Raw genomic sequence first — 60,948 nt, 5'->3', positions numbered from 1 at the left:
CAAATTGTTTTAATCCTATCTTCAGTTACCATTATCTGTGGTAGTAATTTATATATATATATATATGACAGTACGGTTGCCATAATCAGCGATATGCGGGTAACCTCATTTTTCAGTTATATACAACATGTATAAATTATGAGAATAATAATATTAAAGGCTGTGGCCACATACTGCCAATTTGTTGTTTGGTCTTAATTGGCATCTGGGATAACAGTCAGAGAAAAACGTGACCTTGTGCAATGCCAAAATATATGTATCGACAGACTGTAGAACTGTGAATGTGCATAAGTGTATAACACTAATATTTAGTGTGGTTTAAATTTACTGATAACCAAATCAATATGTATATCAATAAAAACAATATTCAAAGATCTCACTACAGTGCTGAATTAGTAACTTGTTTGAATAAGTTTATTTAAAGGATTAATATTTTAATCCAGATCGTATTCAAAGTTCTAATTGCAGAAAATAAATTTGCAATTTTATTTTTCAAACGACCATTTAATTAAATAGTTAAATTTTTGTTTGATGAGAAGTGTAGTATTAAGAGTGGGAAAAGTCTAAACTGTCCACCGAATCAAAAAGACCACCAAAATCATGTATTATGTTTAAAGAAATATACACTCCAAACATAATTTACTCCATTATTTTCATATATATGTTTTATTACAAAAGTTAATAATAAGTTCTTTGATACTTGTTAAGGAACAGGTTACCATGGTTACAAGTCGGTGTCTTTTATAGGCGACTATACGGTATGGTTTTTCTTCTCATAGTTAAATGCTATATGGTTGCCTATAATGGCTTACATCCACTTCATTTAAATTTGGTGGATAGTTGTCTCATTGGAAATACCATATCTTCATATCTATATATTGACAATGCAATGGTAAAAAATGGAAAACTGAAGACTGCGCAACACGAATAAGATGCCGTATGGTCTACTTACTCCAATTGTCTTTGAAATTATTTTATGGTTCAACGATCACTTTACAAAACTGTTTTTCTATAATGTATTGCTTTCAGTTATTATGAATTATCGGACAACTATGTATGGTTTATCGATTTATTGTTATTTGTATATGTCCGTCAGTAAGATCTGATCTTGCCAGGACTTTTTCCGTACATTGATCAGTGTTACATGTTCGTGGATAGGTTTGTTTCACATAAACAGTTAGATAAAGACCAATTGTTTTCAATTTAAAAAAGAATTTATGGGTAAGTTTGTTCGATAGGGTTCATTTGACCTCGACCTTTGACCTTGCTATTTTGTATAATTTTGTATAATTTTAATATTATGTTTTACTAGTAGCAAGACGTTGGTCTTGAAGATTTTCAACATTACATCAATCAATAAAGCTTGCAATAAATTCCAGCTTGTGCACTCTCTTGTTTGTAACAATGGCACGTATGAAGGTTTTTGGAATTCGTAGGTAATCCAAAAAAATGATTCGTGTAATATTTTCCCTGCCTTTCTGTGTCTGAGCATTAATAAAGTTGTCGTCCAGAGATGTAGCATCCACAACCATATTCTTTTTTAAGTGGACAGTAACTCGTGAGTTCATAGTATATCAAAACTTTTGTTAGTTCTGGAGTAATTCATTTTCCGTACTCCACACCAGCATTCACCAGTATTCTGATATAAAAAAGAAGATGTGGTATGATTGTCAATGAGACAACTCTCCACAAGAGACCAAATGACACAGAAATTAACAACTATAGGTCATCGTATGGCCTTCAACAATGAGCAAAGCCCATACCGCACAGTCAGCTATAAAAGGCCCCGAAATGACAATGTAAAACAATTCAAACGAGAAAACTAACGGTCTAATTTATGTACAAAAAATGAACGAAAAATAAATATATAACACATAAACAAACGACAACCACTGAATTGCAGGCTCCTGACTTGGGACAGGCACATACATACAGAATGTGGCGGGGCTGAACATGTTAGCGGGTCCCAACCCTCCCCTAATCTGGGACAGTGGTGTAACAGTACAACATAAGAACGAACTATACAAATCAGTTGAAAGAGGCTTAATCATCAGATAGATAAAAATACAAATACTACAAATACAAGCTTATTTTGCTTTTGATGTGATAGGACGTTCGATATTTTGAGTCTCTAGCCTGTTATCAACTCTCTAATCCCCGGTTAAAGGATCAGTACCGCAACAGGGTCTCTTTTAACAAAAAAATCCTTCAACAAAAATCCATCGTTAGTTATATTAAAATGTTCATGACGTCCGAGTATTTATTCTCTTAAGTTTTCTTATTAAATGAGTCGCTGATTCTGTTTCAATCTTAATACAAAAACAAACTAAATTACTAAAATGGTATACAATTAAACAATCATTCAAAGGACAAATATAAAAACAAAGACAGGTTACCTTAAAACTCTTCAAATATGAGCAAGATTCGTTATCTGTAAAAAAATTTTATTAGTCCATGATAACAAAATTGGAAACAATCTAAAAACTATACACAACAACTAAAAGAATTAACGCAAACAACACCGAATGAAAATCAATTATGGCAGACAGCCACTAAGGACAACACCGGTCTTGTTTTTGGACAGACAAATTAAGAATGTAGCGAGGTTGACAATGTTGGTTAATGGTAGATCTTCCCTTTTACTTAGTACAGTGGAAAGAATTATACAATTTAATACCGGTTATACAAGTTAACTAATATATAAATACATAAATATTTTGTGTATTAATGTCAATTAATTTTGCCCATTTTTATGTGAAAAAAAATATTTGAATTTTAAATATTAGTTATTCTTAACACAATGAGTAAAATTTCATTTTTCTTTGTATATTTTCCACCGAAACAATAACTGAAAGCTGTACATTGGACCTTACTACTGTATCATACACCTCGTAGCAAGTAACTTTGTTTAGATTGTTAATGATCTATGATTGACTGGGTTTTTTTTTCTTTTTGAACGTTAATTTTAGTATTTATTCTATGTTATCTTGTTTCCAACTTTCTGTTTTAGCTCTAGTACATAGTTAAAATTTCAAGCTAGGTTTCTTTTCCAGTTTATCAAATACGTTTACAGAAATACTTCCTGTTGAATTAATTATCTCATTGATCAAGAACATATTGTGCTTACTAATCTTAATTGTGATTAGAATATGTGGGCCTCGAGCATCACTAAAGAGAAATTTGTTGTCGAAATGCGGATATGGTGCAGACAAATTGAATCATTAATGTTTTTATCAAATTCCATTGCCTGTTATACTTATTTTTTTCAATTCCAAAAATACACAAGTTATAGCTCTTCACTTTTTTTGGTACTTATACATTATTACTTTTCTAATGTTTGGCTTTGAGCGTTCCTGATGAAAGTAAATCAAGAAAAGCGCTTCGTACACGTAAAATGTATATTTTTGAAAAGGTACAGTTTATTCTCCCATACTTCTTGAAATTACACGTGGGTTTACTTGGTGGTATAATTGTCCAGTTTTCTAAATTTCGTCAGTCAATAGTCAAACCCATTATTGTGTCGCACCGGTAAAATCAATTTATGCCATTTTGAAACCACCGTAAACGTACTTCTTATATAATATTAAGCTTTCAACCTTATCACATATATTCTCTCGCTTATAATTTTCTGTGATCTTCTCAATTTTAGGTATATTTTTTTTTTCAGATTGATCATTCACTCGACTTTTTGAGAATTTCACCAATTAATTGATATATGTCTTTTAACATAAGGATATAATATTTTTGCTGACTTTTTAAGTGCCCCGTTTAATCAAAATTTCGGTTAACATAAAATCAACTGCCTGTCCCAAGTTAGGAGCCTGTAGTTCAGTGGTTAATGTTGGTTTGTGTGTGTCATATTTGTTTTTCGTAAATTGCTTTGCTATAATTTAGTCCGTAAGTTTTCCAGTTTGAAATGTTTCACATTTTTCAAGTCGGGGCTTCTTATAGCCGACTATGCGGCATTGGTTTTTCTCATTGTGAAAGTATAATTGATAATATCCAATTCATTTGGAACTTTGGTAGATAATTGTCTCATCATACCACATCTCCTTATTTTTTTATATAATGATCATTTTTAAAAAAAATATCAATAAAACATAATGATCCCATAGATATAAAAGTATTTAGCATAATCTAAAACGTCAAGTACAAAATGTATTTCACGTATATCTAATTTTAAATACCGATTATTATATTACTATTATTATCGTCACTATGGATTTTAGATGGTACCAGTTTGTAAGTCTCTTTGCTAAAACAATGTATATTAGTTTTAGTTTAACATCTGTATTTAACAAACATCCAAAATTCACTATTGAAAAAGAGTCATTTTGTTGTTAAAAATCAGTCACAAAATCAAAAACTCTAAGGTGTTTTATTAAGTCTCATAGAGATTAGTATTACGACAGGCTCTTTTGGCTATCATTTTTGTTAACGCGTTACAGTCAAATTCACAAAAAAAAAGTTGGATTAATTTTACGTTATGATAAAAATATAACTAAGCTTTTGGAGTAAAGCTATCATCTATTTCCAAAATCCAGTAAAGCGTGGCATATCTCAGGACTAGAGCTTTAATAAAGTGTTTTGTAATATTCATTACCAATAACCATGATTTTTGTATTTCAATTACCTACTCATGTCTATTTTATCATTATATAACTGATTTCCTAACTTCCCTGTTTTTTTATGCGGTTAAGAAGAACACTGTATATTCTACATTCTTCGCCAAATCATTTACTGGTACCTTTAACTTGTTTTAATAGGCTATCAAGAACAATGATTTTGCAAATATACAGTCGTGTCAGAGGCCTTCTAGTAAGTATGTAAATTATCGCTAGTTATACATTTCGATACATAAAATGATATTTTCTTTTCTAAAGCTTTAAAGGAATTTGTTATAGATTTTAAGTATATCATCACACTCTACGGTTTCATTTGAAAGAATAATACATGTGTTCAGAGCTAATATAAAAAAAATAACACATTTTGTATGCAGTTAGTTCACAAGATATGAGTTTGACTGTCCCTCTGGTATCTTTCGTCCCTCTTTTATAGTACTAGTAAAAATTCTCCTACTTTATGAAAGAAGAGTTACATTGTAAGAGTAACATATCAATTAGTCAATGCATAAGTTTTGTTTGAGGAAAGAGCTGCTCCGGACAATGATAAATATAATCGGTCTGATTGTACATTTTTTCGCATGGAATATAATTTGAATCATGAAGTCATATAAAAGACTTCTGCGGTCAGTTTACCTTGGATATTCAAGTTTCAATACTAAATTGCCTGTTTGTATGTATATATCTAAAGTTACATGTAAAAACCTAAAAGATTTTTCAAATTGAATAATGCTTCATGTAAAGGAGAAACCCGTACACGTGTGTCTGATCTTGTTTGGTTCTTTGGCCACCGAAAATTAAAGTCATATACTAAACTACAGTGTTCTTCGATATATCTTACGAATCTGGGTCGCAGGAAAAGATTACCTTAGCTGTATTTGGCAAAACCTTTCGGAATTCTGGGTTTTCATTGTTCTACATCTTCGTATTTTTTTGGCCTTTTTATTTTTTGATTAGAGCGTCAATAATGAATATTTTGTAGACGAAACGCGCGTCTGGTGTACAGAATTTGTACGCGTGGTATCTCTGAAACTACTGGGTCTATGCCATTGATGGTGGAGGTTTCCTCCCTGACGGTTTCACTAGCCCAGTTGTCAACAATTCTGTGTTGACATAAATTATCATCGATTTGGTCATTGTTATAAATTAACAGTTAACAAAACTTAGAAATTGTCGAAATACTTAGGACTTTTTAACCCAGGGATAGATTACCTTAGCTGTATTTGACAAAACTTTCGGAATTTTGGGTACTCAATGCTTTTAAATGAGTTGCAGCAAATATATGTGCATTGAGATTTACCAAACGACCATTTAATAAAATAGGAAAAATTTGTTTGAATAGATTGTGTGGAAGTGTAGTGTAAAGAGTTGAAAAGTCAAAACTGTCAGGAGAATAAAAAGGATCATCAAAAGCACGTAATGTATCTAAAACATCCAAAGAATTATTTTACATTCCAAAAATAGTTAATTCCACTATTTTCATATATTTTATTACAAAAGTTAATAATAAGTTCTTTAATAGTAGTTAAGGAACTTGTTAAAAGCCTTGAACTATTAGTAGTAGAACACTTACTAGAGGCCGAGATGAAACGATATTTTACTGTTGTTTTTTTGTGTAGTTAAGGAAACCAATACATAGTAGGGACCTCCAAATGTTCAGAAGAGGCCTTAAGCTGTGGTTATGATATGTTTTTTCTATATGACTATCTGGAAGTGTAGTGTAAAGAGTTGAAAAGTCAAAACTGTCAGGAGAATAAAAAGGATCATCAAAAGCACGTAATGTATCTAAAACATGAATTATATGATAAAAAGAACATAACATGTCGTTTTTCATATCAGACCCATTATCAGCCCATGGTCAAAATCATCCCTCGAGCCTGTCGGCTCTCGGGCTGATATCATGACCTAGGGCTGATAAGGGGTCTGATATGAAAAATGTTATGATCTATATTTATCGGTCGTTTCACTGTCTATATCACTCTGCTCTGCTTTTAAAAAAAATTGCATATCACGGCTTTGTGACGTCAAATACGTTAACCCGGCTTTAAAACTTTGACCCGAACATATCAGCGACGTCATAATGTATGAACCGACGTTGATAAGTTTGATCCGAACTTATCAAGTCATCTTCCGGTTTGCTGGTGAAACAAAGAAAACACTTGTTTCTATAATGTAAAATACGCAAATACAACCAGATAAATCGATTATCTGGTTGTCTGCAAATTTATATTGTAAAATATCAGCTGCTCGACAAAATATGAAGCCTTTTTGAACTCATTCGCTTCGCTCACTCGTCTAAAAGCTTCATATTGTGACTCGAAGCTAATATTTTACAATGTCAATATGCAGACAACCTGATAATCGGTACATCCAACAAACCCTCGTAATGTGATAACATTGATAAATTAATATTTTTACAGTAATATATTATGGCACAAATCTTGGAATTTTGCTGTTGTCACTTCAGAGAAATTAGTAACTGTTGACGATGTTTGTTTGAAATAACTTTTAGAATATACATTAAACTTCTTCATGTTCTTAAGATTTCAGTAAATGATAATTTCTCATATAATGCTTCATATAACCATAAAAATTTGACATAATCAGCCAGTCAACTACATCAACCAACGGAACTAAGGGAAAACACTGTCATGTTCCTCTCTTGGAACAGACATTTTCTAAAGAAAATGGTGGTCTAAACCTTGGAAATTAAACAGACATAACTGGTTACGTGACAATAGTTGGGATCCATCAGCCAAAACTGTGTAAATATTTATCTCAGACATACAACAAAACTGACAATAAATCTGAAAAAGACGACAAAAAAGTTCTGGTAGTTGATAGTACATACAGTATTGTGTAACATATATACACTTTTCCGATAAAGTGCAGAGTAAGAATAACAAATAATTGACGACTATATGCTGCTAACTCGTCCGATTATGATAAATATATCATGTAAATGGTGTAAATTGAAAAAGTTGGTCCTGCTTTGTTTCATAAAAAAGAATGGCCAACGTAAATACAAGTATCTTGTCTTAGAGAGTGACAAATCCTACTTTGTAAAAAATCACTCTGATTCAAACAAAAAATTCTCTGAAACTGACATTTTCAAGATGCTTGATTTCTTGACTGACAACATATTTGTTACATTTGGAGGACATGTTTTTCAACAAACAATCGGTATTCCCATGTGAACAAACTGTGCCCCTCTTCTTGACGATAGACTTTTTGAGATGTAACGTTACTAAATCGAACCCAGTCAAAAAGAACATACTGGAAATAATACATATTTAACATAAAATACTTTGTACGCATTGGTGTTAATATCAAACTATGTAGTATATATAGAGTATATGAAGTACCTAGTTTATTGTATCCAATGTTCCAGTAACCAGTACGGTCTGATGTGTAAATAACGTAATATATTGGTCCTGCCCCTATAAATGTTTGAAAATGAAAAATTAACATGGAAAGGAATGAGGGCCAAGAATAGGTGGTGTGCGTCTTATTAAGATTTAAGTACACAGAACGGTCTTATATTGAGAGAATGATGTGGCACACTTCAGAGAAGTTATCTCAAGAATGAATACACCATAACTTTAAAAATAAAGAAGAGCATATTTCGCCCCTTTTATTCATACACAATTTACAGGGAAAACCGAATAAATCGTTGAAGTGCATGCGTCATTTATAAGAAACATAGAAAAATAAGATAATACGATTTCGATGCGTAATGCAGTCAAAACGGCACGCTATTTCTTTCCATTTTCGATGTTTATTTTTCCACTGCAGTTTTGAATATCAAGACTTTGTGCAAAGCTAAAGTATCAGTATCGACCTGCCGAAATTCGAAATTGAATCCAATGCCTCCCGCACTCGAAGCGGGCACGCTTCCGCAAGACACCGAGGCGGTCACTAATATTGGAGATACACATACATTTATATGTATTCAACCATTTAAAACAAGAATATGTGGCTATAAGACACCTTGCACCCTCACATTATCACAAATTTGTGTTCAGTGAAATACTGAACCCGATTCTACTACTTATTGAGTATATTATTTTAAAAATTAAAAATTTTGAAATGGACGGACGCACGGACTAGAAAATATTATATCCCTTTAGTAGTTGGTAAAAAATAAAACGATCGTACTCATCAAAACTGCAATAACAATTTTCCATACATGTCTTTTCAGACGTATTCGTATAAGTTAAACACCATCATTTCATAAACACTAATAGTGAAATCAAGCATGTTTATATAGATTTGTGCCCTCGAAGATAAAGTCCATATGCTATGTCAAAATTCTGATTTTTTTTTATAAATTTTAGTATTTTATTGTTCAAATATCAAACATTCAAACAAAGGGATTGGAAAAAGGCAAAGCCTATACAAATCCTTTCCCATGCAAAACGGATTGATTAGTTTACGAGTATATAATATAGTTAGTCCGGCAGATTAGTGACAAAATTATGGGTTTGATGATAGCACCAAATTTGGCATGGTTGTAGTTCTGGGTGTTTCAAAAAACATTAGCTATGGACCCACCTTGCAATTTTAATATGGCGGCTTTTTCAAGGATGGCCGCCATAAAATATCCAAATCAACATATATCACTTATATAAGGTCACGTTCAAGGTCAAATTTAGCATGACAGTAGTGCGAGGTGTTTCAAAAAATAAAAGCTATAGACCGACCTTGAAATTTCACTTGTACAAGTTCAAATTTGGAATGTTAGTAGTGCTGGATGCTTTTAATAATATAACCTATGAACCAAAGTTTAGATTTCAAAATGGCGGCTTTTTCCAAGATGGCTGCCATAAGATATCAAAATCACCCCATATACATTTTTTAAGATTATAAAGTGTTTTGTTTTTACGTACCATCAGTAAAACTAACTGCCCTATTATACCAAGTGTGTGCCACAATTTTATACTAAAGCCAAACATCAAAAGAGTTGTGAAGAAAGTATAGAAAATCGTAACTACGGTACCATTTTTGCAGAAATGTAGTCTGCAACGAGGGATCACGTAAAGATACTGGCGTTATTCCAATATTTAAGCTAGACTTAACTAGAATGAAAAGTTTTCTTTATGATCAGGTGGAATAGGACATAGTAATGATCTAAACAAAATTGCAGTAATCTGAGGCTTGCAATGCCATTAGCAAGGCAGTTGCATACTTCTTCTGTTTAATGATTATTTTGGTGTTGCAATTAAACAGGCAACCGCAACAATATGCTTGTATGACAACGATACGTGAATAAGCTGCACATACAGGTTGTTCAAAAGAGATGATATAGGCAAAAGTCTTTCTCACAGGCATCAAAAACATTAGTTGATTATCGTTTGGGCAGATATTCAGATGCAGTCGAATTATTCCATTGAGGCAAATACGACGCTATCTATTTCGAAGTTACTTCTGTTTTATTCTTCTTTAATACTACATTCAACTCAACTAGAACCATGTCTTAATGTATATGACCCTTCTACTGGATGCTTGGACCAGGAAAGGAGGTACTAAATGCCATTTATGAAACATTCAGTATTGAATATCTGTATCCTTTCCCGAAAGCCGGTGGTTTTACAACAGCAGCCATGGACAATATTGACAACAACAAGAGTTCAACTACGGCTAAAGGATAGTCACATAGTACGAAAATTTCCATATTTCAGCATTTTTTTAGTTTAACTTGGCTTATTTGTCAGCTTTGAAATATATGCATTTCTCTTATATTCTCTGATACCTTAAGCAATATATTAGACGCCAGCACAACTGTTCGTATTATTGCCAAACTTAGCTACTAATAACATTAGTATAGAATAAGATATATCCTAGTGGTAACCAAACATAACAATGCGTTTCATACTAACATCAAGTAATAACCGGTTTTTTTACATGCATTCTGTCAATTGTCTAACCAGAAATACATGTATGCCAACCTGGTATAATTGTCATTGTGCAACTCTATCATTACATGGTAGACATAAGTTAACAACATGATAACACAGATTGGTTAAAGCAGTTGATAATGAAAACATTAAGTATGCCTGGACATCATTCCACGCATGTGGAGCCAAACAAATGGCAATCCACCTTTATATATCAGTCCGTATTGAACAATGTTTCAGAAAGAGATCAAATCTGTCACAAGGATTCGACACTCCATGAATAGTTGGACGGCAAACGATTTAATGGTTTCTAAGGTCAAGACATTGGTCACGTGACAAAAGGTCAGAGTTTACAGTTATTGGTAAACATGCATGTCTCGTGGTTTTTTGATTTGTATCGTCTTATTTTTACTCGTACATTAATAAAAATCAAAGTGTTCAAATTTTGGATGAATAAGCTTCATTATTCGTTATATTTATTACTAAAAAGTGTTGTTAAAATATTCTAAACTGACGAGTGAAGTGAAACTATTTTTCAGGAAAATTTGCGTAGTTCCACGGAAAATCCCTAATTATTCCTAAAATAGGTATGGTAACGTGTTGAGGGGTATAAAATATGAAGTAAAATATTTTTTTTTATTAGATTTTAGTTATAATCGATTTTAAATTTACAGGATACATAATTGTGTCAGCTTATTTGTGTCGCAGTGGAGATCTAAGGGAGATAACTCCGTACACGCATTGTAGGAAATTGCAAGTTCACAACAGTAAATTTGGGTAAACTTAATGATTGCAGTTATATTTCGACACTTTCTTGAATAACTATTCCATATTTCATTTTGTAACATTAAAATAGTCGTGGAATGGTTGAAAATGGCATTTTACGGGGTTTTGAAAACTTCCAAAGAAGAAAATTATAGATATTAAGATACCCAGCAAACACACAACATTTTAAAAACATTTTTTAAATGTCATATGGACGTCTCTCACAAAATATTTCAATAAGATATCATTTAAACATAAAAAAAATGTTGATTTTATTGTTTTTGAAATGTTTTATTTCTAACATTTAAGTAAAATGTCTTTACAACATTAACAAAATATTAATTGCTAATAACCTTTATTCATGTTCTCAAACATTGTTCTAAAATATCCCGTAGATATTTTATAATATAAAAAAATAATATTTTCTTCAATTGGTATTTTATATTTTAACAACATTTAAAGTAAATATTTTCAAAATATCCAAAAAACATTCTGCAAAAAAATGTTTTACAGAAAATATAGTTTTGCTATTTGCATAAAATGTTTTATAACGTAAAATTAAAATGTTTTACGTAAAACATCTGAAAAATATCAGCTAAATGTTTTCTATAAAATATTTTGACATACACATTATTTAATAGTCTTACTGATATTTTATTCAACATTTTACGGATATAAAAATAACATATTATTAAAACTTTATTCAAAACCCCACAAACAACGTTTTGTGGAATTAGCTCGTTTTTTTCAGGATAAGATATAGTACTACATTTCATATGCAATATCATGACAAGCAAGATACTATGGTTGAAATTCTTACTTGATATCTTGAAGATCCTTGAAGTCAGATTTTATTCCTTCTTATATTAAAATTCAAAAGAGTCAACATTAAATTAAGCAATAATGTATTAATAAACAATCACCTTTCTTTAATGTTTATTCATTTCGTTCGTGTATATTTAAGAAATTAAGAAATGAAAACTGTAACTGTACTAAGTTCAATTTTCGTATCGTTTATATGCCTTACGGAAAACCGACCTTTTCCGGAATCGACTTTTGTTTTATCACCGGAAATGATTTTGAAATTTGAATTTCGAAACGAAGACAGGATATCAACAAAGAGAGCCAAGAAAATTGTTTGTTACGCGATATATACTCACTTGGTAAGAATGATTAATCTGTTAAGATGAAACTTGTGCATTCATTGTGTGTGTTCAATCATAATCGGAACCAAATTACATCTGTTTCTGGAGGTGCGGATCTGGTTTGAAAAAAGGGGGGCCCCTGCCCAAGGCAAGCAAACGTTTGGAGTGATACTTGTAAATAGTCTATACATTTATCTTATAAGTAGTCCAAAAGGGGGTCGGGGCCCCTAAATCCGCCACTGTTCAAGCAACTACGTACACCAATTATGAATTTGTTCATTGATATAAAAAAAATTATAAGGATATGTGGCTTATGTGTTTGATTGCCAATACACCTTATCGCTATTTGTCCGCCATTACTGGCCGTGGACATCACAAAAGTTCCCGTAAAATGTTGACGTCATATTAGAAAATATTTGAAACTTAAACCAACAACAACTATTGCAATAAGCATGACTCAATACCTGTTTATGAGGCACATAAACAAGTTACAATAACACTAATATAAGCACCATTTGAATATGGAGATTTTTTTTTCTAGTAAAATCAGTGTATGAATGTATTTGCAAAACAGTAAATTAAATTACCCTTAACAGCTTAATGAACATTACAAAGACTATGTAAGACTTCAGTACAAGCAAGATAATATAAACTGTTGCTTAAAATTATATTTATTGCTTCATACACACAATGTATCTTTTATTTTTTAACAGGAGCTAAAAGAAAAGCCACAATGGACAAGTTCAATATGCAGGTTAACAATTTGGAAGTGGCGCAGGTTCTTTAGAATGTACAACCTTTCAGGAGAATTTTTTTTTGAAGTAAGATTTTCATACAGAATTACTGTTATTCCATATTTAATTCAAATATTTAGCATAAACAATGCATTACATTCAAGATTAAGGGTATACAATACAGAAAAGATATCTGGATATTTGAATAAATTATTTTTTTTGTGACAAAATAGAAACAAGTTGTTTATTTAAATCAATCTTTTAGTCCAACAGTGTGCTTTCATAAACAACATATTTGCTTTCCTTTGAAGTATTTCAAATACATATAAACAACTAATTTAATGACATATGTGTGTTTCTCGGAAGTTAAGTTATATTATTATCATCATTGCGAAAACAATGCGTAACACCTCGATAAGTTATTATGTGCCTATAGTATACTTCTAGGACTGTATCATATGCCCTTAGATACAAATGACAAGTTATAAACTATGTCACTCTACAGAGTTTAACACTTTAAAAGGACAATAAGATGTTTAATGACGTTATGTAGCAGAGCTTTTAAAGGCCCCTACATGATACAATGCATTTAATGAAAACCAAAAAAAAAAAACAAGAAAAACAACAGCCTGATTTATACAAAACAATAAAAGAAAAAAAATATGATAGACAACAATCAACGAGTATAATGAAATAAGACTCTTGACTGGACACATATCTAGTCTAAAGTTTTTTATGTGGTTTTTTTTTAATAACTAAATGAAGTTCAGCGTGGCATATTGCTCTCTCTCTTAACACGGTCAGCCATTTATCGTCCCCTTCCGACAGACTATCATCGTTATTTGTTTCAAAACTTTAAAGGGGAGGGGATGTATATCCTTCAGGCAACGTGAAACGTTCTATAATAAAGGAATGTGCAAGAAGTTTATATATGAATGTAAGATTAATTTTTTTTCAGAAGCATGGCACAGCAAGAAAAAGATATGACACTACAAGACATTCCAAGTGATTTTGAATAAGACAATTGATTGACTTTTTCAGTGTATTCTTAAATAAATCAAATAGTTGATGTCAAATGGTGTTGATTATTGACTTAAGATGTAACCCTATTAGAAGTGTAGCGTTTTAGTTTAGAAAGAGAAGTTGTATTGAAAAATCTGAATTTGGGACACAAGTTTTAGTCAATGTAACTTGAACTTAAAAATGTGTATAATGTTTGCATAATGTCCAATGGCATATATGTCATGCATGTTCAGGTTGACATATGCATGATGTGTATAAGATAGGTAATAAAAGTTGAGAGTGAATAACTAAACATTATACCATTGTGGTTGGAATGTGGGCTTTCTTGCACTGTCTGTCGTCTGTCCACCTATATTTGTCAGATTTTGTCCAACAAAATATTTTTTCATCACTGTTTTTCCCAAAACTGCTGATAAAGATGAGTTCATATTTAATGAGCTGCTTGATAGTGATGAACTGTGATGTGTGAACATTTTTGTATCTGGCACCTGTTTCCTGTTTGCTTATACATTGTATTTCAAAATGTTGAATGTTCTCAAATTTTTCATTACTTTAATTAGTAATGCTGATGAACAGAATGACTTCATATTTGGTAAGTGGCTTGACCATGATGAGTTGTGTCTGACATTTTGGATGTGTCAAAATTTGTAGATACTTCTTGTTTTTAGAGACTTTAAATTGTGAATTTCATATGCTTAGCAAAACAACTGATTTATTCTTGTTTGTATATAGAATTAATCACTGTGTATAAATTAATTTAACTAATGATTTGTTATTTACAAAATCAGGAAACTCAATCAAAAGTACAGAAATTTTTATATTGATATGATCTAGATATCAACCAAAAACATCTTCTTAAAACATTTTGAAAACATTTTTTAGGCACAGTCTCACTTGCAAGAAAACATCCAAAAAACATTTTTATAACGTTATTTGATGTTCATGATGTTTTTCAAACGTTCAGAAAATATTTCTAGAAAATATTTTTTAAAAGATTATCAAAATGTTTTATACGCCATTTTTTTTCACATTATCATGATATTTCTTTACAACATTTTAATTATATTATGCAAATATTTTAGAAAATATATTAGAAAACGTTTTAGCGATATATATTCTACCATACATTTAATGTTTTTCTCACGTTTTTTTGTGATATTTTGATGACATTAGACACAACATTTTAAAAACATTTTAAAGATGTTTTTGTGTTTGCTGGGTAGGCCTAACTTTATACTTTCTTTTGAAACTTGGAACTTATAAATTGTTATTTATACTCAAACACGGCCCTTTTGATAGATGGAATGATACAAGTCTTTGTTTTACTTTCTTTGTATCAATATTCATAGAAAACATATGAAAATGAACTCAGTGTTTTTACATATACTGTAGGTTGTTAAAACAGTTTTTTTTAAATATTAAATTCACTGTAAAATCAGACTTCAATTTAATTAATTTATATATAAAAAAAAAAAGTATCTCAAATAGAAAGTTTTAACTCTGGTGCACTGAAAATGTTGCATCAGTAATGAGATTTAACAAAGTTTTTTAGACTGAAGAACTTATAGATTCTTTGTCACTTTGTATGCTGATCATATGGAGGGAAAAAGAGTGATATTATACATTCTAACATGTAGCATCAATTGTGAAACAATACTTCTCTCCTCTAGACATCTTAGTTTTAAAGATGCGAGGCTTAAATATACATATTTAAGATTTCACTGTTAAGAGTGGAAAAATAACTAATTATCAGAGATTCTGTATGGGGCTGTTTCTCTTGATATTTTTAAACAATACATATATGTTACCAAACTACCTTTGGTTTTTCTATGATCTGCAAAGAGATGGGTTCTTACTGTGTGACATCAATAATCATCAGGCATGGCTATTGGTAGCTTTTTTTTTCTGAAACTGAAAAAAGATAATTTGCAGTGGACAGAATTTATATTTGTTTTATCATACCTGCTTTAAGATGAGAAACTATATAAGATGTGCAAGTTATGCTGCTGGCTCTAAATTAAGAGAAAAAATCTGAACATCCAAAAAGCAAGAAAGGGATTAAAAACATTATAATCAACACAAAGCAAACTGAACAAAAAGCTGAAAAGCAATGTAATATCATGCAGTTCACATTATTTCTATCATTACAAGTTTTTTTTTTTTTTTTTTTTTTCTTAAATTTAAATTAAAAAGTCCTAAATATATCTGTTGAGTCCTCAAATTAAATTATTGATTGAATAATGAATGATTAGATAAGCTGATCAGTAAATAAAATCTGAATATGTTTTGTTTTTTTTTTTTCAAATAAAAGAGTGTATTTATGTCATAAAATTTACTGAATCAACATCAAATTTAATCAAAATTCATATTTACCTGCTCTCAAATGTACAGGCAATTGAAACACAAAAGAAAATAAAACTGACTTAAATACAGTAAATTCAGATTTTTTTTGAAGAATGGAAAAAAATGAGAGATTAATTAATTAATTTCAGTAAAAATCTTCTTAGTATCAAATATGAATGCGAGCTCTTATTATTTTGATAATCAATTAAATCGCATTATTTACATTAATAAAACCTCATGATAATTCCTGATTTTACAGAATTTAGCTTGTCAAACTAAAAAAAAAAGTATAGCTTATTTTTGATAGCCCAAATTATTAATCTAAAATCAGTACATACATCTATATACTTTACATTAGAGAACTTATTAAAATGAATTGTTTGCACAAGACAGTGATATGGCAGTTGACAATTACAAATATAGTGACACCATTGAGACAACCAAAATGTATTGTTGATATATATAAACTGAAATCTTAAAATGACAACATTGTTGATTTTATTTTGCAAATGATTTAATGTTTGTTCGTCATTTAATACTTCAAATGATTAACCTGTACTTGAATAAGGCGATGTGGTATGATTGCCAATGAAATAACAGTCTGACAACTATCCATCAGAATCCAATTAATGTGGCTGTAAGCAGTTATAAGTCACTTTACAAACATCAATGAAAAAAAAAACAGTTCTTTGTTTTTATGCAGCATAGGAAAAAGAGGTGTTGTGGCTTGAGGGCTTACAAGAAAATATAAGAAATATAATAAGAAAATATATAAGACAGACAAAAAAGACAGGACTCTTACTAGTCCTTACTAGTCCTTAGAGGAACTGCTGTATACATTAATAAGAAAGATTTTGGGGACAAGCCACAGCGAGCAGCATTTTGATACTTAGGAAGAACAGAGTAGATTCTGGGACACTACATATTGGCCAATCTGCCCTATTTGCTCCCACCTATTAAAATGAATGCCTAGGGTGGGAATTAAACCCATGTTCATTTACTCTTGTGTTCCCTTTGTACATATATGAAATATATTAAATGCAAAAAAGCAGCTGTAATGTAAATATGGTAATTTACATAATCACAGCCTCAATTTTTTATAAGGACATGTAAAAGAAAGTCCCTAGACCTAACTAGACCGATTTCTTGGGCAAGGTGTGCTTTATAACTTGAAAACAATAAAATGCATTTGTAAAAACTAGTTATATTTGCTGTTAAACAATAATAAAAAAAATAGTGGTTATTTTCTAAGTATGCAGTAACAACAACGTGCATTCAAAGTAAACAAACATCAATGAACGACCATGTGTTTGTCTGCTGTGCTTGACTTTAAAACGACCCATCAGCTTTATTCACACGAATTTTTGCTAAGGCAGACGGTTAAACATGTCTTTTCACATTATAAGTTTTATAAAAAATGAATTTGTTGTTATGATTTGTGTACATGTATGCATGGAAATATAATGAAGATAACATTGATTTTTACCGTAAAAAATTGAATACACAACATTCCAGAGGTGTACACACAAATCACATCCCACTTTTGTAACGATGTATGGTAACGTATAGGCACTTATATAACAGTAAATGTCATTGGATAAGCTCCCCGAGACAATTAATAATGTGCATATTCATGAGCGGACACGTGATTGTGTCTGCTTTTATTTTGATGGAAAAATGTAAACATTGGAATCCGCCATTTTGACGTAGGAAACAAACTAAATTTCAATCTTGGATTAAATGACATTGCGCACATTGCCAGCGTATAATGCATAACCAGTCATGTGAAAATATATCTTTTAATTTTTTTCTACACTTACTATTCTATGTTTTAGTTAATTTAATGTTTTAATTTCCTACAGAACGGAACATCGTTTTCAAAGACGACATATAAAAAAATATAGGTGGCGCTGTTTGTGGGCGTAAACGTTTTTCATACGGGTACTTATTGTGTCGACAGATTGACCTTTATCTGTCAGATTCAAGCGTTTGCCGTTCAACTGTGAATACAATCCAGCAATGTATTACATGTTTTCCGAGACATGTATCAATTATCACTTGTAATCAATCTTTTTTTTTTGTTGTTTCAATGAGGGTACAGTAGGTGTACTTTTCATTCCTAAATATCCTAATATATTTTTTACTGAGGAACGAGACCCTAGTGAAAACTATGTAACATTCTAAGAATGGAGTAATAAGGGGAAATTGATTCCACTTAACAACAACTTATCTGTAACATTATATATTGAACTGGACATTTTTATGTGTGATCATTAAGAGAATATAAATTCCTTCTGGTGTATATAGGTGTAAATATACTGCTTATTAAGTGGTTCTTTGCATTTTCCCATCCTAATTGCGGTTTCTATTTCCCGTGTTCGATATCATGCGATTTAACAATACAGTTAAATTGCTGGAAACGTGATTTGAAAGTGGTAAATGTAGATCAAGCCATGAGTAGAAAGACACACTTGTAAAAAGAGAACGTTTGGTATTTGGATTGACCGTTAATATCGCACAAATACAGCATTTAAGTATGGTGTCTTGTTCAGAAATAGTTAAAGTAATTAATAAGTTTCAATCCATCGTATAAGCATGTGAAAGCTTTAGGTTAGGGAATGTTTCGGCCTTTTATCCGTAGTGCTACTTCGGGTGAATGCGGATGGCGTATATACCCTATTGGATATTTATCACAAAGGTTACAGCATTTTGGAATGAGCTTATAAAATGTGGTTGAAAGATTATGAAACGGTAGATTGAAATGTGCGAGGACATTGATGTTATGTACAGTGCTGTTTAAAATGTGGTGAAAAGTAGTGCAAGGACTAAATGGGCTGTCCCTAATAAACATTTTGGAAACTGCTTTGAAAATATGTTGTTTAGATGATCAGAAAGATGAAGAGAACACCAAGACACTCAAAAATCATTAGAAAAACTAAATCAGACAACAGCAAAAAAACGCAAAAAGACTATCATCAGTCAAGACATCTCTACACAAAAATCTAAAAAAGCAACACCATTCTCACATAAAACACTGGATGATCTCAGGTGCTCAAGAAGTGTCAGCTGCCTAGGTGCTATTGTTTAAATAGCTTGATGAATCATACACTAGTAGCAAGATTTCAGTCTGAAACGAATGTCTCAGATGCTCAGCGCTACTACAAAAGGATCGAAATGCTATATGCACATGTATATCGTTGGCCAAATTAACGGGGTCGACCCGCTATTTCCTAAATTTAGGGTTTTTAAAACTTCTGGAAAATATTGACGGAAATGAGGGATGCTTAGTGAAAAATAAATGGAAACAGAGCGACTCTGATTCTAAAAACGGATGTAAAATATACTATATATTTGGGTTGATATAAATATATACGATGTTATATTTTTGTCCAGTTTCCCCATGTTAAATAATAAAAATTAGAAGGTATTTACCTTACAGCTTCATTTTTTCGGCGATGCTGAAATGTATAAATGATATAAAACAAGATAAGCGTCTTTGACCTACTTTATCTCTTTATTCGGATACTTGCGGATATCTTCTCAAAGTTAAACGGGAATATTATAAAAGAACCCGGATATAACCAAGAAGTTGGGTTCCTATAACTAAAGAACCCTGATAGAACCAAGGTTCAGAACCAAAAGACCCGGATGGAACCAAGGTATTGAACCAGAGTGCCCGGATAGAACCTGTTTGCATTCGGAAATCTCATGACTTTTTATACCTTCAAAGTATTTTCCAAATCATTTCTTTATTTCTTTATTTCTTTCTTTCTTTCTTTCTTTCTTTCTTTCTTTTATTTATTTATTTATTTATTTATTTATTTATTTATTTATTCTTAACCCCACAATGTTAATGCAAGTGTATTTTGAATATCCACAGGCATAACACCTTGTCGCAGCAGGGTACCAATTTGATACATATGTCGATTAATTGTATTTCAGTTGTATAGGTGAACAGCTGGACGTTTGAATATAACCCAGAGAAGTCAACAGTGTCAACTACAAAATATTTGATACTTATTTGCGCTATTGTCATAAATCAAAAATTTAAAAAAAAAATCGAACATTACCACAAATAATCTTTCTGCGATTCCCCCATTTCACCATAATAATGTGATGTCACATGCTATATGTATTCAGAAAACAAATTTCGGAAATACATGACCACACAATTCTATCTGTACCTATCGTTATTAACAAACTATAACGTAAATAATTACAATAACGAAAAAGAGTAACAGCGGGTGTCCGTACCATGCAAATCGATAATTGTTCTTTAAGGACCGTTCTCAATTTTATGTACTAGAAGTAGGTGAAATAATGACAAAAGGTCACTTTTACAGCAGATATATTGGTTTTCTTGGTTTAGAAAAGAAGAATTTTCTACCCTCGATAAAGACCCTCATAAAACTATACGGATGTGCATACGTATTATTCTAAAATATAACCTTAAATCTTATCACATTAGAATCTCTTGATTATTATAAAAAAAGGCAAAATTAAATTACCAAATTGATATTCAATCTTTTAATTCAAAGACAAATTGACAACGCCACGGCAAAAAAAAAAAAAAAAAAAAACACAAAAAGACAAACTGTACATAGGTGCTGACTTACAAATTTGAATATAGAATTAACACACTTCATGACTACATAACCATAGAATACAACAAAAGACCATAGTATAAACAAAATTGTCTTGAAAGGTGAATATTGTTTTTTTTTTTTTTTTTTTTTTTTTTTTTATTATACTATTTCAGTATTTATTGTATTTGTATAAATTGACATATTAAAGTCTAGAGCTGTATCTAATCATCGCGACCATGACAAGTGAATCTGGGACCTAATAATGATTATCATACAACTGTGTGACACTACATTTTGAATCTAGGATCTAAAATAGATCGTTGCCCTTGGTGGTGTGTAATTGCTTAATCGTCAAATATGATTGCATGTCTAAATAATATCAATTTCATTTTCCCAGCTGAAAAGATGACACTGGTTTATTTTATCGTCAAATATTTTATTATGTCTGCATGTGTAATACTAGTATAGCATGTCGGTAAACCGAGACTGCGTATTGGTTTTTGTTCAAATACTAATTTTTACCAAACAAAGACAAGTTACTGGAAATTATTCTTTTGAAAGAGAATATTTCTACGTGTATTAACTAAATTTCTATTATGCACTGCTGCAGTAATTCGTTAAAACTACTCAAACGGGGACATTAAACGCACGAATTTGTAAATAATGTATATATTTGTTTTTACTATACTGGTCGGAAATTTGAAGAACGAATGACAAGGCAAAACTGTAGTGTTTTTTTTTTTTAAATGTTACAACCAACAAATAAACGGTCCAAGAAGCCGGGGCAAAGGATACGATTTTTAAATGCAAAAACCATAAAGTTTATCTGGAACATATTATTTTATACCATTCCCAGAATTTATACACTTTTAATGTGAAAAGTACAAAGTTAATGTACATGCGTAATGTTTTTATCTATTCATGATATATATATAACAAATATCACGGCTTGCATTTTTTTGCGCATTTTATCAATTATTAGCCGAGAGCTTCATTGTGCGGTATGGGTTTTTGCCCATTGTTGAAGGTCGGTCCGTACGTTGACCTATGGTTGATAACTTCTGCCATGTCTACGTAAATTGGCCTCTGGTGTAAAGTTGTCTCATTGGCAATCATTTGTGAACACCACGTCTACTTATATTGTATGGCATTAAAAAATATAGTTATAATTTCTAAGACTGTCTTCTTGTATACATGTTATAAAGACATATTATTTTTGTTGATGAAAACTACATGTATATGAGGTCTTAATGCGGGGTTCTTCATTTCTGTATTCTTTAAATTTTCTGGTCATTTATAATTATCTCTATCTTCTATATTTTTGACCCATTTTTCACTATAGTTTATTTGGGTTTTTTTTCCCTATTTTTCTGAAGTATTAAAACATTATTCTCTATTCTGTAAGCCCCATCCAGATCCTCGTAGATGACGTTTATTTTTTTAGTCGTTGGGTTGATGTCTCATCATAGTAGTATTCTCTATAAATCTTTATATTATCATGTTAATTGTCATGTTTATAGCCTTTGTGTTGTGTTTATCATCAGCGTTTCACTTCAATCTTTGAAGAAGTTTTTATAGTAACAGTTGTATTCGCCAAGGATATCAAGAAGTTTACTTTTTTGTACGGACATTAGAAAAAAATTCACACGTTCTCATCATTCCTCCCGAGGCGACTTTTGTAAGATCATTTTGTTTTAATTTTCTGGCTATTTTCTTTCTTTTGCTATAGAGACTTTCAAAAATATTGGCACGACATGAAAAATTTCATGGTTCATTGGTAAATGTTACGTTTTGTGGTTTTGTCTATTAATCGGATACTATAAGTAAATAGGTGTTCTATATTTGGTGAATGGAATTTTCTTATGAAAACGGCGGTTTTATGCAATAATGTAACTCATCCAGATTATACTATATGTCACTTGATATTTTTGATTGAGGCATACCCGCCATTTCATTGTTTTTATTTTTTGCTAAGGGGTTATTTTAAGTCAAAATTATGTGTCCGGGTAAGGTTGCATGTTCTCCTTCAGACTATTACATTGTGAACTCGCACGTTAAACTTCGGCTAAGCGCGTCGGTCTAGTACACGTCAGGGTTTATTTATATTATTTTAATGTGTTCTCGTCCGGAATATGCATTTAATTTGCCGCTGGACGTTAAGCAGCTATCCATCATCGTGACGTGGTCTTAAAATTGTTGTTACTTCAAATATACATGTACTCCAAAAATTTCATGAAAGACGAAACCGCTTCTTGTAATTCGCGCTTGTAGCAATTGTGTGTTTAAAGGAACATATTTTTTTTTGGCAAAATATGGCCTTAAATTTCAACTTTATAGAATATAAGAAAGGCCACAATTTGATTCCTAATATGGTCTTTTTCAAAAGCCTTAATACTAAGGTAAAAACAATCTCTTCATATAAGCTCCAACGTCATTATATTTTTTATGTTTTGTGAAGATACCATGATTTTGTGAACTAGAAGCTTTAGGAAAAACTTGGCCGCAACCTACGATCCAAATATTCTATTTAAATATATAGTATACATGTCTTTGTCGCTACGATATAAAATAAAGAGCGAAATACTATTTCAGAAGACACATGTATGTTCTTAGATTAAAACATTATTTCATTAAAAAGTTTAACATTAGGAAAAACGTTTTCACTTTTGTATATGCTTTGGCGTAAAAGAGACGTGGTCCTTCTTTTAATTTGATTTCCTCGCAAGGTAAGTTTTTAAGAATAAGAAAATCCAATAATTATAATGGATTTATTGTGCAACTAATTTGTTTGTTTTTTATTCGAATGTAGGACAGAAAGTCACAGGAAAAAAGTTACAATTCAGTTTTAAGATTATTTTCAACTATATCAAAAAAAAATAATGACTTTATCGGTACAGTTTGTTGAAAAATTAAAATAAAATTATGTACGGGAATAAAGAGAAACTATCAACATCACGAATAAATCTTATACAAACAAATGTGTTCATACTTTCAGATTACAATATCTTTTTAAAACACGCCAGTGTAGAGATACAGTATATATTCTTTTGAAGTTACCTAATCGATAATTGTACATTCGTAATTATTACGTAATACGACTACTTTTTAAATTTGTGCGCTATTAAGAAGAAACAGCAGATGGTATATACATAACAAATTGTTTATTGTCTTCCAGTATACATATGACAATGACATTTAGGTTGAGGAACAGAGAAGAACGATTTTTAAAATGTAAAACATTCTGTAAAAAAAAAATCATTTTACAGGTAAAAATTGTTCGCTTGCATCCTAAAAAAATATGAAAATAATGATATACTTGGAAAATTTCATGCATTTTAATATCAATAATAAAAGTTTTAATGTCTGACAATTTAAACTCTTTCAGTAAATGTAAATTGTTTTTGTCTGCAAATAAAAACATGACACCTTTTAGGCATCGAGACTTATAATCGTAGAATCTGCATGACCGTTTTGGAAATATGCTGACGATATTCAATCCATGGCTCCTGGTAATGTTCTCTTGAAGGGTAAAGAAAGGGGAAAGTATGCATTTAAGTAGTAAAAGATTGGTACCTTTTAAATTATTATTTTATTTTTTATATTCAGGCTTTTTCCTAAATTGTAACATTATCTAGAGAATTGCGTTTTAATGGCAGATCTTTAATTGTTTTTGTTTAATGTATTTACAATTCTTATATAAACTCGTGACGATTTAGAACTTGATATATTGTGTAGACACTTGTTCCTTGTTGAAGACTATATGTTGCCCTCTTGATGTTCTTATGTTGTTTTTGTCGTTTGAATGCTGTCATATTGACGTATAACCCAAATCTCCTACAGTTTGAGTTCCGTTTGATTACTTTCAAATCGGTTAATGACAAATCATAACTGAAAGGGTTTATGAGTATAGATTGATTGCTTTTCTTTCCCTGAAGCCATGAATACACTCAGAGGAAGATAATTTGTTGAGAGATGTACCTAAATGTATAGTACATAGTTATCAGAAAAAAAAAGTTTCACTTTACAGTCTTTAAGATTTGCAACTTGTATGTTTTTTTCTGTTTTGGCACATACTTAAATATGAACCTCATCAAATTCGATCTCAAAATAGTCACTATAAAGGAACAAATATTAAAAAAAAATCTAAAGAAATTCCATTGAGCACAAAACTAGTCCAAATCCGATTTCAATTATTAGGTGATTCTAAAATACGTGGTTTTTTTTGGTTTTTTTTGGCAGAAATTAATATCATTTGTGTATCATGTTTGACGTTGAAACACTGATTTAAACTTTACATTGTCCACAAAATATCATAAAATGTTTCCAATTTAAGGAATACAAAACACGCTTTCTATTTCATTTTTTTTACAAAATTGTTAATTGATAAACTATGTCGTAATTGCTTGGTCAGTGACGGATTCAGGGGGCGAACAGAGCACTAATTTTGCAAATTGGAAAAGATTAAGAATAGTTTTATATCCGTGTTAAAAATCTTCTGCAATTATTTGAAATAAAACAAAATATATGTTTCTCTCTGCCTGAATGCAATCAAAAACAAATTTTCCTTTTATTCTATTTGCAAAATAAAACAATGCTCCTTAAAACTGTAAATTATAAAAAGACAGACTGATAAAATATAAAATACAAGTTTGTACTACGACCCAGGGAAATAAGTTTTCCATTAAGTAACTAATCCTGAATTCACATCCGTCCATGTACATACAAAACTCTTGATTCATTTTTTATATTTACCTAATAGATCATAAAAGATATATCTAACAAAAACTTCGATGGCAAAAATGGAACAATGAATGTTTTTTTTTTTTTTTTTTGGCAGACGAGTAGCAAATTGAATAAGGAAATTTGATGGAAATAAAATAAAAATATATGCGCAACTTTCTTAGTAAAGTGGCAAAAACACGCATATAGAGTTACGTAGATGCAAAAGTATAATTATATTAATAGTAATTTACGACAATGTTATAGATTAAATGATTATAGGTCAAACAAGACACACGATTCATGATTTCCAATGTACATTCTTTAAGACAGGTTTATCTATTTTTATCTATAGATTGCATTCCGAAGTGCACATGCTTAGCTATGATCGTTGAGCGTTCAGCGAACAATATTACATGATATGCAGGATGATATCAATCGAAAGCAAAAAAGAAAGATTTATTTTTTGAAATCAGAGCATTTCTTAAATTAAACATTTAAAATAGTTTTTTTTTTAAACACCAGCATGCATATTTTGATTATATAAACACGACTGATGTACTTATTATTCTATCTAATAATTAGCATTGGTAGTCTCGGCAGCTTTCTCTCTGCGGGAGGTCTTTTGTTCCACCACTCAACTTACTCATTAAAAATTGATATTTACTTCTTTTACACAAGCACGCATTATTCATGAGTAAAGTTGGAACATAAGTCAATTTGGCTCGGATTCACAACAATGTCTTCTGGTTAACATGATATTTTGCCGACACATGCTCGCCGTATCAGGCTATAACAAATCAATGCATATCCATGTCGCTTGTGTCTTTTCCTCGACATAAATGTTAAAAAATATAAATAATGGTTACAATTATAGCGTAATAAACTGCATTTGAACTTAATCTAACTTTAACTTTCTGTTGAATCAGTTGAACATCTAAGTAGTCATCGATGTGTAGTACTTGACACTGGACATTAATTTTACGATCGTTACAATACAATCAATGTATTTGATCAATCATTTAGTTTAGTTATGTAACAGTATGGTACAAATACATTTAATTTACTTAATTTGCATATTTTTTTTTTATCGAAATGAAAATGTTATAAACTGCTCCTGGTTATTAGTACACGTCAGTTCGTTACGTTACTTCATACATGTAGCTTTTTGATCAATTCCGAAAAATCAAGTAAGCATCTCACTGTTTTTAAAATGAAAAGTAACACTGGTACTATAAAAACAAATCTGCTACGAAGGATATACTACACTAGATTTGTAATTATGTGCATTTTCTTTTTATTAATCGTTTCTTAACATATGCTATTTTATATTTTTCTATACAATAATTTAGTCTTTTATTAGTTCTTGTAAAAAGAAACTTGATGGTAAAAAATGTCAGAGAAGTATCAAAATCGGGCTTTATATGTACCTAATGGTAAATATAAACTGTTAACTAAATTCTTTTAAAAATATACTTGTATTTTTGTTGCATTTATTTTGTTTTATAATAACAATAAGTTTACTGAAATGTGAATAACTTTCATCAGTCATCTGTCAAAAGTAAAAAAGAAAAAAAGAAAAAAGAAAGTAAATCAGATACTCAGAATATATTTTCCTTGACAAATTTTATATGGCTTAGAACAATTATTTTACATTATTTATAGATAGGGCGTAGTGGTTTGATAATACTTTTTGGAATTCGTCCACATGCAAACAAATACTAAAACAGCGATTTTCCATAATGAAAAATATTAAAGATTAATATGTATCGTTGGTTAGATAGAAATCACACCCGATTTGAAACAGATTTTTTAAGTTCACATCGAATCATAAAGACGAAATTTTGTGTAAGAACATTTTTGAGACATATTACTAATCATTATACCTTTACAGTCGGAATGAATAAATTCAGGATTACTTAATGCCAGAAAGCACGATTGAAAGTTTTTATGGCTTACACACTTTTCCTGTTATAACAATTATTCTTTCCTTATATATAACCAATTAAATGTTAAAAATTGTATCGGAAAAAAATGAATTGTAAATTTGCATACGTTATTTAATGAAATAGACATACACTACTATTACATTAAATGACCACAAAAGAATATCCTCGAAGCTTTGCCAATTTTATTCATAAAGAGGGGGCAACCCCTGATAAACCAAATAGAAAGTGTCGCCCGTTTTGCATCAAAATATTTAAAATCTTAACACGACTGAACAGGATCTTACAAAATCTAAACAGCTTTTTTACCTTTGGTCTGATTTGATCGGAACGTGGTCTGATCAAGTCTAAATTGAACGCTAGAACAATATATCTTGTTTATCTTGACATGACTGAACGGACTGAACTCTATAGATCGGAACAGCGTCTGAAAGTCTGCAAAAGTCTTTACGTTTTCCCTTGTGGTAAATTCAGTCGATTAAGACTTGATCAGACCAAATGGAAGTTTCAGACTGAAATCTTGCTACTAGTGATATCCAGTTTCACCAAATTTAAATCATTTTGGTATATGTAAAATATCTAAAATATGATCAAATGTGAAAGTTTGAAATGAAATAAGGTTTTCATGTCTGTACGATGGATAAAGAAGAATTTTATTGGTTGACAACACAGATATGAAAAATAAAGAACAAATAACATAACATTGACAGCATAAACAACACGAGTCCCTTTTCATCAAAACTAGGGGTCAACGCAGGTGTTCCAGAAGGGGATGTAGTTTCTGTCCATATGTTAGCACTAGTGGTGTTACTCATTGCAAGTAGAAAATCGGTAATAGGTCGTATTTTTTGATAATATTGATCCACATCGATGAAAAAGATAGGAATGTGGCAAAAAAAATTTTTAATGTCAAATGCCATGACTTACTAGAAACGTTGGACTATACTTTATATGCTTTTAAAAGATTTGATTGGAATATTATTTGCTATAATTCATACATGGTGGTAACATTTTGACTGATTGACAGTCATCTTGAAAGTGGCCGCCATATTGGATTTTTCAGAGTGGGTCTATAGCTTAATTTGACTACCATATATAGAACTACAATTGTGCAAAGTGTCATGCTTTATCATCAAACCCATAATTCTTCGAATCAGCTGGACTAATTTCTGATAATTCATAGATTCAGTTGATTATTGCAGTGAGTTAGGAGAGACAACCATCATTGTCTTCCTTTTTATAGTAGTATATGCATATACAATAATCATTATTAGTGAACAATTGCCAGTTCACCGCCTTTAAAAACAATGTCAAATTTCCCATCACCTAAAAGGACGAAGTTCACTTTTCCAAAAAATTGGGACTTGAATTTCAACTTTATCATTAATTATCAGAAAGTTCACAATTTTGTTTTTGAATGGATCTATTCTAAAATCCTTAATGTTAAGTAAAACAAATATCTTCATAAAAGTGTATTATAGTCTCCAAAGTCAACACATTTGGGTGATTTTGTCAAAGAACAATGATTTTTTTAATATTTTGCACCTAAAAGCTTCAGGAAAACTTTGGCAGCAACCTAGGATCCAAAATGTTCTGGGACAACAATGTACCAATGTTAATATTGAATCCCAGAACATAGTGGAGATGGCGGCCAAAGTTAGTTTTTTCCAAAAACTATAATAAATCAATGAAGAATTGGTCAAAATCAACGTTTCTACACAAATTATGCATAAACTTTCGAATTTATAACTTGATGTTCCAAAAAGATGTTGGTTTGTATAAATAGTTTTCTAGAAACTATTTCTATGTATAATTTGTGGTATTCAGGACAGATTAAAAAAATATTAAAATCTTAGGGCCAATTTTGACCTTTTGTGAAATTTAATACACACATTTAAGTGATATTTACTCAAATTCACAAACTCAGTGCAACAAAGTTGTGTATACCGCAAACAAAAGGTGAAAAAATTAGTACACCATATCCGGATATCGGCAATTAATGTCTCTTTGGTGATGTTAGGAATCGAAACGGTATTTGGAAGGCCATATAATTTATCTCAATTTAGGATAGACTGTTGAATTTTGAAGAGTCGAAATAGGATGAACGGATTATATGAACCCGAAGGCAAATATAATACAAGCCCAAACGAAAAATTATAAACAAGTCTAAATTGAAAACAACGTTCAAACCTATGATTGCGTTGAATAAAATATATATATAAGAATTACTGTCCCTTATTTTGCAATACAATACTTTGTAGCATACAAAGTCGGTTAATTTCATTATTATTTATTAATAAGCATTCATAGAAAAGGGTAAATATTAAAAAAATATGTAGGACTCTAAAGTGCGATAGGGGCACTAAAACGCGATGGTCACGCTAAAGTGCGATGGTTTGATACGCTAAAGTACGATGGTCTGTGCTATTAAATGGAACACGCTAACGTCCGATGCCTCAATACGCTAAAGTGCGTTTTTCCACGAAAGTTCGTTTGTTCGCTAAAGTATGGACGTTTGCAACGTTAGATACCATTATGACGCTACAAGTCGTTTATACAATAGAAATGAACATGCCGGTAAACGAGAATGTTTGTGCAGATGAAGATTTTTTTACTAGACAAGAAAAGAAAAACAAATGATCCCAATCCGGAACATTTGTGGTCGGTGCTAGAAGAGTTTGAATGCGGAGGAGTAAAATCCCAAAAAATCATCCACAGTAACAGAAATGCAAACCTTTGATCCTGCTGTGTCTGCAGGGATAAACGTGTTTCTCTCAGGATACTGGAAAAAAATACTTCTCATAAACATAGAAACTGACGATAAAGTAAGGGGAAGGTGTTGACAGTAAAAGAGAGCGTAAACGGCAAAATACACCAAATGTCAAAGTATTTAATTCGTCCAAATCTAATTTACAAACACCTTCTGTGTTTTTAATCCCATGTCATTTACTTGCGTGAAATAAAAGCTACTTTTTAACTTTCTAATTGAATTATTTAATAAAACAATTTTTACAATATATATGGTTCGTCATGTCTGTGAAAGAGAGGGATACTCGACAACAAGACAGTAACATAACGTATCATAATATGAATGCCAATGAGTCAAGTCTCTATCCAAGGCCAAATGTCAGTAATGTAATTAACTAAAGGTTACCGTATAGCTAACCCCGCAAATAGTATTTTATAACGACCAAAGGGTATCAAAACTATCAGTGTAAAACAATGCAAACGATAAAAATAACGGACTGATTTATATACAAAACAATAAACAAAAAACAAATAAGAAGATGTGGTGTCAACGAAATAACTATCCACCAAAGACCAAATGTCGTTGATGTATGCACCTAATAACATTATGATCTTTAACTCGGAGCTTTGGCTTACGTCGCATAGCAAGTTATATAGGACCACGAAATGACTAGTGTAAAATAATGCAGAAGAGAAAGAAAACGGCATGAGAAATTTATCCTGTTGAACTTACTTTAAATAAAGCTAATACTAACAATGACCACTCTCCTTTCCTCGATCTTGATATCTATATCATTAACGGAAAGCTTAATACAAAAATTTATGATAAAAGAGATGATTTTTCATTTCCTATCGTTAATTATCCATTTTTAGATGGTGACGTTCCCTTGTCACCATCTTATGGTGTTTATATATCTCAACTTGTACGATTCGCTCGTGTATGTAACAACGTATTAGATTGTAGCGAGAGAAATTTATATATTACTGAAAAATTAGTACACCAGGGTTTTCGATATCATAAACTAGTCAAAACATTTACTAAATTTTATCATCGGTATAAGGACATCATTCGTAAATATAACTCAACATGCAGACATCTTATACGTTCGGGTATTTCACATCCAATCTTTTATGGTAATATTCTTTACAAAGCCCAAAAATGTCAGTATTCACCTCAAAAGCTAACAAAACCTTTAAACAGACTTATTAAGAAGGGATATAGTTACGATACTGTTGTCAGGTCATTAAAGATTGCATATTTTGGCTTTAATATTGATTCACTTATAGGGTCCTTGCATCGGAATTAAACATATTTATTCTAAAACCAGTTGTTGGCATGACACGGGTTATGTTCTTCTCATATATTTTATGACGGTATAATACTAAACCCCTAACAGGAGGGATTGTGCCTGATATTCATATGATGAAGACATAATCTTTCAATCAGTTTAATTGAGGTCTGGAGCTGGCATGTCAGTAACTGCTAGTAGTCTGTTGTTATTTATGTATTATTGTCATTTTGTTTATTTTCTTTTGTTTCCTATTCTGACATCGGACTCGGGCTTCTCTTAAACTGAGTTTTACTGTGCGTACTGTTGTGCGTTTGTTTTTTTCTACATTGGCTAGAGGTATAGGGGGAGGGTTGAGATCTCAAAAAACATGTTTAACCCCGCCGCATATTTGCGCCTGTCCCAAGTCAGGAGCCTCTGGCCTTTGTTAGTCTTGTATCATTTTTAATTTTAGTTTCTTGTGTATAATTTGGATTTTAGTATGACGTCCATTATCACTGAACTAGTATACATATTTGTTTAGGGGCCAGCTGATGGACGCCTTCGGGTGCGGGAGTTTCTCGCTGCATTGAAGACCCATTGGTGGCCTTCGGCTGTTGTCTGCTCTATGGTCGGGTTGTTGTCTCTTTGACACATTCCCCATTTCCATTCTCAATTTTAATTTTATGATTTATAAACAATACAATAGACGAAAAACTAATATGACCACAACAAAAAACAAAAACCATTGCCTAAACCCCATTGTCGTTACACCATCGCCTTTTAGCGTGTTCAACCATCGCACTTTAACGTGTCATACAATCGCACTTTAGCGTGTCATCTGATCGCACTTAAAAACAAACAACCATCGCACTTTAGCGTCTGACACCATCGCATTTTAGCGTGACCATCGCACTTTAGAGTACCATTGCACTTTAGAGTCCTACAAATATATATTGAAAAAGATGCTAACACAATTTGATTAGTACATTTATCTTGTGTATTAAATTTTCTTTTTTTTTTTAGTTAGACTACAAAACTACACTGTGAATATATGCCTATTGAATTTCAAACAATCATCTTATTACATAAGATATTGTAAAAATCTTCCAATTAATTGAATTTGTTGTTGGACATACGTAAATATCTCTGTTATTTCACCAATATTTAAATCTGAGCAACCCTATAGTAGGACATCAAAATTGATAATGTTACATTTCTTCAGTTTTCTAAGGAGATCATATATCTGCTCAATGTAAAATTGAGATGCATATAAATAAGTGTAAATTATTTTCTAGCTTGTCTCCACGGGCACACATAAACCTCTTAATATAGTGTCGCAACTGGTAGTGAATTATATTAGTTTGCCGTGAACCAGTGGAGGACAACTGGACAACGAATAATGTCCTCATTCAGATTTCTTTTAACCTTGTGAAGATTACAATATTCTACGTCTCCATCGAGTGAATTACATTTTTCAAGAGTATGTGAGATGAAATTGTTTTTATAAGCTTTGGTTCAATATTGCAGAGTAGTAAATCCTCTATTATTCCACAGACCATACATATAAAGTCCGTATGCCTTTTTACAGATAAGTGAAGTCCTAACCTGTACAAAACATTACAGATTTTAGCAGACATGCATAGTTAACTTTTTCATTATCAGACCAGATCTATATCTGCCTTTTACGGACTGCTGCAGATCTGTGGACATGTTTGATGAAGTAGACCTGTCCTCATGACATGTCAGCTTAACTAGACTTGTAGACAAGTCTGCTATTTTACAGATCAGTCATGGGGACAGGTCTGCCTTTTTAATCGTTCCAATGGATTTTTTTTTTTCACCTAACTTGTTGATACATGTATGTGATGATACTCAAATGATCATCAGTAAAAGCAGTCATGTTTACAATTTCACTTTGGATCATCTAACGGGATACTTGTTTTTTTCATTATCAGGTCTTTCCATTTTTCTGTGGAAAGACCTTTTGCTTTTGTTCTGATTATTATTAGGTCTTTCCTCTTATCTTTGGAAAGACCTATTGATTTTGTTATGGTTATTATTTGTTTTTCTTCTTCCAACACTTTTATTTCATGCGTGTAATTTTTGTTTCGTAAGATGTCGCTTAGATGTTTGGTATATGATATCGCACAGTTCATGCCCACTTGAAATTGACCCTGCTTAACCGAATACCTTTCTTTGTAGGAGTTTGCCTTGGGATTACATATCCTCCGTAACCATAAAAGAAATCGACAATTGCTCAGATGTTTTGTTCAGTTTTGACCGACGCGACACGAAGACTCTAAATGAGAGTTATTTCCCCTTCTGTATTTGACATAAGTGATATATTAAGTGTGGAGTCCATATAAAGTTTCCCCGTGCTTGATATGTATGTTCTTCTTGGTGCATTTATTCTTGAGATAACTTCTCTTGTGTGTCACATCATTCTCTCAATTTTAGGCCAGTTTGTATACTAAAATTTTAATAAGATGCACACCACTTGTTCTTGGTCCTCATTCCTATCCACGTTAAATTTTTCACTTCAAAACATTTTATGGAAGCGGGATCAATATACCTGTATTTATACATCAGACCGTACTGCACTGGTTACCGGAATTTTGGCACTTCAAATCTTAGAAACAGGCGATATATGCCCTCAATTTGAGATTTCATTCATACATTTTTGTATTATTCAAAATTATCAGTAAACTTTGTGTTCTACAAGGATCACCAGTCCTTCACCTGACATCTGATACCTTAATTGCTAAAATATATGCTGCATAGTTTAAGATTTACCCTTATGCGTAGGAACTATTTTGTTTAGAATATATACTACTTTGCAGGATGTTCTTTTTTGTCCGGGCCCGATAAGTTGGTGTTATATCTTACAAAGACTATCCAAATTATTTTTGCAAAGAATTCCGCTCAAGCCGACGCTAGGGGTCGTCTTAAACTTGAAGCGAGGTGATAGTTTTTGCTCCGTGTTGAAGACCTCACGGTGACTTTGAGATGAAGAACAGCAATAAAAGCGCCGTTCCTTTGCTTTTGTGTGCTTTTTTGCTGTGCATGAACTGATTTTGTGTAATGGCGGGATACCCCATATCTTTTTTTTTTTCTAGTAATGTTTAGCATGAATGGTAAGTGATATAAAACTAAGGTATTTTGAATTAAGGTACTTGGTTCAGTAAAATGAAAATGAATTCAAGGTCAAAGGTCAATGTCATATTCTAAATTTTGACTTTTCCTTCTTTTATGATCTCCTCTTACACTTTTAAAGATATATTTAAAAGAACTAGTGCAAAATGTTTGCTTTATTGTGATGAAGATATGATATATTTAGTCTGAAACAATTCAATTACATCTTTTAGGAGTTATTGTCTCTGAAATGGTTAAATTTAAGGTTAATTGATTGTAACTCCAACTTGATACATGATAATACCATAGGGTCAAAATGTTGGACGACATATGACCTTGAAAAATATCAACCGGAAGTGATCTTGGGTAAACCAGAAGTAGCAATTTTTGCACTTATTTCATGAAAAAGTACATAAAACCATATATTTTCGAAATAAGCATTCATAAACCTATCTTTTGAGACCAACAGTGACCTTCAATCAACCGAAAACAGCTAAATATCTTCCTTATTACAGGCAAAAGTATATAGAAACCATATATTTTTGGAATCAGGATAAATGCAGCTTTCATATGAGACTGGAAGTGACATTTTCTTAACTGGAAGTTGGCAATTACCGCCCTTATTTAAGGCAATAATATGTAGAAACCATATATTTTTGGAATCAGTGTGAATAAAAATATAATATGAGACCGATATTGTCATTCTCTAAACCGGATGTAGCAAATTATCTCCCTTATTTCAGACAAAATTATATAGAAACCATATATTTATTGAATTAGTATGAAGAAACCTAAGATTGGACGCCAATATTAAGTGAGTAAACCAGATATAGCTTCTTATCAATCATATAGAAGATTGGTGTGGAAAGAAATTCAAATGTTTTCTGAACAATTGGTTTCTATTTTTTGTTCCGCCTATTTTTGTGTTCTTTCGCTGTATTGATGTTTCAAAAGATGTCGCTTGATTTTTGGTATATGATATCGAACAGTTTATACACTTTTGAAACAGACCCTGCTTAACCGAACACTTTACTTTGTAAGAGTTATATCCCCAAACACTATTTTGCTTGTGCGCTCTACTTTTTAGCAACCGTAAAAGATTACGACAAAATTATTTTAACAAATTGCTCGTTATTTCCTCAGGTTGTCGAGAATAATTTTGATCGAAGGGATCTAAAGAATCCATATGAAAGTTATTTCCCTTTGTGTATTCGACATAAGTGAAATGTAATAGTTACTCATAAACCATAAGTGATAGTGACCTAGGGTCTTTTGATTTGAGGTCATTGGTCCACCAAAAATAAAGTGAGGTCAAGGTCAAAGGTGAAGGTTATGTTTCATCTTTTTTGCGTTTGCTTGTGCATTCTAGTCCTAAAAACTGTGATGTTTATCGACACAAATTTTTCAATAAAATGTAAGTTTTAATCTGTCATAACAGGAGATTTTCTTCGAAGCGGTACGGTAATATTATCTAGGAGTTTTCTCCCCTCGAATGTTAAAATTACGAAGTATGGTAATGTAACTTATTACCAATACATAGTAGAGACCTAAGGTCTTTTGATATGAGGTCCTTTCTTAAAGACTTTGAAATTGAGGTCAAGGTCATATGTAAATTTGACGTTTTAGATTTTGACCTTTGCTTTACCTTCATATTAATACGTGATAAAACAATGGGACTTTTTACATTAGGTTGCAAGCCATATGACCTTCAAAATCCAAACTGAATGCCCTAGTGTAAACCGGAAAGATCTATTTATTGTACTTATTAAAAGTGTAAAAGTATATAGAACCACATATTTTTGGAATATAACCTATATTAAAGTAACCTATCATATTATACCAGAAGTGACATTTTTTAAACCTGAAGTAACAGATTATCTCCCTTAATTCAAACAAAAGTGTATAGAAACCATATATGTTTGGAATCAGCGTACAGTAAGCTATCATCTGACATTAAAAATTACATTTATAACCAGATTTTAGTGTTTTCATCGTTTCGGGTGGAAAGATCTTCAATTTTCCTCTGAACAATTGGTTTTTAATTATAAGGTCTTTCCACTTTTCCGTTGAAAGACCTATTGTATTTGTTCTGATTTTAAGGTCTTTCCACTTTTCTGTGGAAAGACCTATTGTATTTGTTCTGATTATTATTAGGTCTTTCCACTTTTCTGTAGAAAGATCTATTGTATTTTTTCTGATTATTGTTTTTATTTTTTTTTTTTTTCCGCCAAACCCTTTTCTTGCGATATAAAGTTGTATCGCAAGATGTTGCTTAGATATTTTGGATATCATATCGAACAGTAATTGCGCTTTAAAAACTTATCTTTTTAGGCAAAGACCTTTTTATTGTAAGAGTAATCTCCTCAAACAGTGTTTTTCTTGTGAGTGTATCTCTTCCGTAACCAAAAAAAGATAACAACAAAATTATTTTTCCTATTTGTTCGTTACATCTTCAGAAATTTTTGGTGGCTTTGGTTGCTTTGGATCGAAGCGATCGGATGAAATCTTATAGGGGTTATATACCTTTACCAAATAAATTAGTCGTTATGTTTTTGTAACTCATAAACCGTTAGTCCTATAAACCTAGAATCTTTTTCTTTTAGGTCCTTGGACCCTAACTAAGAAAATGAAGTCAAGGTCACAGGTCAAGGTCATGTTCAATTTTGACATTTGCTTGTTTTTGCATTTTCTCTGACACTTTTTAAGATATATATGAAAAAAAATAGTGCTAAATGTTTGCTTTATTGTGATGAAGATATGATACATTAGTTCTGAAACAATCTAATTACATCTTAGGTGCTATTGCCCCCTGAAATGTTTTATTTTAGGGTAAATTGATTATTACTTCATATTGGTACATGATAAAGCCATAAGATCTTTTGCAAAATGTTGGGTGACATATGACCTTGAGAAATATCAACCGGAAGTGACCTTGAGTGAACCGGAAGTATTTATTTTTGCACTTATTTTATGGAAAAATACATAGAAACCATTTATTTCTTTAATGGGCATTCATTAACCTATCATTTTAGATCGGAAAGGACAATTTATAAATCGGAAGTAGCATATCATCTCCCTTATTTCAGGCAAAAGTATATACAAACTATATAATTTTGGAATCAGTATAAATAAAGCTATCATATGACACCGGAAGTGACATTTTCTAAACTGGAAGTTGGCAATTATCTCCCTTTTTACCGGCAAATGTATATAGAAGCCATATATTTATTGAATCAGTATGAAGAAACCTTTGATTGGACGCCAATAGTAACTTTGAGTAAACCAGAAGTAGCAATTAGTTAGAAAATTGATGTGGAAAGACCTTCAATTATTGTTATTATTATTATTTTTTCTTCTTCTTCCGCCAAGTCCTTTTCATGCGGTATAAAGTTTTTTTGCAAGATGTCGCTTAGATATTTTGGATACTATATCGAACAGTTATTGCGCTTTTGAAACTCATCTTGTTAAACCGAAGACTTTTTCATTTGCAAGAGTTATCTCCCCAAACACTGTTTTTCTTGTTAGTGTATCTCCTCCGTAACTAAAAAAGATAACGACGAAATTCCCCTTTATATTTGTTCGTTACATCCTCACGGATTTGTCTGATATTTTATAGGAATTATCTACCTTAACCAGATATTTGTCGTGATATTTTTGTAACTCTTAAACCGTTAACCCTATAAAGCTAGAGTCTTTTTATTCGAGGTCTCTGGGTCCTAACTTAGAAAATGAGGTCAAGGTCAAAGGTCAAGGTCATGTTCTCAATTTTGACATTCACTTCCTATCGCTTCTTCTCAGAAAGACTTATAGATATCGAAAAAAAAAAATTATCCAAAATGTTAGTCGCGACATGATATAACTGGAAAGTTTTTGTCGAATTAGAACGCATCATTTTCTTAGGGGTTCAATGCCACTGAAATGGTAAAATGAACAAATTAACTAATTATAGCTTCAAATTTTGCAGCTATCATGATGTATACATGTATCTTATCTTATTTAATCAACCAAGGAAAACCAACCCCCCCCCCCCCCCCCCGCCATTTTTCCAGCTGATTTTTTTTTTTTTGGAGGAATCCCATTTCGATGAAATGAAAATCGCCTTCAGTCTCATACATTTTACTGTAAAAATGTAATCGTTCTTATGTACAAACTTCTGAAATAGAAATCCATCCCTGCAAAAATCTGCTCCAATTCATGTATTTTCTGAAACTAATCGATAAACATTAGATTACCTTAGCTGTATTTGGCAAAACTTTTAGGAATTTTTGGTCCTCAATGCTCTTCAACTTCGTACTTTATTTGGCCTTTTAACATTTTTTTATTCGAGCGTCACTGATGAGTCTTTTGTAGACGAAACGCGCGTCTGGCGTTAATATAAAATTTCAATCCTGGTATCTATGATGAGTTTATTTACAACCACTGGGTCGATGCCACTGCTGGTGGAGATTTATTTCCCCGAGGGTATCACCAGCCCAGTAGTCAGCACTTCGGTGTTGACTTGAGTTATCATTGATATGTTCATAATTATAAATTAACTGTTAACAAAATTTTGAATTTTTGAAATACTAAGGCATTTCTACCTCAGGAATAGATTACCTTAGCTGTACTTGGCAAAACTTTTAGGAATTTTTGGTTATCAATGCTCTTCAACTTCGTACTTTATTTGGCCTTTTAACATTTTTTGATTCGAGCGTCACTGATGAGTCTTTTGTAGACGAAACGCGCGTCTATATCAATATAAAATTTCAATCCTGGTATCTATGATGAGTTTATTGTTAAAGTACTATTACAACAGCTTTATTTATGTGTGCATGCAATGAATGAAGACTCGTGATCAGTGATTAGAAATCAGTTTACCTGTAAAATAAATCAAGAAAATATATTCCCGTTAGTTTAAATAAAAAAATAGAAGATGTGGTATAAGTGCCAGTGAGACAACTATCCATCCAAGTCACAATGTGTAAAAACTAAACAATTATAGGTCAAAGTACGGCCTTCAACACGGAGCCTTGGCTCAAACCGAACAGCAAGCTATACAGGGTCCCAAAAAGAATAGTGTAAAACAATTCCAACTGTCTAATCTATTAAAAAACGAGAAACACTTATGAACCACACGAAAAAACGACAACCACTGAACAACAGGTTCCTGACTTAGGACAGGTGCATAAAAATGCAGCGAGTTTAAACGTTTTAACAGGTGTAAACCTTCACCCTTACCTGAAACAGTGGTATAACATTACAATATAAAAAGACACACTAAAATATCAATTGATATGGCTCAACTCGATCAAAAGGACAATACAGAAAAACAAGTATATATACACTGGACGAATAAGTTTGATCTATGACACAATATAAATAAAAAAGATGTTTCAATGTCAAAAATGACAACTTTAACCTAGGACAAAATGGAGTTAAATAAAGTAACGTACACAGGTACATTTAAATATAATAATTTTGTTGTTAGGAGTACAGAAACTTTTTTTTTACCAAATAAACGTTTTGTTCATAGTGCGAGTACAGAAGTCAAAATATTTTTTCCGTCATCCTAAATACTTATCAAAGGTGGTACATATTAAAAACAGTAAGACGAGATATAACACAAAATAAGTAAACATTGAATAACAGAAATGCATTACAAATTGTTTCAACAGGTCAAATTAACACGAAAGTAAGATTTGAGAGTACTCGCAGTTACTGAAAGCTAGTAAAAAGCCAGAAATTAATCAATAATAAAAAATCATGAGCACTATAAATACACCTGCGGTCCGCTTGACGACCTCAACTGGATTGAGAAATAAAAATCAATGACGTAGAAATTGCTCTCAAGGTCGTAAATATTAGTGAAATCCTGCAATCAAATTTCGAAACATGCATTAAAATACAAATCTGTGCTCCCGTAAATATGTGTACGAAAAAAGCATGCATGATCAGACATCAATAACCTGTAAAAAAAAAATCAATAGTTATCGTGTTACTCTTAAAAATACACATGTGGTATGTGCAATGGTCTCTCCTAAATATTCAGACAGTTATATTCCAGCAGCACGTGACTTCACAAACACCCCCCCCCCCCCCCCCGCCATTTTTCCAGCTGATTTTTTTTTTTTTGGAGGAATCCCATTTCGATGAAATGAAAATCGCCTTCAGTCTCATACATTTTACTGTAAAAATGTAATCGTTCTTATGTACAAACTTCTGAAATAGAAATCCATCCCTGCAAAAATCTGCTCCAATTCATGTATTTTCTGAAACTAATCGATAAACATTAGATTACCTTAGCTGTATTTGGCAAAACTTTTAGGAATTTTTGGTCCTCAATGCTCTTCAACTTCGTACTTTATTTGGCCTTTTAACATTTTTTTATTCGAGCGTCACTGATGAGTCTTTTGTAGACGAAACGCGCGTCTGGCGTTAATATAAAATTTCAATCCTGGTATCTATGATGAGTTTATTTACAACCACTGGGTCGATGCCACTGCTGGTGGAGATTTATTTCCCCGAGGGTATCACCAGCCCAGTAGTCAGCACTTCGGTGTTGACTTGAGTTATCATTGATATGTTCATAATTATAAATTAACTGTTAACAAAATTTTGAATTTTTGAAATACTAAGGCATTTCTACCTCAGGAATAGATTACCTTAGCTGTACTTGGCAAAACTTTTAGGAATTTTTGGTTATCAATGCTCTTCAACTTCGTACTTTATTTGGCCTTTTAACATTTTTTGATTCGAGCGTCACTGATGAGTCTTTTGTAGACGAAACGCGCGTCTATATCAATATAAAATTTCAATCCTGGTATCTATGATGAGTTTATTGTTAAAGTACTATTACAACAGCTTTATTTATGTGTGCATGCAATGAATGAAGACTCGTGATCAGTGATTAGAAATCAGTTTACCTGTAAAATAAATCAAGAAAATATATTCCCGTTAGTTTAAATAAAAAAATAGAAGATGTGGTATAAGTGCCAGTGAGACAACTATCCATCCAAGTCACAATGTGTAAAAACTAAACAATTATAGGTCAAAGTACGGCCTTCAACACGGAGCCTTGGCTCAAACCGAACAGCAAGCTATACAGGGTCCCAAAAAGAATAGTGTAAAACAATTCCAACTGTCTAATCTATTAAAAAACGAGAAACACTTATGAACCACACGAAAAAACGACAACCACTGAACAACAGGTTCCTGACTTAGGACAGGTGCATAAAAATGCAGCGAGTTTAAACGTTTTAACAGGTGTAAACCTTCACCCTTACCTGAAACAGTGGTATAACATTATAATATAAAAAGACACACTAAAATATCAATTGATATGGCTCAACTCGATCAAAAGGACAATACAGAAAAACAAGTATATATACACTGGACGAATAAGTTTGATCTATGACACAATATAAATAAAAAAGATGTTTCAATGTCAAAAATGACAACTTTAACCTAGGACAAAATGGAGTTAAATAAAGTAACGTACACAGGTACATTTAAATATAATAATTTTGTTGTTAGGAGTACAGAAACTTTTTTTTTACCAAATAAACGTTTTGTTCATAGTGCGAGTACAGAAGTCAAAATATTTTTTCCGTCATCCTAAATACTTATCAAAGGTGGTACATATTAAAAACAGTAAGACGAGATATAACACAAAATAAGTAAACATTGAATAACAGAAATGCATTACAAATTGTTTCAACAGGTCAAATTAACACGAAAGTAAGATTTGAGAGTACTCGCAGTTACTGAAAGCTAGTAAAAAGCCAGAAATTAATCAATAATAAAAAATCATGAGCACTATAAATACACCTGCGGTCCGCTTGACGACCTCAACTGGATTGAGAAATAAAAATCAATGACGTAGAAATTGCTCTCAAGGTCGTAAATATTAGTGAAATCCTGCAATCAAATTTCGAAACATGCATTAAAATACAAATCTGTGCTCCCGTAAATATGTGTACGAAAAAAGCATGCATGATCAGACATCAATAACCTGTAAAAAAAAAATCAATAGTTATCGTGTTACTCTTAAAAATACACATGTGGTATGTGCAATGGTCTCTCCTAAATATTCAGACAGTTATATTCCAGCAGCACGTGACTTCACAAACACCACCGCGCGCGCGGACCTAAATTTAAAATAAAAAATTCCTCATCCAAATATAGAAAGTGAAACTTCCTAGACAAAATGTTACTCTGTTTTCATACAATTTAAACAAAATGCATACACAACGAAAAAATAAAACATGGAGCCCGAGGTAACATAGAAAATAGAGAAAATTTATAAACAGAGGATGCTAGGATAGAGGATGCTAGGATAAATTTTTATGAGGACATACAAATCGTCCGTTTGGCTGTGCAGGATGTATAAATACGCAGCTACATGTGTTGTACGTTCGATTAGGATATGGACGTTAAGTTCGATGCTCGCAAAGAGAAAGTGCCATGCAATCAATCAATCAATAAACCAACCAATCTAACCAATGAATCAATCAATCAATAATGCAAGTGTCCGGTCCATATGTTTAATAGGTGATGAGGGATCTCCCTTTGTTTTTCGCTTGTTCCTAGAGGCTCGTTACAATGTGTTTATTCGGTCAACCTACCAGCCAACCAACAACCGACCAATCAATCAATCAATCAATCATGTTTTGGAGGGGAAAGACCGTTTACATTTTTTTTTGGCAAACAATTGATTTATATTTGTCCATGAAATGTTTTGATTTAAGGTTAACGGGTTATTTCTTCAACTTGGTACATGATAAAGCCAAATGTTCTTTTGCAAAATGTTGGGTCTTATATGATCTTGAAAAATCTCAACCAGATGTGACCCGGAGTAAACCGGAAGTAGCCAATTTTTGCACTTATTTCATTGAAATGTACATATAAACTGTATATTTGTTTAAAGAGGCATATATAAACCTATCATTTGAGACCGAATTGACCGTTAATAAAACGGAAGTGAATAATTATATCACTTATTAAAGACAAAAGTAAAAAAGAACTATATTTTTTTGAAATCAGTGTAAATAACGTTATCATATGAGACCGGAAGTGACATTTTCTGAACCGGATGTAGCAAATTATATCCTTTTTCAGAGAAAAGTATATAGAAACCATATATTGATTGAATCAGTATAAAGAAATCTATGATTGGATGCCAATAGTATGTAACTTCGAGTACATCAGAAGTAGCTTCTCATCAATTATTTATAAAAATGATGTGGAAGGACTTCAATTGTTCTCTGAAAAATTGGTTTTTAATTATTATTATTTTTTTCTTCTTTGGCCAAACGCTTTCTTTAGATATTAAGTGGTTCCGCAAGATGCCGCTTAGATGTTTTGAATATCATATCGAACAGTTACTACGCTTGACACTCACCCTTTTTAGCAGAAGACGTTGTATTGTAAGAGTTATCTCCCTTATCACTAATTTTCTTGTGAGTGCATATTCTATGTAACCAAAAGAGATAACGACAAAATTATTTTTCTTATTTGTTCGTTACACTCTCAGGAATTTTTTGCTGATTTGGATTGAAGCGATCCGATGGCATCTTATAAGAGTAATCTACCTTTACCAAATAAATTTGTCGTTATGCTTTTGTAACTCATATACCGTGAGCCGTATAAACCTAGAGTCATTTAATTTGAGGTCCTTGTTTCCTAACTTAGAAAATAAGGTTTAGGTTAAAGGTCAAGATCATCTTCTCAATTTTGACTAATGCTTGTTTTTTGCATTTCCTTTTAAGGATGTATTCTTCTGACGTTTCAGTCTCGTTGAAATCTTGTTCTGGAATTATTTCCAAAACATGTGATACAAGTGGAAAATAGCAATGAATTTAATAAATATCATGATCAAACTGAACTCTGTGAAAACATTGTGTATTAACATCGGTAGGTTTTTAGTAATTAATTTTTCAAATTTTATTACCAATCAAGCCCGTCTTTTTAGCCATATTTTTGAGAAAATGGGTGAGGGGTACAATAAATGATTTTACCAGAAACATTTACATCCCATATTACTTTTTTCTATTCAAATTTCTGAGATATGTATTTTTTCAATCATTTATAACAAAGAATTTGAAATAATATGCATTTTGTTCTTAAAACAGAGAAAAATCATAAATTTACAAAATTGACAGCATGGTAAATTTGACACGATAAAACATTAAAATATGATAAAACTTTCTTATATTAACACCTACCTATAGTTTATACTTAAAGTTATTCAGATTAGTCCACTTCATCTTTATTAAAAGTATGAACAAACGTTTAATTGTAGAACTGTGATTTTTTTCACGATAATAGCCCAACAACTGATGAAAAATGGGGAAATCATCAAAATTGGGTACTTTCAAAGGGCCGTAGCAAAAAAAGAAGTGCACCACCATATGATTTTTTCTTCGCCAATTATTTGTTCACAGTCATATAAACCCAAAAATCAGGTTAAGAAAAAAAGTTTAATTCTAGAAATGTTTGGCTCCTCAGAGGTGTACATCCTTAAAGATATATATAAAAGAACTAGTGCAAAATGTTTGCTTGTGATGAAGATATGATACATTTGATATGAAACAATCCAATGACATCTTATGGGAGTTTTTGACCCTGAAATGTTTAAATATAAGTTTAATTCTTTATCACTTCAACTTGGTTTTTAATAAAGCCATAGGGTCTTTTGTAAAATATTTGGTTACATATGACCTTGAAAAATGTCAACCGGAAGTGACCTTGAGTAAACCGGGAGTAGCCATTTTTGAACTTTTTATTCATGAAAAAGTTCCTAGAAACCATGGGCATACATAACCTTTCATTTGAGACCAGAAGGGACCTTAAAAAAATCCGAAGAAGCTTAATATCTCTCTTGATATATAGAAACCGTATGTATTAGGAATCAGTGTAAATACAGCTATCATATGAGACCAGAAGTGACATATTTTTAAACCGGAAATTGCAAATTATCTCCTTTTTCAGGTAAAGCTATATAAACGACATATATTTTTTGAACCTGTGTGAATAAAGCTATCATATGAGACCAGAAGTGAATTTTCTAAACCGGATTTAGCTTATTATCTTCCTTATTTCAGACAAAAGTATATAGAAACCATATATTTTTTAATCAGTATGAAGAAACCTATCATTGGACTCCTATAATCATGATAGTTACTTTGAGTAAAACGGAAGTAGCTTCTTATCAATTACTTAGAAAATTGATGTGAAAAGACCCTCAATTGTTTTCAGAACAATTGGGTTTTATTCTATTCTATTCTTTTCTTCCACCAAAGTTTGATCTTGCGTCAAATAATTGTTTCGCAACATGTCGCTTAGATATTTTTAATATTGTATCGCACAGTGTATGCGCTTTTAAATTTAACCCTGCACAACTAAACAATTTTCTGTGTAAGAGTTACATCCCCGTACACAGTTTATCTTGTGTGTGCATCTCCTCTGTAACCAAAAAAGACATCGACAAAATTCTTTTTCTTAATTGTTCATTATCTCTTCATTGAGCTTTAGTCAATTGGAGCGAAGCAATCCGGTGACATTTTACAGGAGTTATATACCCGTCACCATCTAATTTATCGGTGTCTCAGTGAAACGCATAATCCGTAAGCCGTAAAGACCTAAGATATTTTGATTTGAGATCCATGAGTCATAACTTGGAAAATCAGGTCAAGGTCAAATGTCAAGGTCATATTCTAAATTTTGCCCTTTGTCAGTGTGTGCACCTCATCTCCAACTATGAAAGCTACATACAAAAGAACTGATGCAACATTTTGGGGCTTTTGTTATATGAGTTATTGACGCTGAAAATTTACAGAAAGGTCCATAGCAACGTTGTATTTTTTAGATCAGTATCAAATGTCCTTTCATATTACACCGGAAAAGTAATTTTCTAAACCGGAAGTAGCTAATGATGTCCCATATTTCAAGTTAAAGTACATGAAACCATTTTTTTTTGGGAATCAGTATTAAGTTACCTGTTTTATCATACTTTTAGAGTTTACTTTTAACACTTTTTTGTCAACTTTCTTATCAAAACACTAATATCATCATGATGTGGAAAGACCTTCAATTGTTCTATGAACAAGTGTTGTTTAATTGTTATTTACATCATTTTCATAATTAATTTTCAAGTTTTTTGTAATTGTTTTAAATTCAAACATTAAATCTGAGCAAGAAAAACGATTGTATCTGTAAGCATCAATGTAAGGCTTAACATGATAAAGTATTTTATGAAATTTAGAATATATAAATTTAGTGCTAACAAGTCAGTTGTCACGAAATTGGCATAGAAAATAACATTGTTCTACCTAAAATTATGTTGTACGTACTTTTAAATTTCAAAATGTTTTGTATAACAATAGTTCATGCATGATATATTTGACCAATCATGTAAATATGAATTTAGAGAAAAGGTTATAATAAGGATGTTAACTTTTAATATGTTATGATCAGGATGTTAACATTGAAAACGTAATAATCAGCGTGAATCGGAATTCAAATACACATGTAATAGGCAATAAACAGATGTAGACAAAACAGCTTTTTGCCTGGAAGGAAGAATTTCATACTGTCGTGGGCAATTCAGAAGATTTTATAATGATTTTCACAAACGTTAACTTTCTCTTTATCATAAACATAAGTTAGAAAAGAAGAAATTTGAACCCACATGATGTTATTTCATTGTTAAATTTATTAAAAGAAATGCAGCTTTTACGAGTTATTTGAGCATGTTGAGTATTTATTTATCAACTTAAACATGTGTAAAAACTGTAAATAATTCTTATATTCAAAATGTAATCAGTAAAAAGTTTTAACACTACTTCCAAACAAAAAAATGTTCATAGCTATTTTAGCTTGAACATGCAAAAGGCAAAGTTTCGTAAGGACGCTGATTCTAATTGTGCTTCAGATAAGTTTATCTATTCATAACACAAAATCCCTACACGCACTGCATACGCATGTATTGCTGGTTTGTGTTTCTTTAATCTTATTTTCTTCAAACAATTTCTTTATATCTATCATTTGACAAAAAACAATTTTCTTATGTTAATTGACAAAGATTCATCACATTTTGAGTTTTAGGAGTACATTGGCATTGATTTAAGAAATGAATTAGAAAAAGATATGATGTAATGCTCAATTTGACGATAACAGTACACACCTCAGAAAAGACTACTGTAATGAAAAGACACACCATCTTTAATCCTAAAGAATTTACACAACCTACAAAGATCAATATTAAAAGATACATGTACTAAAAATTAGATAGTTAATAACTACTATGTCATTTGGTCTCTGGTGGAGAGTTGTCTCATTGGCAATTATACCACATCTTCTTATTGTTATACCAAAAACTATGTGTCATGTCATTTTCATTAACCTTAAAATGTTTATACAGCGTTTAATTATTTCCTTTCAGAATGGAATTGAGACTGAAAACGAGGAATGTGTCAAAGAACAACCGGAACAAAGACAGATGCAAACATACGGAGGGATTAAGCATGTTTTGTGAGATCTCAACCCTCCACCTATACCTCTAGCCAATGTTGAATAAATAAACACACAGCAATATGCACAGTAAAACTCTGTTTGAAAGAAGTTCGAGTCCGATGTTAGAATAGGTAACGGAGGAAACTAAGCATAATGAAAATGATCAACATCAATTAAAAAAGGTTTACTAGCATTTACTGACATGCTAGCTTCAGACCTATATTAAACTAATCGAAAGATTATGTCTTGTTGCTGTTATTGGTTTTGGTAGACGGCTTACTTATAATTGCGCCTTAAATTCATATAACATAAATTTTGTGTATATACACTCATTCCTGAATGTATTTTTAGTATCACATTTTGGCGAGTAATTATACGAAACTTTGACGAACAGGGTTGACAATAAAGTATACATATTTTATAAAAACAAATTGATATTAAAAAAGACACAAAAAAAAAAAAAAAAAACACAAAAAAAACAAAATTGAAAGGAAAAATGAAAAAAGCAAAAAAATGAAAAAAATGATAGTTTTTAATGAAATGTAAATTAATAATTGAAAGGTATCATACTATTATTATAGAAAAATCAGGTTGTGCACCTTTGTGTCATCTGTGATATACTTATAAAGCTAAAGTAAATATTGATAAAAAGTAAGAATAAAGGTTCCCTTTTTGAATGATAACTCGCCGAAATCCTACTGTTTATTTTGAATGTTTATACTATACCTTGGTAAATGTTTTGCACTTGTTTTCAAGTAGTCCAGCCGGCCGGGAGGAACAATAAAAATTCCCATTTTTTCTTTCGATGTCTTCATCATACATGTATGGAAATCATGCAGAATACCTCTCTTCACGTGTTCATTATAATGCCATCATAAATTATACGAGAAGAACATAACCCGTATCATTCTAACAACTGGTTTAAGAATACATGTGTTTATTTCAGATGCACAGACCCTACGAGTGAATCAACATTAATGTCAAAAAATGCCATATTTAATGCCTTTACAACAGTATCGTAACTATATCCTTTGTGAATAAGTCTGTTTAAATGTTTTTAGCTTTTGCGGTATATGACAACATGTTTGTGCTTTGTATATAGAATCATGTGCAAAACAGTGTAGCCGAGACCATTGATTGGCGCGCTAAAATATCCCATTGACTGGGTCAGATTAGGTGAACGTTCGTCTGTAACGCCCACAACTCACGACGTATTTATTATAGACATTTAAACTGTGGGGTAACCAAAGGGTCTCAACGCCTAAATAAAATAATTCGAAAAACTAATCAGGAATAACCTTTGTGTTTTGATTTAAATTGAATACTTAAACGTTCTTTACTTGTGTTTTTGTTATGTTTTGATAATCAATTTTTATGATATCGGACGTTCTTTCAGCAAAAAAGGATTTAACTGGCTTTAAAAGTTACAATGGATGTGTTGATTATTATCTTTTTTTCGGACGTTAAAGCGATTTAACAATTGCGGTTGTCCAATTATGTCATCTTTTAACTTTTATCTGGTCAAAATTTTATTTTAGAACGAATGCATGATCAACTTTAAAAAGTGTGCAAACACAAAACATATAGACAAAATATACTTCTTTCCTGTCTTTTTCGTACTTGCAAGTTATTAGACAGTAAAAAGGCTATTTGGATCAAGCCTTGTGAAATTTGCATTTACGTTTTTGAATAGGTACACTGAAATGCAGTCAAGTTTAGCGATTGATAATTCATTGATAACATTCTGGCGTATCACAAACAAACAACTTGTAACGTCTCATTTCATTGGCCGAAAGATTTAAATACAACAACAATTGTAGTGTGCACGTCAATTGACACAGGTGACCGACAATGGAATGTACTACGTTACTACGAACGTAAAAAACAATGATTTTTGGTCGAAATAATTAAATAAGTATTTTGTGAATTTCAAAAAGTGGGGTCGAAATATTATACTAATAATTTGTGTTAAGTAATATTCTTTATGCATGCAGCACTTGTACCGCGCTATGAAAAATATAAGGATAAAATAAAATACATGTGCCGCTTTTATACGGATGAATGTATGAACCACTTTAATTTCTTTCATATTGACGCTAGGTTATTATCCTGACAATGTCGTAGTTACTTATAATAAGGATCTCATAATACTGATCCATTTCAAATTTATGATGGGTTGCGCATTCCTCTTTTATTGTTTTCATGCTATAAAACGAAAATAAAGTAGCTAAGCGTTTGGTCATTCAGAAATGACGTGTCATAAACGAGCAACCTGTCCCCGAACGATCGTATCATGTGTGTACGTGAATATAGATGTACTATGCAATGTACTATCATGGTCACCACGAAATTCAAATGAATTCAGTGAAGGCATGTTGGTGTAAAAAGGTTTGAAATGTTTCATCGGCGAAGATTTTATTTTTGCATGTGTGGAACTAAAAAATAAATAAATACTTGTGAGAAATGTCGTAGTTTATATGGAACTATATAAATGTACTGTTGTCGATTTTAATTGGTTGAAAATTTATCCTTTAGTTTCATACCGTAAGAATAGAGCTTTGCATAACATTGTTGAACTATCCGCCAAAGTAACGTGTGACATGCGTGCGTATTAAAATGAAATACAAAATCATACATGTACGATAAACTTATAAACGAAATATTAAAAAATTAAGGATGACTACTGTAAAAGTATGTACAAAAATGGAGTCACCTTTTATCAATACATTTAGTGAATAACCACACTGTTTAAAACTGATTGTTTTCTATGCAACTGTTTAAATATTTACAATATATAATTTTCAACCGAGGATAGCAAAACAGTTAATTATAAATTAAGAAAGTATATCGCTGGAGTTTATAAAGTACATTTCCTTCCACCGTGCCATGGTTTGCCATCTTCATTTTTTCTCTATAAAACAAAGCATGGCTGAATGTTCTGAATTTACTTAGAATTTCGGGATTTCTTTTTCAAAATCAAGTAAACTAAATCAGAAAAAAAAATCACACTATCCTAAAATTATGAAAGAATATGAATAATGAACAGTTTATAACACAAACCCATTTACTATAAAAATCGAGCAATATCTTTAGTGTATAATTTGGTTATTTTTGTAGTTAAGTACGGTTTCATTTCAAGTACAACGTTAATTCATCAAGTAGATTGAATAAAAGATAAGGCAGGGTGAGCAACTTGACAAAAAAAGGCAGGATGACGATTTATGTAAAAAAATCAGGATAAACTAATAAATATAGTCAGGACCTAACAGACTGAAAAATAGAAAGACAGGACAGAGATAACAACTAAAAAAAATGCAGGACAAAATGTTTCATCCAAGTCCCCCACCCCCAATCAAAATAAAATAGTAGCTCCCTTAATCCAGAACCAATTGAGAGGAGACAGTTGAATTAAATATTTCGACGTGACTGTTCAGATTATAGTTTAAAATTTTACATGCACATGTATAAAAGCTAGAATTGCCATGGGATAATCAAGAACACAATCATGTACGTGAATACGACGATGGAAGTTTTTAACGACCTTGACCGGCTACGTGAATACTGATCAGTCCATTCAGCTTTATAGTACGCGTGTTCTATTTTCGCAGGTGTGAGGTCGAAGGTTTGAAATTGAATTGACCAATGAAAACGATCGTTCCTTAACGAGTTAATCTAATAAAGTTTGTTTGACTGATTATGTTGCACGACCTTTCGCTAAGCTTGGCCGCAGTTCAGTATAACATGTATAGTTTGATGATCTTTTCTGCTAACTACTATACTTGTGAAAAACCCTTGGCAACAGAAACATATTCAGCTTTTTTTTTAATCGACCCAATTTACATAGTAATGGACGACTTCGTACATTTTATGATCGCAAATAAAATATGTATATAATATACTGTGCACTGTAGTTCGTATATATACTGAGACCCTTTGGCAACCCCACAGTTTAAATGTTTATAATAAATACGTCGTGAGTTGTGGGCGTTACATACGAACGTTCACCTAATCTGACCCAGTCAATGGGATATTTTAGCGCGCCAATCAAAGGTCTCGGCTACACTGTTTTGCACATGATTCTAATATTACCATATAAGATGGGTTGTGAAATACCGGAATGTATGAGATGTGACTTGTCTGTACTTTGTTTTATATGTACGAATGATATCCTTGTACCGATGATCAAACTAAGTAAAAGTTTTAAAAGTATGTGATATCAAAAACTCTTATGCAATAATTTTTCAGTAATACAGATTTTTTCCGTTATAATCAAATACGTTGTTACATATACATGCGAATCGAACAAGTTGAGATATATAAATACCATACGATGATGGTAAGGAAACGTCACCATCTACAAATGGATAATGAACAATAGGAAATGAAAAATCCTCTATTGTATTGTAAATTTTAGTATTAAGCTCCCGTTTAAGATATAGATATCAAGATCCAGGAACGGACAGTGTTCATTGTTAGTATTAACTTTATTTAAAGTAAGTTCAGCAGGATAAATCTTTTTCGTGTACATACTGAAGTCGTCATTATTGAGAGCCAAAATATCATCCAAATATCTAAAAGTATTATTACATGTTTGTATCAGATGTTGTTTCGATCGGTCTTTGCTGATTTTAGACATAAGATGTGATTCGTAACAACACAGAAACAGGTCCGCAATAAGTGGTGCAAAGTTAGTCCCCATTGGACTTCGGATAACTTGACGATATACTGAATCTCTAAATCGATCAAAAACGTTATCTTTTAATATTCCAAGAACAGTTTTCATATTTAAGCAGGCCCAAATGACATAGTTCGTTGATACTAAAACAAAATACCTGAAAGAGTGTGGAATTATATATTCACATTGTGACGTTTTGAATGCCTATTTGATTAGGTACGTGAACTTATTTTAATAGATATTATGAGGATGAGGCAAAGTGGTATATAGGGTAGAACATCAAAACTTTGAACAGATCCGAAAGCATCAAAATGAGCATGCAACTTATGAAGCACTTCAAAAGTAATTAATTCCACTATTATCGTAGCCCTTATTTAAAAAAAAATATTACCAAATTTTTTGTACTAAGTGTACTAGTCAGCAGAACAGATAGTTTGGTAGCGGAACAATGGCTTGAAGACGAAATCAATCTATATTTGTAACGTGTGTTGTGCTGCTCCTGAAGCCAGTACAGTCATGATATTCGATTCTGCTTGGAGTATGGAGTGAGTCGTGGATGATGTTGCCATATAAGCGAGAGGTTTGGCTAGTCATAAAACCAGGTTCAACCCACATTTTTTTTCTTAAAATGTCCTGTACCAAGTCTGGAATATGGCAGTTGTTATCTACAGTTGTTTCTTTGTATGTTGGCGCTTGTTGTAGTTCAGTGTTTCTGTTGTTTCGTTGTTTTCCTCTTATATTTGATATGTTTCCTCCGGTTTCAGTGTGTTACCCGGATTTATTTTTGCTTAATCGAAATATGAATATTGAACAGCGGTTTACTACTGTTGCCTTTATTTACGTCACACACTCCAATCAATAATTGACTGGGGAGGATATTTATGTCCTTTTCTAAGTATTTATTGTATTTGTATATACTTGACATATTAAAAATCTAGAGCTGTATATAACCATCTAATGATTTCAACTCTCAGTCCCGGGAGATGTTAAGTTTTCCTGTTATAACATGGGAACTGGGGCCATACATGAATTTGGAATTACTTCAATTTCTTTCGTAGGTATATTGTCCCTGATATTAACATCTTTCCACATCTCGCAAGGATTAAAAACATATTTCCGGGTAGATCTTTTACTAACACAACAACGTATAACCAAAATAACAAGAAAACTATTTGTTGGAAAACAAAGAGTCAATCTTCCTATCCTTCATCCGTGTTTGGTATAAGTTTATGATTTTATACTTTTTCATTATATTTTTCACCTATTCTACACGTAATCAATTATTGATAATTTACACTATTTGCATTACAACATTATCTTTTCATCAGTGGTACGATAACCGAATGCAGCTTAACAATCAATTTCTAATCTGCTTGGTACCAAGCAAGTCATGATTGCAAGTTTTCGCCTTGAACGAAAATCAAGATAATTCAATTGTGACTTTCTTTTAGGTATATAATTTTTGATTAGTTACAATATTACACAATAATTGAATATACCAAGTTCTTTCTCAATACATATTTTGTTTTGTAGAATTCTGATTGGGGTGAGCATGAATCCAAGCCAGAAAATGAAGCCAGTTACATGTACAAACATAGTTGTAAAGGCAAAGTTGGCCTTAGATGGATTTGGCTATTTTTTTAAATCCTTTTTGGTTTATGCTCTGCAATGTTTTCGGTCCTAATACATCCTTGATTTTCAAATATTCGACTTTGAGCGTTCCTGATGAAGATAAATCCAGAAATGCGCTTCGGGCGCATCAAATTTATAACGAGTTGTTTTCATTTTTTGTAAAAGAATGGATGAATTTATAACTTTGTGTTAGTTTTTCATTGTTTTTGGAAAAAAACTTATAGCTACGCTAGCAGCATTGTGCCATGGTGTGAAGGTATCAAACTGAACATGAAGCAAATTAATCAATGCACACATCGCAAAGTTATTACTAAAAGAAAGGTCTCAATACTGGATGGCAGTGAATACCTTGGAAATTTATTCTTTCTAAAATAGCAATTTGGAATAATGATAACCATAATTTAGTCAATATTTATAGTACATAACACCTTAATTTAATGGATATGTTGTAACTGTTTACCGTCAAATGAAAGCTAACCATACTTAAAGTCAAAATGTATACTTAAGATAGTCATAATTATTGTTTTATTCCAAACAGGTATTTTCAGCTGGTCAAGCATATTAAACAATACTTCAAAGTATCAATTTATTTATATCACCATTGATCACTATCAACATGATAAACCGCCGGACCCAGATAATAATCTCTATGTTTCGCATTCAGTGGCTTTCGTTGCAGGCGAGACAACAAATGAATGAAATGAATGTAAAATTGAATAACTATAAGTCACAAGTTTTATTAGAATTACGTTAATTAAGGCTTTCATTCAATAATTGTTCTTTTGATTATGCCATTTGATAAGGGACTTTCCGTTTTGAATTTTGCCTGGAGTTCGGTATTTTTGTTATTTTCGTTTTACTTGTTGATTGTAAAATTTGAAAAAAAAGAAATTTTGCCATTCATTCGTCAAATTGCTAATCAATATAGCCAAACTATACGTTATTTCCACATTCTTGTTTACCTACTTGACTAAAAAAATCATATTTTTTATAAAATACTAAAACAGTGTATACATTGTGCGACTCCTAAAATACCATGTTAGCAATATTTGTCATGCATTTCTAGTGTAGAATGATAAATAAACAGAGGAAAAGTTTATGCATTTTTTTTTCATGATTTATCAAAGTATTAGTTATATGAATTCATGAAATAGGTAAGAGATGCGAACGGGGTTTTGATCGCGCCTACAGCCATCGATGCGTCAACTCGATACATTTAAGAATATTTCGCGATCAAATATTGTATAAATTTGAACATGTATTGTTATTCAGTTTTTGATATTGAATTAAATTCCACTATACTGCTTTTGTTATGTGGTTCATGTTTACTGTTAAATAATAATACTATACTTTCATTTTCCCCGTAGAGGCGAAACATTTGCATAGCATATGCGATGCATTTTCATACAAGGAAAACCTAATAGCGTTTTCGGTTTCGGTCTATTTGTAGGGTCCTATACATCACAAACAAATGAACCTTTATTTATGGAACTATCTTGGATATTAAAAAGCGTTTACAAAAACCGCTTGAGTGACTGGTAACGCTTTCAGTTTTAGTTTGCATCTAAGGTTCTAAGTGAAATTAACCGAGGCAACTCCATTAGTCCGTATATTTTAGACAGGAACAAGCATTTCTCTAACATTTCACGCTTGGGTGACTGGATAATTTATATGTGACATGTCCTTAAATTTCTACCAGTGCATACATCGTATAGAGTACAAAGAGTTCAAGGAACAATCGTGTCACCTGAATTTATGCTTGAAGTTCTTAACAAATGTTGTAACAAATCAGCAAATACATAGTTTTAAGAATACAATGACATATTAGTTGCAGTCTGTTAATGGTTCTATATCACGGGTTATAACCGCCGTACAGTTAATTCCTCACGTTGCTGCGTAGAAAAGCGAGTTTGGTAGATAAAAAGGTTCAGACATTTTTCTTCAAAGACTTGTTGACGTAACTGTTAGTATTCTTTGTTTATGAAAACAAAGTTTACTGTTTTGTAGCAGCATTGTATATTATTTGTATCACATGAATACCCATGATGTATTTGAAACCAAAAAGTCACAAAACCCACTGTCACATTTAGTATAAGAGTCGTCCAACTATGCTTTATTTATAGTTTAATCAAGATTTGCACATAGTGTATAGTTTACGAGTAATTCATACATCTCTCTATTTAGATAGTTACAAAAAATGAGAAACTCTTTGTTTTATTTTATCTACAGACGTTCAAATGCATATTTGACGTCCAAGTGTCGTCACTGTACAATTTTCTGTCTTTTCAGTTTATTAAGTATCGTTCGTTGCAAATTCTTAAAAAGTATAAAAAAAATTGTTGAAGCAAACCCCAGCCTTTGACTTATTAAAATGAAATGTATGGCGTTGATGTGGGTTCATTTCACCTGCACAAAATACAATTCATTAAAGCAGTTGCATTAGGAGGACATCATCGTTTAAACACTATCAATATGGCAAATTATTTAACAGTTCCTTGCTATACACTAGATAATATTCCAAGTAAAATTGGGAGAAAAAGAATAAATTACTTTTCATTGGATGTTGAATGAGACGAACTGCCGTTTTATTCAGGATGAAAAAAAATGAACTTAAATCGAAGACATTAATATTCGACTTATGGACAATTGAATATGTGGTATGGAATGGTAAAACTATTAGTATGGATGAATCTAAAAAGGACTTACACAACTTGAGGATGTTTTGCAATGACATAGGAGGATACTTTGAACATTTACAGTCTAAAACATTAATGCGAATAGCATCTTTCATAATAGATACCTAAATGGAAGCGTATTTTTACCTTTTTCGTTAAAGAATACATTCCATTTTGGGTTTTTTAACGTTAATATGAAAAGAAAACAATTATAATACACACATTTTATATCATATAATTTATATTTATCAACATAAACAATCCTATCACATTTCAACAGTTAAACAGATATTACAGAGCTAGCTTCACTAAAAACGTTGTCCGACATTTAGATTGAAGCAACATACAATAAAACGATCTGACATAATCAAAGAGAGATGCAAATTATACATTTAACAATTATGTACGTAATTTGTAGATTTTGTTCCACTTCGAATTGGCTATATATGTAATGAACTAAACAAAACAGAATGTTTGTAAATGAAAAGTTTGCTTATGTGAAATTACATTATGACGGACTTACACCTATATGTATATATTACCTGTTTATGTAACCCTTTCTATCAAATAATGATGAGATATATCGCATAGTAACTTCCAAGTTCAAAAATTGATTTCTTAAATCTTGGTGGAATTAAAGACAACAAACAATTTTGCATGTTGTCTAAATATATATGAATATTACTGATGAAAACAAGTACAAACGAAAACTGTTATTTCTTTTTGTTGATCACATTAGAATGATAAGAACGAAGCAAATTTAGTTTTTTATCACCAATCTGTTCCTATCTTCTTGCTGGACATATTGAAGAATATTGATGAATAATGTATATGGGTGTAACATTTGCAAAAAGTATGAATGAGGAACACTCCTTGCTTAAATGTGTTTCCTCCATATTTCTCGCTTTTTCCTCAACAATAATCAACACTCATTTCTCACTATTTCAATTTTCTTTTCTAAAAAACAGGACAGTAGAAAATAATTTAACTTCTACCTATTAGCTTAGATGAATAAAACTAGGTGGCTCCTGTCATCTTTAATTATATTCTTTTAACCTATACTAACATATATTTGAATAAAATCGGAATTATTATTATTTTGCTTTAGGTTAAAATGAAGTAATTATTTACACAGGCAACAACGGTAGTCTTTCTAAGATCTGCGTTTACACTGTGAAAGGGGTACTCTATGGTTCCAGAATTTTCGAAATGAATGAGGAACATACGTCGCTTTAGGTATAGAACCACTAATTCAGGCCCGGTCAGAAAGAACATACAAGAAAGTAGTACATATTTTAAACAAAATAGTTCCTACGCATAGCTGTATCTTTTTCAATAGCGGGTATATTTGGGTAGTTTTGGTATCAAATGAAAGCTTGTGGACTTGGGATTACTGTAGAACCCTTGTTGAAAGATTTATTTGAACAATAAAGAAGTATATGAATTTTTTATAGGAGGGCACATTTGGCCTGTTGTTCAGATCAGAAGTTCCTGTTTTTGTACTATCAAACTTCCGGGAACCAGTACGCTCTAATATGCAATTAAAGGTATGTTGATTTTTTCAGCACAAGTCAGGATAAGGTACATTTTTGACATGAAATAACTGCCATTTTATTTGAACTTCAGACAAAGTAGCCATTAATGCTTGAAATTGCAGAATTTATTATAAAAAGCAATGGGGCTATGAATTAGTGGTTTTATACCTTAAATTTGTACAGAATATTTTGATAATCGGAGAGTTTTCTCCAAATTTCTTGCTATATTTCTTCACCAATAGTCAATTTACTTTTCTAAGTAACAGATCAACAGCAAATGAATTAACTTCTACCTATTATCTTGGATGTAAAAACTAGGTGGCCCCAGTCATCATTTATAACTTCCTTTTAACCTATACTGACATAAACTTAAATAAAATCGGACAACCTTTGCAGTAGTATTATATACCCCTACTGCTTACGTTCATATTTTTGGATATAAGGAACAATAGTTTATTATTTGAAATGACTTTCTTTACATTCCATTGAGGACTACGCAAGAGCATATGCTAAAGGAGATGAAGTTGAACTGGACACTCGTCAAAACAATCAGGTGTCTAATAAAACGTCGAATTCATAAGTTAAAAAATTGTATGAATGACCGACCAAAGTCCATTTTCAGAGTCAAAGAAGCTTTGAAAAGTCTATCATCTATTCACGATAAATATGTTGTTGTTTTTGCTAACTAAGCTTCAAGTAATATTGTCTTTTTTGTTGTATGTAAAAATAGGCAACACTAGTATACCGCTGTTCAATAGTCATAATTCGATTAAGCAAATACAAATCCGGGTAACAAACTAAAACCGAAGGAAACACATCAACTATAGGAGGAAAACAACGGAACAACAGAAACACTGAACTACAACAAAAGCAAACGTAAACATACATAGAAACGGACTGTAGATAACAACTGCCATATTCCAGTCAAGGTACATGACATTCTAAGAAAAATGGTGGGCTGGACCTGGTTTTATGGCTAGCTAAACCTCCTGCTTATATGGCAATGATAAATATACTGCTAAAATGACAACACTACGTGACAGGAATACAGTACATACAAACACAAGAACACTCAGCACATAGAAATACAAAAAATAAATAATATAATAGTATATTACAACATGTAAACCGCAGAATAACAACGGACACCTCCCATGAATTAACGACAGCACACCAATACACCACAAACGAAATATAAACTGCGCGTCACATGAATGGATCAACGTCACAAAAAGTGTAAATCGTATTTCTACGAGTGTCCTGTAAAAGAATTAGGTTTAATGAGCGACCCGGCGATCCCACATACATAAACATCATTTGACAACAGTAAGATTTTGGCAATTCATAAGTCCTTAATGGCTTCAATGAGCATTACATTGAACAGCAAATCTGAGGACTTACCTTGTTTGTATTTGATACCTGAGCTTCACAAAATGCCGTACAAATAACGGTACATTGCCGCCTCATTTGCATATTCTACAGAGGAATTGTTCATTAGATTGGTAAAAATTCTGTTCGCAGTGGAGGAGTGTCTTCAGAAATACTGTGAAACTCCCGTAGTGGTATTATCCATATGTGGATTAAAAAAACTCTAAAGAACTTCTAGATGATTTTAAATCTTAATATTTCTCTGAAATTAATTCTACCAAAACGTTTGATTGTTCAACACTGTATACAACCATTCCCAATGTGAAATTGAAAAATTGTCTAAAAAAACAATCCACAATGCTTATCAATACAAAAAGGGTAGCCTACGCTATACATTTATAGCTTTGGGATACCATACGGCATTTTTTGATAATAGTGAACAAAAAAGTAAAATATGCTACACAGAGGAACACGTGATCAGTATGCTAGAGTTTCTTCTTGTCAACATATTTGTTAAATTTTGAGGTAGGCTTTTTTAACAAATTGTAGGCATTCCTATGAAAACGAGCTGTGCGCCTCTCCTTCCGCCCTCTTCTTATTTTCATATGAGTCGGAGTTCCTTCTTCAGACATTTGTTAAAA

The 60,948-nt window shown here is 31.7% G+C and overlaps 2 long non-coding RNA genes across 2 annotated transcripts; both read left to right on the top strand.

The window, feature by feature from the left end:
• Positions 1 to 4,763: 4,763 nt before the first annotated feature.
• Positions 4,764 to 55,826, top strand: LOC127723343 (uncharacterized). Its single transcript, XR_007992008.1, has 3 exons — positions 4,764 to 4,818; positions 48,352 to 48,553; positions 54,631 to 55,826. It is a non-coding gene; the product is annotated as an uncharacterized LOC127723343 (long non-coding RNA).
• On the top strand, positions 12,118 to 14,848 carry LOC127723351 (uncharacterized). The gene is made up of 3 exons (XR_007992009.1): positions 12,118 to 12,447; positions 13,143 to 13,250; positions 14,122 to 14,848. It is a non-coding gene; the product is annotated as an uncharacterized LOC127723351 (long non-coding RNA).
• Positions 55,827 to 60,948: the final 5,122 nt, after the last annotated feature.

This window comes from Mytilus californianus, unplaced genomic scaffold (genome assembly GCF_021869535.1).
Source record: "Mytilus californianus isolate M0D057914Y unplaced genomic scaffold, xbMytCali1.0.p SCAF_1, whole genome shotgun sequence".
Taxonomy (NCBI): Eukaryota; Metazoa; Mollusca; class Bivalvia; order Mytilida; family Mytilidae; genus Mytilus; species Mytilus californianus.
This window is presented reverse-complemented; position numbering and strand designations above follow the sequence as displayed.